Raw genomic sequence first — 60,948 nt, 5'->3', positions numbered from 1 at the left:
CTCAGAAAACCTGTTAAATGCGCAAGGAGGCATTCTTATCGTTTTTTCGGACTTTATTCCCGTGATCCGCGCGCATACAGCCTAGATAAGTACCACTCGACGGCTTCAAGAGGGTCAGTGAGAGTCTGAAGAGGTTTGCAAGCTCGATCACCGACGTAAGGCGAGCAGTGTGTCCGTAAGAAGACATTAAGATAAGGCATTAAGATAATTAACGCATTAAGATAAGGCGCCAAGATAAGACATTGAGACATCCGCGATTTTGAGATTTCAGGCACCAGTGCAGAAGAGGCAATATTGGCGAAAGCCGCTTGAGGTGCTGACTTTCGGGAAGAAAAAAAAGCCTGACTAAGCGAAACAAGAGGTCGTTGTTAAACGGATGAAATAGATCAACAGAGTTATTCTTTAGGACTCGACCTGCATCAAGTAGTTAGAAAAGGCTCTGGCTATCAGTGGAGACACAATAAGACCAAGGTTTACGTTGTTAAGTCTTGTGCCGTGTCGTCGCCCCGGTACTTGTTGGTATGGTATCACTGATATTAATGTATTCTGGTGCGTTCGGTGTGTTCCTATTTTTGAAAAGATTTTCTTATGGAAAGGCTTTAGAATGCAATGTGCGCTCGTTCTTTGACCATAATGTATTAACAAAGGTCCAAGGAGACGCTGTCTACGTCTCATGTCGTCACGGGGTGCCAGCTGGGGAACTTCAAGGTCACGTCTTGTATTTCCGTATTTTCTAGTTACAAACACTCCGCTCACGACAAGAAAAACATTCTTGGTGTTCCTGAAGCACAACTTCTTTCTTTACTGAAGAGGTCATCATCTACAATGTCGGTTGAATTAGTCTCCAGCTTCGCTTATCATCCCGATGTTATCTGCGATCAAGGCGGAAAGCTGGGCTAGTTGGTGTGACATCATTAATCAAAAGACTAGCGCAAATAACAGGGACACAGACGGAGGAAGCGGCAGAACGAGCGCTAATTAGCGCTCGTCCTGTCGCTTCTCCCGTCTGTGTCCCTGTTATTTGCGCTAGTCTTTTCATTAATGTTATCTGCGAACTTGAAATATAGTATTTTTAACATTTCTTACCGACGTGCAGGGAATGACTGCGATGACACTGTGCCTCCTTGCCTAACAATCTTCTTGAATGATACCTTGCTCTCATTTTGCAAAAAAGAAGAAAAAAAATTGCTGCGGAGTTTCTAGATATATTATGCCATAATGACGTACTGACACCCTCAACGAACATTAAAAAAAATTATTTTTTGAAGTTGCCTCTGGCAGGTAGCACATTTGTAGCCTGTGAGCTGGTCTACCCGAAGAGGCGGACATGCGCAAAAAATTGAAATGCATGATCGACTAATTAACAAAAAGTCACTCATGAAGTTTTAAACTAATTACCGTATGACACATATTGCAACTTAAAAATTCTAGCGGGTCACACTGCAAGTCATATGCTGATGAAAAGAATTGTGAGGATGAAACCATTTACGTGATATGTGCCATTAAACTTTACGGTAAGAATGCACTGTCGTTTCACTTACTTTCTTAACAAAGCGCCATTTTATGCACTGAAACAAAAGAAAGTAACTGGAACGCCAATGCATTCCTCCTCAAAGTTCGGGAAGTAATATCTCTAAACTGGTGTCATCCTGAGAATTCGTTCCATGTGGATCCACCTTACGAACTTCCCGGCTAGAATGTGTACATTGCAATACGGGCCGGGCCATAAGGTAGTTAGTTAAACATTTAGCTAGTCAATTTTTGTTAAGTAGTCAGTTAAGAATTTTAATTATTTGCGCAAGTGATGCCCGCCTCATCGAGCAGACTAGCTCATGGACTAGAATTGCGCTGTCTGCCACAGACAATTTTTAGATATTTCTGAAAGTGTTTGCCGAAACACCCGGTATAGCTCCCAAATGCCTTGAAACACAATACCTCTGCCAATCCCGGCTAACTTTTCTTCTCTCAATGATAACAGACGAATGAGGACACCGACAATTTTTCAATGCTAGTGAACTGGAATTATTAAATTATCTTCTATTTGTTAATTTATTTAGAAGCTACATCGCCAAGAAGGCATAACAGTGGGCAGGTTACAAACAGCATGAAACATAAATGGAAAATTTCTTCATATCATTACATAACGTGTAATAAAGACAGAAATATAATAGCGATAGTTATTGTAGTTTCAAAACATACAAGGTATACACAGGCAATGCTATAATAAAAAAGATACATGAATTTTGATTCACTTCAAGACGGCAAAAAAAAAAAAAGACGTAGTTTGACACTTTACTGACAACACCAGCAGGCAAGCATTCCATTCATTAATAGTGTCACGTGGTAGTGACGGTTGATGGATGGATGGAATAACTTTAATGAAAGGTCCTGCGAGCTACGGGGCGCAAGGTCCCATAGAGCGGGCTACTAGACACAGCAAAAAAAAAAAAAAAAGAAAACCCGTGAATGGCAAAACTAACTTTATTGGGCGAACCTGTACCCAGAAAAAACAGGTTACACTCAATGCTCAACGAGAGCGGCGAACACAGTCGGCGATCGTCGGAAATCTGATCAGCGAGTCAAGCGCGTCGGCTTTTATACATCAGTCGTCGAATGCTCCAGAGTAATCCCTGGGACTCGCGTGCCTTCCACAAAGTTCTACACTATTCGCGTCACGTATACATGCAATCAGATTACACAAATTTCGGTGACAGACATCGGATATGGAACCATCGATAACATTCCAGAAACTTCCGATACATGCAGGCGCGTCCTGCGCTGTGCGATAACATTTGTTAGGCGGTGAAACGTGGTCGCCCGATAAAGATAGGCAAGTGCACGTGTCAATAGTTTTTGGAAATAAGGACTTTTTAAACAACTCTAAGTTGCAGGGAATTACGTGTACTTTCAGATTATGCCCTACGCGTGGTGGTCGGTAACGAGGCCTTAGTACATATGTACTTGTTCCTTTGGTGTGCCAGCCGTACCCTGGCATATGGAATGAAATAGTTTTCAGCGCAACGTTGTCCGTCGCCCTTTCAAGGCTTCCCATTTTAAGCTTTCCTTAGCCTCTTTAACGCTGAAATTCACACCGTGAGTATTAATCTCTCAATATCGATGCTAGGGCTATAAAAATGCACCAAACAATTATGCACAGAAACCAGCGTGCAAGAAAGTTTATTTTGCTCTGCCTCGCGAACCCTTATCACATGCGCTGCTGCGTTTACTCGTCGTTGATTTTTTTCAAATTGCACGACAAGGCAAACTCAAGCGGCAGGCACTCGAAGCCCGCGGTCGAGATGGGAACATCAGGCAAGGCTGTCCTGCTTGTCCTTATCGTGGTGGCTAAACTTTCAAGTTTAGCCACTAACCGAATACTAACGAGACCGCTCCCGTGTGGTGCGTGGCGCCGCAATTTATTTCAAATTTGTTGGCAATCTTCCACGTACCGATGCGCCTACGTGCAAGGGTTATGAATACTCCTTTCGAAGCGACACTCGCGTAATGTTTAACGTTAAGGGCTCACCGCACCTTCCTTGCATCGTAACAAACACGCCACTGCTCTATTTAGTCTTTTTTACGGACGTGTGAGCTCATCATTACAGAAGAAAAAGTTGACTAAGAAACAAGTTTTAGTTTCCTCCATGGCGTCGATTCTGAAGCAAATATTTCATTTTCGGGAAGAAATGTTCCAGAGTTACGGGAAATAGCAACCGACTTTGTTTAAAGGGACACTAAAGCGAAACAATAAATCAGTTTAGACTAATGAAGCATTGTTTGAAAACCCTGCAGGCAGTCATTTCAAAAAAATAGTTTGATTATCAGATGAAAAAATGAAGGTCTAAGTATCAGTATTTGAATTTCGCGCCGAAACCCCAGCGCCGGTACGTCAGCGTGACGTCAGGGATGCCGAAGTATGTTTTGGCATTTGGGCCGCGTTGGCTGAATAAAGGTTCCCGAAACTTGCCATGTTTAATATTTGGTTCCTTTAGAGCACAATGTATTCAATATGTACCGCTATATATAATTAGTAGGCCCTAGAAGATGCCATCAAAATCCAAGACGTCACAGCCCCCAGGTGCGGGAACTTAAGTAGGCGTCGCCACCCGTATTTCGTTCTTGCGCTTTTTCTGGCTTACCAAACGTCTTATCGTTGTAAGAGTGGTGTTTTTCGTGTTGTAGAACTGTAATTTACTGATGCAGAAGAAATCATTTTTCACTTTAGTGTCCCTTTAAGTATGACACACAATGCCCATGTGGACATTATAATTTTGTTGGTAAGTTGCAGAACTCTGTGAGCACTCCTTGTGCATGTGCTCGGTGCAAAAAAATAAAAAATAAAGTAGCGTTGAGCTCTGCAATAGCGTGATAAATTATTTCTTTCTTATCTGTGGGAATAAATAAATTATCGGTTTCAACTTCATAAATTTATTAATAAACTCAATCACTAGTTTCACAAATTTGTTCAGAAAAACGGATTTTTTTGGTCTTGGTTGAAATTTGCAGATACTTAGATTTTTTTTCTGTAAATTAGCATGTAAGAGAAACGGGATTTTTTTTTTATATTGCGTCAAGACGGCCTAAATCCCAAAGATTGCGTATTTCGAGATGGCAATTTTTAAAGCCCTTGATTGCTGGCCTAAAGCTTTCTGATGCAGAAACACTACCCACTGAGAGACGGTTGCTAGTTAGAAGGCATCACAATTTAGAGAAAATGCAATAGCTCACACAATACCGCTGCAGAGAATATAAGGCTGCCTTGCCTGTTTTATGCGTTTTTGTTGACGTGATTGAGCAAGGAGAGATTGACCCAACGAGATAATGCCGGACACTTCTGTCCGATGAAAAAAATTAGAAATGCAGACTGCCCCCGCTAAGTTAAGCCAAGCTTTAACAATACTTGGTTAACTAAAAGCACGTTGTTTGCGACTGTCGGAGCAAATCACCGACTCTTTTGCATTGTGTTTAGTTGCGTAATTAGGCGAACTTTATTATATATTTCTGAAGTCTTAAAGGAAAAATACCAATTTGAAAAGTGGCAAAACGTGCAACGAAACATGCGAAACGTCCACGCGTCTTCACGAAATACGAAAGAAAGAAAAAAACAAACAGACGTGAAGATTTGACGTCACAATCGCAGTGCTCTCAAACGCGCCTCACGCGATGGAAGAGCGTTCACATAACCTATCGAGTTGCCGGTAAGAAAATGACAAAGCAGTGACGCAGGCGTTGGCTTCGAATTACACGTCGGCGATTAATCTTGGTTGCGCTGCAGATTGCAACGGACGCGGCCATTCGTGATAGCGACAAACAGAATAACGGACCTGAAGTTGTCGCTACCCTGTCGCTTTCTTGACAATAGCGTACTAGTTTAAAAAAAGCGCGGTTCTTTCACACGTGACACCATAGAGAGCATGCTGCGAGTGGGTGCTCGCAGGGGGGTTCGTTTCGTACTTCGCGGGCTTTGTATATTATGACGTGGAAATAATTACTGTTGCCTAATTCGTAATCATTTTAATACTGCTGAGCCGATCATAGCGTAGTACGCAGTATAAGTTCTTCTGTGCAAGTTTTTTTCTTGTCTAAATAGAACACTAGCAGCGTTGAGTGATTAAACTTGAGTAACTGCGCAACTAAAGAAAAATGCGAGACAGTTGTGCGATTTGCTGTGCAGACGTTCCGACAGCGAGGGTTAAGTCGCGTCTTTCTATAGTGCGCCCGTATCTTGTAAAACCTTGGTTAAAGTTCGTTAGGACAAGCAGGCACGTCACAAGGCACAGACATTACACACGCAGGGGAACAAATAATCAAGGCATCACGAAATGACGAAAAACAAAACAAGAGGAGCACGAAACGTCTCCCATAAAAAAAAAAGAGCATTGAATTCACCTGAAATGCACAAAACCAAACATGTCACAATACAGAAAACATGAAGATAAATCAATGGCGTGTCTTTTTTTTTCTCGTGCTCGGCCCTGTGCTTCGTCACGGTCATTCCCCAAACACGCCCAACCGTGGATGCCACTGATATTTTATGTTATTCACGGAACAGTTCTAAATTACGACCTAAATGGATGACTGAATCCGCAGATGTAGAAGCAAGTGCGCTCGCGCCATTTTCTCGGGACAGATAGCGTCGCGCGCTGGAAATTAAAGAAAGAAACAAGAACAAATGCGCAGACTCCAACTTATCACTTGAAATGTTCGCTGCCTTGGCGTGCCTAATCGAACGCTGACTCCTTAACACGTCCGTTCGCCGATGCGTTAGAGGCTCATTATAGACTGGTTACAAAAGTGTCTAGAGCGATGACACGGAGAGATTACAACTTTGGTCTTATCTTACTTTTTGCCCTTGTGTCTGAGCTAAAAAAAAAAGCCATTCTCAGAATTGAAAAGAAAGAAAGAAAGAGAATGAAACTAAAGGGGTCACTGGCTCACGGTAGTGAACGAGCATGAAATTGCTAACCCCGAACTAATCCTTTCCACAGCGGTTTTCCACCACAAGGCGGCTTTGGTGACGCAACCGTTTTGAATTCGAGGCGATTGTCTCTGTGAGATTACCGGCCATTCTGATATTAGTTAGGCCTTCAGCGTGGGAAATCTACTCCATCGGCACTCCCGCATTGGCTTGTCGGAATACAGAGACCCAGTAAACTATTACCACCACTAAAAGAGCGCGGTATTGTGGACGCTTCGGTGCGCCTACGGTCAATTGAGGAAACGAAGAAAAACAGAAGTAAACTGTCTACGAGTTATGTCGGAGCGTCAGTGGTTTGTGCTTGTGCACTAGTCCAGCCGGGGACAGCCACATATACAAAAAACGAAAAGCGCCGGCCAAACGGGTAGTATCGCTTGAGACAAATTCGCGCTCCACTTGGGTGGCGGCCGCCGTAGCATCCGCATCGCTGCACCGTTTTACAGAGGCAAGCAGGCGGTAACGCGCTGAAAGAAAGGAATTCGAGGGGCGATGTTCAAACGAAAGGGAGAAAGTTGGTTAGCAGTGCCTTGCCCCCGTGGCTCAGCGCTGGCCTCACGTTTTCTTGTTGCCGCCAAACTTTGACCGGCGGCACGGGGGAGATGACCTTGAGAATGGTTGGAGCGGAGCACGCGGACGACGTAGCCGTGCCTGGATGCGTGTAATAGTCATAGCGCCGCATTAAAAAAAAAAAAAAAAAGGAAAAAGGAAAAGGCTGCTACGCGGCTAACAGCCAAGGAGATGAGTGGGACCGTGTCAGCAACGCTGTATTATCCCCGTAAATTCTGTCGGGATCTCGGCGGAGGGTCTCTCTCGCCTTGCAGAATCGCTACCGTCGGTATAAGCGCTCAGTATACTATTCAGTGCGACCGCACCTGAAAACAGCGTTATCTCAGAGAGTCCTTTCGACCGGCATTTATCCGGAGATCGAGAGGCTTCAGCAAGTTCGCAACCGGTGCTTTGCATACGCGTACGCAGCGAGGCTGGTCCCAGGGGGAGCCACTGTTTACACGCTTTATGAGTTCGGCGCTGTAGGTCTTTCCTCCTCGCGGAAGAACGCGGCGCGGCGCCTTTGAAACGCGCGCCGCCTGGTGCTGGCGTTACAGCACGCAAATAGAAAGAAAAGGATGGGCTTTTATCGTTTGTTTTAGATAGTTACGGCGTTCGGGAATTTTCAGCGGGCACGCGGAGACAAGAAAACGTGTTTGTACCCCAACGCGCACGCGTGGTTCGCCAGATTCGGCGGTGTGTGTCTCTCGACGTCATCGCCGTGAGCTTTTAAAACCGGGGCACGCGGAGTACATTCGCTCCAAAGAAACCCCGGACATCGACGCAAGACGCTGGTCGCAACACTCGCACCGCGGAGCCACAGCACAGAGCGTCAAACCAGCGCCCTGCGCATCGTAGGTGTCCTTACGACTTCCCTATTTTTCACCCGTGTCTATATAGTGTTTCTATTAGGAGTGAAAGCTTCCGGAAGATGCGATGATTTTAAGACGCGTGATACATATTCGGCACTAGGACCATGGCGCGGAGATCATGAAGACTGCGGGAATTGTTACAGGCTGTGAGGGCTTCCGTTATGAAGCAATTCTGATTACCATCATGATGTACAAAACTTCGTTCAGTGAGGATAAGTTTTGCTTGATGAAAGTCTGAGAAAGGCAAAAAATTTTTTTTTTTTTAGCAGCATGTCCTAAGGGTGGCAGGAATTCCCAAACTGCGCGACAAGCGCTATTTGAATAACACGTTAAGTAAAATTCTTCGCTTTCAAAATTAAGGCCATGTAAGTCAAAATTGAAGTCTGCCGATTTTATTTATTGTACTAATGTCCATGCTACGACCTGACCAAGCTGTCCGATGAGATATGTTGTTATTGCAGGAATCATTTGCACTAAGAGCGCTCTTCATTCAGCGTTAAGCAATATGCCATAGAGCCGTACGCGTAGCTAGTGTGTGAGATAGTGCCAACATTACCGGTTAAGAGAGGCGTCTTGTCTAGAAGTAATCACAATTCACAAATACAAACCAGTCTGAGTATTACATGCCAAATTACACATTAAGAAATGCGTTTAGCTATAGGTTTCGAATTAGCACTAAATTGCGCATCGAGTAGTTCATGGCCACTGTTGATGCATTGCAAAAAAAAGTTGCTTCTTTTATGTCCACTGGGCTATCATCAAAAAACTTTCAAGTTCGCTGATGAAAATCTCTGAAGGAATAAGTGTTACATATCAGCCTGCTTAAATCATGTGTATAATTATTTGCGTTATTTCCTTATATTTTAGTTTTGTTCGTTATTGCGGTTTATTCAAGTTCGATTGTTTGTTGTCGTGTGTATTTGACTCTGGATATATCTCGTGTTTTTCGTGTCGTAGCAGAAGATTGTGCAAACTCTGTTTCTTTCTCTTACCTTTATTGAAAGTCAATATGTGTGAATTCTCTATTGAAGGTGTTTGCGAACGCTAGAAGACTGTTTTCTACAGTCACTATCTCGGACTATGAGGCAAGTTGTACATTTGCATTCTGTGTGTGCCTTACTTTGAATTCCAAATGATTCCCTTGTGTGCGACAGCGAACTGTTAAATAGCTGTAAATGTTCACTTCACGCGCCGCCATCCTTCGTTCATGCAACAAACCAACATTGTGCACAAGGCGGTGACACAACTTATTTGTTGCTAATTGACGCCATAACAAACAAATCAGTCAGACGATGGTCTTATCATTTTTCCCGGGGTCTTTATTGTACAAATTTGTATAATAAACCTCCACCCAAAAGCAGCACATCCTGAGCACTTGAAGAAATGCTTAAAAATCACATTGTGACGATGGAGGTGGACCGCGTGCGTTTATTCGGCCAGGCGACGGAGAGAGAGAGAGAGAGAGAGAGAGAGAGAGAGAGAGAGAGAAAGAGAGCCGGCCAGGAACAAGATATGAGTTGAAGCTTATGTACAGGTGAAAGCGGTGAAGTGTACACAAAGCGCTCGCATAATTTATTTTTTCGCCCGTTAGCCGACATGTTGGTTCTTTTACCAGCTTTATTCTCCTTTATCCACTGACCCCAGCGCAGCGTTGCCAGCGCTTTATATAACTAGCTAGCATTCCTGTCTTTCTCGCTCATCGTCCTGTCACCCTTTTCAGAACTTCAATACAGGTGAAAGGCGAAATGTATCTCTATACTTGGTTGTGTCTTGCTGGTGGGCTTGGGTCCCGGTCCATAGCGAAGGGTTACCATCGCAAACTGACGAGGACGAGACGGGGAGGCGACGCACACGGCGCATGCGTCGGTCACCTGTTCGTCTCGTCCTCGTGTAGTTCGCGCTGGTATTCGTTCACTATGTACCTCTCTGAAAGCGAGGAGCGAACGTAGTGGGCAGCTCTGAACCGCATCCACAGCCGTGCGAGGCGTCTTGTAGCCGTCGGCCGAACACTGTGCTGAATACGCTTGCCCTTGTCTGTCTCTCTATCGCATGTATTTATCCCTGTGATCCATACACCTGCCTGGTGGACGAGAGCTCTAGGAATAACGAGCTTCTTGTTCTTGCTCAATAACAAATTTCATTGTTCGAACAAGGACGCGATAACTTTAGCTGTAAGGAATATAGGAAAAAAAATACAAAAGAATGCGTGGAAATAGCCATGCCTCGAAATTTTCCCGACATTCTTGGAAAAATAACAATGAGACTTTGTTTTCCTTAACCTGTATGTAGTGACAAAAGTAGCCCGCACTAAAATGTGCCAAAACATTATTGGAATGAAATAGCGGTCAACTATCTTTTTCCGAAACAAAGACGGACCTACTGCAATCTGTTTTTGTTCCAATCTCCTGACGTAAAACTTAGGTAGCCACCTACGCAAGCACCGGGCGGTAAACCGCAGTGTTGCTTGAAAAGCGTAATCAAACGCGCTCCTCATCTATAGGTGGTCACGTCTTTTGCTTTCAAAGTGAATAACGTTGCCTACATTGAGCAGATTTTCTTAACGAAGCGGCTTACAAGCGGCGATGACCACGCTCAAGTGGAGAGGGTTTTGATGCGGCCGAGCCAGCACAGTGAAAGTAGATAACTGGATGAAGAGGGTGATGCCGGCGTCTTCGATTGGTCCGCTTCCCCTTACTTGTGGCTTGCAGTGGCTGGTCGAAAATCGCAGCGGCGCGCAACGAATGGTTAAAGATGCCGCCAGAACTGATCCTCAGCAAGAAAGGGTTGGCAGAGTGATGTAGTAAACGTGCTGAAACGGCTCGATAACGTTATACCGCCAAGCAAAAAATGTATTAAACGCAAATAAATCCCTGCTCCCCGGCACCTCCGAATAGCCAGCGCGGAGCGTTCTGCAGGCGGCATCTTCTATTCATTTCGGAAGGGGGCAGTCTCCGGCTATTCGGAAAAAAAATCAGTTCAGTTCGGCATACTAATGCAACTTTAACGCGTTCACGGGCGCTATGACGTAAAGCTTATCCAGATTTTTCTATTCCAATTCTGCAATAAGCCCTCCGCGATTCGTCAAAATTTTTTGGACCCCCCCCACTTCGCCTGTCTGTCAAGCGACGTCACAACAACCGCGATTTCTCCCCATCTGATATGACGTGTACACAGTGATTACGCATGATTGGACGGAACAAAAGAAAAATAGTTATTTCTGATTCGACACCTTTTCACAATTAGACCTCGGCTACTGGTCAAAAGTTTTAGGGCTGCACCCACTTCACCTGCCTGTCACACGACGTCACAAAACTGCGAAAACTCACCACGTCAAAGTGACGTGTACGCGTTGAAGATGCATTAATACGCCGAACAAAAATGAACTTTTTTTTCTGAATAGCCGCAGGCTGCCTCGTTCCGAAAGGAATAATTAGTGGCTGCCGCCGATCGCTCAAGCACTGGCTACTCGCACCTGCCGGAGACCATTGGTTTATTTGCGTGCGATAAAGCTTTCACGTGGCCATGTAATGTTTTCGAGCACTTTCGCCACGTTTACGACCTCGCTCTGCCAACACTTTTTTGCTGAGGATTCGTTTTAACAGCACTCTTAAATTTCCGTAGCATGCCGCCGCAATTTTTGACCAGCCACCGCAAGCTAAGTAAGGGAAAGCGGACCAATCGGGGACGCCGGCACCACCCTCTTCATCCGGTTATCGATTTTCAGTGCACTGGCTCGGCCCCATCGAATCCCTCTCCCCTTGAGCGTGCTCCTCGCCTCTTGGCAGCCAATTAGCTAAGACAAGCAGCTCAGGCTAGGCAATGTTATTCGTTTTTAAAGCAAATAAAAGTGACCCCTATAAATGAGGAGAGCGTTTGATTGGTCTCATCAGACAACCCTGCGGGTCACCGCCCGATGCCTGCGCAGCGGTTACGCAGATTTGTCGTCAGGAGATTGGAATAAAAACATTGGAATAGTTTTACATTTTATGGCCCCGGGTCACTATCACGCGGTGAGCTTTTGCGATGTCGTGACGTCGCGTGAACGACAGGCAAAGTGAGCGCTGCCCAAAACCCTTTGACCAATAGCAGAAGGCTAATGGTAAAAAAATGGTGAATCAGAAATAATTATTTATCTTTCGTTTGGTCGAACCATGTATAATTAGTCATTAGTCTGCATACATCATAACATATAAGGTGTTATCACGGTTTTCATGGTATCGCGTGACAGACAGTTGAAGTGGGGGTGGCACGGAATTTTTTTACCGATCGTGGAGGGCTGATTGCAAAATTGGAATAGAAAAGTTTGGAATAGCTTTACGCTATAGCGCCCCAAATACGCTGTATCATTAGGGAGGGGAAATACAAGATAGACAGTTTTCTTGTACAACGCCACTGCTTTACTGATGTGCTACATTATCGATAAGATTGGGTGACCTATATGTTAATACAGTTTATAAAAAAGAGAGACATGATTGGAAAAAAAGAAGATAGTATCGACACAGAGGAATTAGTGGGACCAAGAAATAATGTAAAAACTACATATAATATAACGCATTGTGCATACATTTACATAATATAAGTTTCTCACCAGTCAAATATAGATAAAACACCAAGTAAGCTGCATACGTTAAATATTAAGAAGAAGCGCCATTTCTGAATAGCATTACCAGTACCAGTACGAGTACTTCGTTGTCTGTTTGTAGGCCAGACGCCATCCACTTTTTACCGTCACCAACTCACTGATACCACATTTGTACTAAGAACTTATTTAAGTTCAACTCACTTTTGAATGACGAATGGATGTGACAAGTGGCAGTTATGTAGTGTCGGTAGCCGAGCTATTTTTTATAAAAAAAAGTTATCTTGTGCATTTGTCGGACGCTTACGAAAAGATCGTTTGCGTAGCGTTCACCTGCCGCACACCAAGCTTAAAACATACACGTCTACACCGACTGGACCCATCCCTTCGACTTCGACCCCCATCTGGACTCTCTCGACTAGAAACAGCAGTACTTTGCCGACTGTGGCTTGGTGTCGCCTACACAAGATCCTTCGCCTTCCGAGTCGGTATGGACGACAGCGCGGCTTGCAGACACTGCGGCGGCGAGGAGACCATCGAACACGTGCTCTGCCACTGTCCTCAGTACAGCGCGCACCGGCTGTCACTAGCGACCACGTTGGCACGCCTTGACGACAGGCCACTTTCAGAACAGTCAGCTTTGGAATGCCGACGTGAACTGTCGTCGCAGCAAAAGTCGGTCAAGGCTTTGTTGACTTTTCTACGTGACAGTGGCCTATTAGAAAGACTATAATGACCCCATTTCATCCCTTTTCATATTTTTTTTCTCACGCTTTTATTTTTGTCACGCTCTTCTTTCCGTCTTTACTTCCCCTTTCCCTTCCCCTAGTGCAGGGTAGCAAACCGGAGGTTTTAAGTCTGGTTAACCTCCCTGCCTTTCTCTCATTTGCATATCTCTCTCTCTGCCGCAGATATTAAATCTTTGTGCAAGTTATCTCTTAGGGTACATAATAACTGATCGCCTCCAGTATGAAATGAATGCCCCGCTCAACTTGATGAACTGAGATGCGTGGTGCTAAAGCTATGGCATTTTGCAGCGGAGCTGCACGTGACGACTTTCATAAGCTGTCGTACTTCCGCGGAGGCTGCGTGCGAGAACGCTCCCGTACAGAGGTTTGGGTGCATATAAATGCAATCCATGTGGGTAAAGCTGTTTCGGAGCCCTCCGCTGCGGTGTCTCTATGGTTGTAGCTGTTGCGTTGTTTTGGGACGCTAAATTTACGAGCGTGCTATGATTGTAACTAGGTGTATATAACGTGTATCTATCGCGGTCACAGAACGCTGTCTCGTTCGATTGTACAATTCATTCCTGCATTTATTTCATTCTTTCATTTTGAAACGAAAATAAATAATTGCAGTGATACCCGAAGGCCGAAGCGCTGACAGCGACGGCAAGGTTTTGCGTATCTTAGATACTGTTTGGGTATCATCTATCTCTATCATGATACGTCTGGCATGCCGTGTATCAGTACCTGTATTTCCGATACATAAAAGGATGTATGGAGTACCCTAAGATACAAGATACTGGCTGTCGCAAAAATCACCGTTCGAAACAAGAGACATTCGCTGAACTCCGCTCCTCAAGCTTATACTGCTGTCACTAAGTCACCTGAATAAAACTAAAGGCAGTGTCGTTCTTTTATCTTTCCGCCAGAGCCCTCCAGCGAGGAAAGGCGTTAAGGTCTGCGCGTCCCTATTGGTGGAGCAGTCACGTGTTGGCGCTCACTACATCTCGATAAAAACAAGCACGCGAGCGTCTGCGCTCAGCCGACCCTTTGTTTTCTTGATATTCTTGTTTTTAGTTGCATCGGTGCCAAAGAGTGCGTAAACGGCAATACGTTCACGGACAATCTAAAAAAAAAAGTACACAGCCATATTTGCGCCACCGGGCAGAGGCTTCTTATTGATGTTCTTGTAATTAGATGGCGACCCGCTAGCTGGTGGGCAAGCAGAGCAGCGACTCCCATCGATTACAAGATCGACAAGCAAAAACAGCTTACAGCGCAGAGTATAAATAGCTTTTATGTTAAGCAGCTAAAGCAACCACAATAAATTGTTTCAAAACGAAAATATTACAATTTGACCGAGAAAGGCTAAAATGTTGAGATACTATAACAGTCATTTGATTCAATTGAAACGAGGTTGGTCGGATCTAAAAAAAAACTTTCCACGCAAACATTTTTGTGTATGCGCGTTTGCTGCTACATTATATAGATGTATAATGAGAAATTTGCGAATGCATCGAAGTATCAATACAAATGGAAAGTATCGTATCGGATGCAATATAATTGCGGTAGTATCTTGTATCTCAATCTCAAATACATGTTGCCCGAGTATCTTGTATTGTATCATGATACAACTGCAAAGCATATTTGCCCGGCTCTGTGTTTGAACTCTTCCGACGGTGTAGCTACTATGAGCATGTGCGACATGTCGGCGAGAAAGCAGCGCGCAAGGCAACTCCTGTCGAGTAAAGAAACAGCGCCCTGGCAGCTAGCAGGCGTCCCAGAACGCTGGCGTCACGAGCGCTGAAGTTAAGTGGAGTTGCAGGCATTGCACCCCGACGCTGCACGAGATGAGAAGGACGGGAAACTGTCAGCATACCATAAAGAGCACTGGCGCCGGTATCAGTGAACTTACACGGCTTTCAGTTCATGAACTTTAACATTGTTTTGCAATATATTTAATAACTTGCGATTAAAGGTATACACTGTGAATGTGATGTTTTATAAGCATTCTTCGGGCGCTGCAATAGCCAAAATTCCGATTAATATAGCAGTCAAGACCATGAAACGCGATCACGGCAACTATGTGATGGATGAGCAATTTTGCATCAACCTAGCATACCGAAACATCTATACACACCATCACACCAACGTCATGGCCAGCCACAGCTGCGAAAATTCGCCTGGAGTGTCTGTATGAATGCAGTCGCAATAAAAAATAAAATAAAATAAGGCAGTGCTCTCTGAAAAAGGAAATAAGACAATTTAGTTAACAGTTTCCTGTCGATTGAGCGGTTTTCTTACCCTCTTGCCAGCTTTCAGACTGACGTTCGGAACTTGTTAGTTTATCTTTTTTATACGTTTATTTTTGTTACTTCTATGTGTACAAAAGTCCTGTGTTCTCCCAGGTCTCCTCGTTCGTTTGGGTGCTGACTCCAGTGAAGTAGCTTTTGAAAGATTGTTCTCAGCAATTGCTTCAGCTCAAGCAGGTTTAGCTAGCTCGTCTCTGTAGCAACGTCTGTTTTGATCCGTTTCAGTAGCAGCCAGTGTGTTCGAGCGTTTCTGAGACGTGTTTTGGGTTCCTGTTTTTAGATGAGGGGGCGTTTATCGTGTAGACACGTCCGGTGCGTCGTCAGCTAGGGCATTGAATTGCAACGAAAGCCAAGTGATCGCTTTCCCACGTTCCCCTTATAGTCGGCTCAGTTTGGCAGTGCGAAGGTTGCGTTCCCATTACCACTGACCAGGAACTTTCAGCGTATAGCGTTCGTGCTTACTGCCTCTGTGAAACTTACAAGCAAACACGTGTATGAACACAGAAGACTGTGATGCGTTAAACGTTGTGTCCGATCCCACAATCGGAGTTTATAATTCTTTCTTTTTATCGAAGAAGCGCGAAATAGTTCAGATACGGGAGCGTACCTACATTGCACACAGTGCCTGGGATCAGCCAAATGTTTCACTTGAACAAGAGATAACGTACAGGTGAATTTGCTGAATGAAATAATGATGATGAAGAAATATAGAAATGTTGAACGAAGTCGTAGTGTTTGTAATCGAGATAGAGCCCTTCATTGAAGGCAATACTGTCCCTCTACATTTTCCAGGCACAACATGACTGCTGGGAATCTCCGCAGGCGGCTGACCATGCTGGTAGGCGTCGCCATTCTGTACGTGGTTGCCATGGCAGCAGGGGCGGCTGCGCTCGCGGTGACCGACGTCCGGCCGTCCATCGAGCAAGCCGAACAGCGGGCACGCGAGCTGACCGAGATACTGGCCAGCCTCAAGAGTAACCTGCTTGTTTCTGTCGCCGCCGATGATTTTTAGTTATGCCAGATGTAGGGATGCCCCTCTACCCCGTGATGCTCTGGGGCCAAGTGCAGTATAAGCTAATATGTCTGAACGCTTCGGTGACTTGTAATCTTCTCTGCGATTACTTATTTTCTTGAATAAAATCTATGCTAATCCCAAATAACTTGAGAGTATTTTGAGTGAGTGCGATGCCCGCCCTGTTTTGGGTGCTTGGAGTAACCTGCTGCGTGCGTGAGCGAGTTGGGGAAGACCTTGCATTAGTTGATTTGCAGAATGTAGTCGTTTATAGAACACGGTGCTAGCGATTTAGGGAGTTTAGGGAGGTGGTAGGTTATGCTCGCGTTATGTAGTGATCTCAACGTGAACGCGTTTTTTTTTCTCACCCATTGGCTCTTGTTATGGCTGCCCATGCAGTCAAGGCGTCTGGTACAGACGAATGACTACAAAGTCATCACGAGTGACGAAGGTGCTTAGGAGAGGAAGGCTGCGCGGACGCCATGAATGGGGCACATTTAGTGTGAAAAGCAGTGCATTTTCCAAGAACCTGTTATTCTGTATACGACTCAGCTTTGGACACCTCGTCAGAAGAAATGATCAGTTGCGACTTATTAAAACCTGGTGGACATTCGTTTTATGCTCGGACGGAGACGTGGACAAAAGGGAGGATGCTGTATCACCGAGCACCAACTACTTGAACGTTTTCACGTAGTGAAATGCGAATGCTAACCGCCGAAACCACGTGTTGCTTGTAAATCAAAATTTTGAATAGGCTAGCCTACTGGCGTAAGGTTAAAAGATAAGTGACGCAGTGAATGCAGCGGGACAAAACGGGAGGCTTTTCTGTGTACTCTTGCCATATTGTCGTTTCGCTTTAGCCATCGCATCGGACCCTGGTGCTAGGCCCATAGAGAGGGCTTAATTACCTTCTTACGCTGTAATGATGACGCCAAAGAAAGAATTTGCGCTGGTGCTTGCATATGTAATTAGAATTGTGGCTTCTATAGTCCTTATCATCCCCTTAGTAACGCAACCGTTTTTATCGATGCATTACCAAACCCTTTATTTTTGAGATGGCGGAAAATTTCCCGCCGAGTTTCCTACGTATACATCCTTGATTAATGTTATCTTATCTTTAGTGAGACAGCACAAGGGCGGTGGAATTTCGAATGAACGTATTCGTGACGTCACACTTCGTCTCCGGAATTTCCAAGTGTGCACACTTTTTTTTTTTCAAATGAACTGGAGATAGCTGCTGCGGTCCTCGCGCAAGTTTTTGCGAATGTGAGCAGCCCTTGTTATTTTTTTATCTCTTTATGGCAACTATTTGTGCAGCCACAATTCTCCCTCGGCACTGCACTGACCTTCTGGGTGCTGGACAGCGCTCGAGCGGAGTGTACACAGTGTTCCACAAGGGTGCCGGTCCTTCCGGACAGAGCGTCTACTGCGACATGGACACTGATGGTGGTGGCTGGACGGTGAGTCACCAGCATGCTTCGCAGCAGGCGATTCGTGTCTCTGCAGTTTTACCCTTAACGGAAAGCACTTGCGGGCTGGAATGGGGCCTCAAAAGAGCGGGCTTATGGTTGTGGTATCTATTCTTCTTTAAGCGTGCTTGTTTGTAAACTTATATACGAACGTAAACACTTGCGCCTTCCACTTGTGAAGCTACAGATCGAGATTTCTTATATAGGCTGGAGAGCTTCATCTCCGTTACCGGATCTCCCAGCATGCTACAGCTACTAGTGCCATCCTTGCCCCCCCCCCCCCCATTCACCCCCCTCGATGTTTCGACAAGGAGCCTTGCCTTCATCATCGAAGAAACTGCTTTCCATAGCAGCGTTTATGCGCGCATAGCTCACTCTCCTCCCATCAATGGAGTAGGAGGAGGAGAAGAAGCATTGCTTGGCGCATAGAGTAATGACCTGAAAGTCTCAAAAAAAAAAAATGAAATGGCGGGAGCTGTTTAGCACGTATAACGAGGGAACGGGCTCAAGTCTGCTGCTGGTTGCTGCTGATTACTTTTCATCAGACTGTCGCAGAATCACTGTCGGTTATGGTGTCCTAGTGTTGCGGTCTGTGCCACAATTTTGTATCTACTAAATAATGGAGATAAACGGATTTAAAGCCGCCCAGCCTGGTGCCTCTTGATACTATGAAGCTAGTTCTGCTTATTTATGAAAATAGGTTAACGTACTGGTTATCCAGTTTTACCCTTTTTTCTTTTACAGGATAGCTTACAGCACATATTCTCGGTTTAACTTACTTGTCTTTCCTTTGCTTATTTACATCCAATTCTCTATTTCTCTCTATGCGCGTTCTAGCATCCCTGGCAAGGGATGACACATACCACGGTCCTGGGAAACTAGACTGCACCCGAGGATTATGTTGACCTTTGATGCGTGACGAGAACATTAATTAAAGCGCACAGTATTCCTTAATGTGAAGCAAGTGCAAGACGGCTTGTGGCTTTCCTATTTGCAGGTCATTCAGAGGCGAGGCCAGTTCGGCAACAGAGTGTACCACTTCTACCGCAACTGGACCGAATACGCTCGAGGCTTCGGTGATCCATCTGAGGAGTACTGGATTGGTAAGAGAATGCATCGGAAGTGAATATTCTGGCGCATAGTACTTCCTTGCTGCCAGCGCAACAGTTGATCCAATGGTAATTTTTGCCACGATTGACCGCATGCACTAGCAATGCACGGTGACGATATAGCTGCGACACCAGACTAGGTAGAGCGGCCATCACAAAAGCAGAATGTTCTACGTAGAAGAGAACAGAGGCAATGCAAAGTCCGGAAGTGCGCTTCAATATACATGTCGTCTGACGTAACCAAGATGGCGGACACCAGGCTACAGTTGTAAAGAAAACAATTGTGCAGATCCCACGCACTATGGTAATCTATTACATGCGAAGCATTTTACAGGCACCCGGCTATCCAGCATTGTTTGGGGTTCCGCAAAACAATGCCCTATGGACCAGTGTGTTCGTTCAAATCGAATAGTTTTGGGTGTGGATCGTAAGCGTACGTGTGTGTGACGACAACAGCGTGATGACTACCACTTGGCATGATTTCTACGGAGGACGTGTGACGTGGGCCTACGACATGGCGACTGTTGGGTTCTACGTTGGCAGTCGACTAGCGTAAGCGAGATAAACACACACTGCGACATTCTCAGCGACTGCGTGGTATACAATCGTACATACAATTGGCTATTTCATTTGGTGTATAATAAAACGACGATGGCATTTGTACTTGAGCGAAGAAATGTCAAAGCTTCATTAACTTGGCCGTTGATGAAGTCGGTACACTGTCGCAGAGTTTCCAGGGTAAGCTGCTACGAAGGAAGTACCAGGCTAGGTTGGTTTGTTCCGTTGATAGTGCAGTCTGACCCAATGCCTCAGAGCACGAATTGTCACAAATAAAGAAAAGGGCAAAGGGACACGGGATGGGGCGCGCGCCGAGTGTTTCAAAGAGCTGGCTGGCTTTGGAACGAGATAAGCGTGCATGGTGTCAGGCATAATGGTTAGATCACCCGGCTTCTGTGCTCGGTGGCAGAGGTTCGATTCCCACATCGGTCAAACATCGTTTCGTTTTTCTTAAATTGAGGCAAGACACGTACCGCGAAGTGACAAGAATGAGGCAAAATATGCGTCGCGTTAATAAGGTGTCAGAACGCGTTTCGGTGCCACCACATTTGCCGCAATATGTTCATACTTTGCCGCAACATGGCCAAACTTTCAAAACGCGTCTTTGAGCTTCAAGAGCAGTATTTAGCGGGAGCTCGTCCCTCTTGATCAAGGCAAGCCAGATGAATGGGAAAGCCTGCTCACGTGCGTTGTTAGTGGCGCAAAGATTACAGAACGAAGCGGTGTTACTGGCTGACAGGGCCAGTTTTGGCTCTTCACTTGCAGCTGAGATTCGGGAGGCCATGGAGCGTCTACTTGCGCACCTAGGTCCTTCCGTACAGGTGCCACATTTTGTACAGTGTTCAGCGCTGAACGAAGAAACGACAAAAGAGTATTTAGACCACTGGTGTGGAACATACGTCACGCGGATCACGCCGTTTGAGTGAAATGCGCGTACATTCGTCTGACCACATACTATTTGGCCACCAAGCTTTTACGTTTACTCCTATTTTTCACAGGCAACGACGCGCTTAATGCGCTGACGTCGAGCGACCAGACCATGGTTCTCCGTGTTGTCCTGAGCAACAGCACGGACGACAGTGCATCGGTCGACTACGATAGCGTTCGGGTGGAACCTGAGAGTAATCTTTACAGATTACACCTCGGAAAGTTCTCCGGACCTGAAGGTGAGAGAGAGAAGAAAGAGAAACCGGAAGCCTTACTTATACTTGGTGGTTTTCAACAAAGCTTTCCTAAACGTTGATTTTGCACTGTAATACGCGCTGATCATATCGTTATAGTGCGAACAACGCATGCGTTGAGGGAGCTGAGCAGACAATATTTGTTAAAGAAGGCGAAACCGTTCGCTAACTTTTAGAGTTCGCACAATGACACGAAATTCGCCCGGCAAATAAAATTACGACGGCTTCATCTATATATCTGAGAGAACATTGTAATTGTTAAAAGTTGTGGGGTTCACCGTAATCAGTGCATTTCGGCCATGATCTCAACGTTGAGGAAGAAATAGGGGAAGAGCCGAAGGGGGAAAAATAAATCCTGATCACCGCCGTGACGAAGATAATGAGGCTATAGATTCGGAGAGTGATGGTCAATTTTCTTAGGTCAAGGCTCCCAATACCAGTAAGCAGCATTTAGTTTGTAAAAAAAATATGTATCATACGGTAAGCTTACCCTACAGGGATAGCGTCAAAAGTCTCTTGAGGACAAAAAAAAAAGAGACATGTCTATTTTCTGCGTTCTTGGAAGTTCTCTCACAAAAACCTTCACTGTTCTCAAAACTAGCTTGTCTTGCTGCTTAACATCAAGGTTGCCACTGTTCGTAACTAGCATTTAGTTCGTAACAAATAATATAGATACTGCAAATTTACGCAAAAGGAACGACCGTATAGAGTACTTTGAAGGCAAAAACAGATTTATTTTTCTAGCTTTTCTTTTCAGCTTCTCTAAAAATAACGTTCCATTTGCTCACAGCTATCTTGTTTCGCTGGTCTTGATCCTTATTCACAAGAATATCTCTATGATATAATTTTTCGTAACAGCAAATGGCAGGCATTTGTGATGTAGGACCAATGCTTAGTGAAGTCGACCGGTCAATGGCAAAATTAGGCGCACTGATTACGAACGAAAAGATTCCTGAATTTAGCCCCTGATCTCTCCCGCTGTTGTCCGCAGGTTGGGACTCCATGGCGACATCGAACGGCCAGAACTTCTCCACGCACGACCGGGACAACGATCTGTGGCCCCAGAACTGTGCCTCGACTTTCCGGGGTGCCTGGTGGTACAACAGCTGCCACTCGGCCAACCTGAACGGCCTCAACCTGAACGGGCCGCACGAGAGCTTCGCCGACGGAATCGAGTGGAGTCTGCGAGGCTCCTCGGTCCCGCTCCACTACCACTCCTATCCCAGCGTTAAGATGATGATACGGCCAGTGGAAATGCCGCGTTTCTTGCTGCGCGAGTAACCAGGAGCGCGGAGGCCACCCGCACAGAGCCACCCTCTGCGTCATCAAATAACCCATGATCGCCCTGTCACTTTCACATCATTCGAAGGACGCTAAATATAAGGATTACGCTCGATTGGCATTGTCCACGTTTCTGCAATTGCGAACAGCTCGATCTTACCGTAAACGTTGCCTTGGTGAGACAGATACTGCTCAAAAACTAGAAAAGAATGACGGTACCACATCTAGATAGGCATGCTAGCTCTCGTGAATGTGCTGAGAAGGCGATATTGGGAGTTCAGGAAGCAAGACAATTTCCCTGTCTTGTGATTCAACACAAACGGAAACACAATTTCAACACGTCAAGTCACATCAATGCAAAGTAAGAAGCCTTTTTGCTGGTTTGATTGCTGACAAGAAACACGGTTCCACCTAGAAAAAAAGACAGCGCAATTTTTAAATAAATATACGTACATCTACAGGGCTTCAGTCCTTGTCTTTAGTGTCCCGTTGAGTGTTATGCGGCGAAAAATTTCGTCAACATCACACTGTTTTTCGACGAACAAACTGAAGTGTACGTCTCCTATATGTTTGTAAATGACAGGGGATGGTTGTACGATCCCCCGCGCACTTATTTAGGGCACGGGGGCGTTCTTTAGCGGCGCACGTCTGCGCCGTGAAGTGGAGGTCGCTGGCTCAAGTAGGATTCCTCTTCAGCAAGCAGTGCATTACCGGTGGGCCAGCACTAAACGCGCTGCCCCTCCCTGTGCAGCAAAAGCATGTATTTCAGTGGGCGAAGGCCAAGCGAGGCCAGAAGGTACGCCTTGGCTTCACATCTCGATGACTGCTGAGGCTCGCCTGGCCCAACGCGGGGATGCGGCAAGACGAAGACGCATTGCATTGCGAAGCCAGTTGCCCTGTGCGGTGCCATTACATTGTGTATCTGGCATCGTATGCCCAAAGCTAGTTGACTCGAACTAGTGGGCTACGGTCAACGGCGCAAAACGCACGGCTGCGTCCACCGCTCCCGCGTTCTAGAAAACTGCGACGGGGGCTGCGCGTGTACTCTGAAGCTATCACCACCCGTACTTGGTCCCACGTGCAAGTGAAGACGGAGGCTTTATTTGAAATGGTGTGACTGTCAAGGCGTTTAGCGAATAAAGAAAACAAAAAAACACCGTTTTTGCTGAAGATTCTAACTGCCAATTATCCGATTTGGTGACGGAAGGTTACGCAAAGTAAGATTGGTGGCATTCATTGCGCTTTGTGCCGGTGTCTTCCCAATGATTATAAAAACTCAAGTGGTGGTGAATGAATTATTGAACAGCCATTCATTGCTGACTGCTCCAGAAATTTTGGGGCTGTTGCCCGACTCAGAGGTTTTATTAGCAGAGGTCTAACTGATCCTGTGAAATAAAAAACTTCCAGCTGTTATGCGGCGAATGCTTTTCATGGATTTGGAAGTAATTCTTTTTTTCTTTGAGCGGGCAGAGGAAAACACGGTTCGTCCTTCTTGTGCTTGGAGGGACATTAAGGGTTGGTTGTTAAAACTTCCCATCGCTGCCCGGCAGCTTTGTGTTGCTAAGACGCTTTTCAGTGCTTTCAAGCAGTGAAGTGAGGGATAGGAATACTTGCTCTCCTGTGTCGCATAAATTAATTCGAACTAAAGATACTTTCGCACGGGGGGCCCTATAACGTAAAACTATTCCGATATATTTTTATTCCCATCACCTGACGTTAAACTTACCTAATAACCGACGCGAGCATCGCTGGCTCAAGTAGGATTCCTCTTCAGCAAGCAGTGCATTACCGGCGGGCCAGCACTAAACGCGCTGCCCCTCCCTGTGCAGCAAAAGCATGTATTTCAGTGGGCGAAGGCCAAGCGAGGCCAGAAGGTACGCCTTGGCTTCACATCTCGATGATTGCTGAGGCTCGCATGTCCAAACAACGCAGCGGTGACCCGCTGCGTTGTTTGGACATGCCAACGAAACGTTCTCCTCGTTTATGGAAGATCACTTTGCTTTCAAAGAGAATAGCATTGTCTATTTTGACAAGTATTTCTTATCTGAATGGCTGACCAGAGGTGACGAGAATGTAGAAGTGGAGAGGATTTCGGTTGGCACAATGAAAGTAAATAACCGCATAAGGAGGGCAGTGTCCGCGACCGTGATTGGTCCGCTTCTCTTTGCTTAGCTTTCGGTGTTTGGCAGAAACAGAATGGTAAACGGTAAGTGCATTGGAATGGAAAAAAAAAATGCCGCTAAGCGGATGCTCAGCCTAGAAAGGTTGTTTGAACGATGTCTTGTACGTGCTGAAAGGGCTCGGCAGCGTTATACTGCCACGCAAAAATGTTTATTATACACAAATAAATCAATTTGCCCCGACAGCTCCGAATAGCAAGTGCCAGAGCGATCGACGGGCAGCCATATTCTGTTCATTTCGGAACGGGGCAGTGTCACGTTATTCCAGAAAAAGTTCAGCTTTGTTCAGCGTAGTAATGCATCTTTAATGCGTGCACATTACTTTGACGTGGTAAGTTTTCACGGTTTTGGGACGTCGTGTGACAGCCATGGGAAGTGGGCGCAGTCCGAAACATTTTGACCAATAGCGGAGAGCTTGTGGGAAGGAAGACGTAGAAATAGAAATAATCATCTTATTCTCTTCGATCTAAGCATGCATAATGAGTGTGTACACGTCATATCAGATGAGTTTCGGCGGTTTTCCTGACGTCGCCTGAGAGACAAACGAAGTGGGAATGGCCCGAAAAAATTTTGTCCAATCGTGGAGGGCTGGTCGCAGAAATGGACTAGAAAGCTTGGAAGAGCCTTACGTTAGAGTGGCCTCAATACGCAACAGTTTTGCCTCATTTATTCTGACGCGCCTCAATTCGTCAAGTTTTTAGTCTTTTGAGCTCTTTTTTTGTGTTGATGAAGCGCTCGCTTATATAGTAAAGGAAGAGGTGGAGGAGGAAACCCCGGTTTGCTACCCTACCCAGGGGAAGCTAGATTAAGGGATAAAAAGCTAGGAGAAGGAAGGAGAAAGATACTAGCAGTGCCAACATGTGCGGTTGTCCAACACGCCTACAAACGGCCACTCAGGCCAGTCGATTTCATAAACTGCGCCAATACCCGTGTCGCTTTGTAAACCTGTGCCCGTATTCGGAAAACGTTCCTACGCTAAATGCATTCGTGCCAGCCAATATTAGTGGAGGACGTATTATTGACGAAGGCGATCGGCCAATGAAAAACAGCCCTTACGAATGAAAAGCTTTGTGAATTTGGCCCCTGATTCGTGGGGCCATGGTGCAAGAATCTTTTTCCCTGAAAATAGTCTGTTATCTAGTCGCGAACCTTACTGCGAGGAACGTCACGGTCGATGCCATAACGATCACAAAAAACACGTGTTCAATTGTATCTTTCCCCTTGCATGAGTCACAGATAGGTGTGTCTAACATTCCAATGAGAATTGAGTAGGTTTTCGTAAAAGCCACCTCTAACCATAGGCGGCACTGCAAGCAAAGCTGCATCACGACGGTAGAAGTTCGATGAAATCTGCAGCCTCAATGAAGAATCAAGTCTGTAGCGACGACAGTTCGAGACAGTCGGGGTGTTCTGCGAAGCTTGTGTCGTGTTGTGGGCAAGTAAAAGATAACACCTCACAGTGTTTGTTCTTGATCAGGATGGGAAGACTGTCTGGGTTTTTTTATGAGCTGACAGGGCGGAATCATCAGCAAGGTCGTTACCGACAATGCCACAGTGCCGCGACGGCCATTGGAAGCTGATGTCATGTCCCTTCATGAGGGCTTTATTGAGAACTTTTCTTGTCTGAGGTACCTAATGATCATTGGCCTCGCGTCGTAAGACTTATTGCAGATTATGAAGGGCTGCCTTGGAGTCACAAAAACCTCCGAACTTTCGGGCTTGCGCTTACACGATGTAATTAACAGCAGCACTTCGGGTGGCAAGTTTTGTTGCCTTAAAGGTCATCATGTGAGAGAGACACTCTGAACTTGATTGTAGCTTTTAAGGCCAAGCTAATAACAGCGCCTGTGGAGCTGGTGGCGAAGGCAAATCAATCGGGATAAATGTGCGCTCTCTATCCATATGCCTTGTTCATTACTAAGAACGTCATCTCTCGTAGAGCCATTGCTGAATGACGGTTCTCATTCGCAATCCCCGGAATCAAGAGGCGGAGTTGTGCTGTCGTAAGCACGACAAGGGCGGCAGTGGTCTTGCTGTTGGGCTAAAGCCCGGTGGAAGGCAGCCTTGATGAGTTGCAACAAGTTTTGGAAATTTAGCTTGAAGTCTGTACGCCGGAAAAGCAGCAATATGGGGACGTGGCACCCGATCTATTAGATATCGAAACTGGGGCTGTCAAATGTGACGTACAGAGGAGTCAGATGATGTCACTAATGACGATTGTTGCATGAGTTGAGGCGCACCATGGTAGCCTAGTACACGTGCGTAGTGTCTCCGAACATTTGTCCTGCATGTTTTCGCCAAACCCGGCAAGCTATAACGTAAAAATCCCTCAAACAGGGATCTGTAAAGATTTTTCCGCACAGGAGCGTTATTAGCTGAATAATCTAAAGTAGTCTGTTCTTCAGGTAGATGCAGTAGATGAAAAGTCACTGTCAATAATAACACCTAACAAGCGATAGGACCTCTGGCATCAGACAGCGCGGCCGTTGATATACAACCTGGTCATTAGTTGCCCGTAAACGCATTTCAAACGCATTTTTGGGCGGAGCTACTAAAGCCTTGCCTGAGGAGATAGGAAAAAATTCGGATGGCTTGCCCGTTGGATCGTTGCATGCACTCGAAGACGGGTCACCGTAGACAACCAAAGAGAAAATAACGTATTGATAGAGAGTTCGTAGTGAACAAAGGAAACAACAGTTTGGCATGCGTTTGTATCGCTCGGAACTCTTGCGATGAAGTACTGATGCCTGCTTGACATACACCATTCAGCCGACGAGAGGCTGGTTGACAGAGCACACGGCCTTGCAGTAGGGAGGTGGGCGTAGAAGGCTGCATTGGTTGCTGTTTGTAGTAAAGATGCACTGTACGTTTTGATGCAGTTGTAGTGGGGAGTACTCATAGTGCTCCTAAGTGGAAGAAGAAAAGACTGGACGGGCACCATCTGGCATATATATATATATATATATATATATATATATATATATATATATATATATATATATATATATATATATATATATATATACTTAGAATATACACATACCCACAAAATATCTAGATAATTCATTATTCATACCTGTAATAGAGGACACTTTAAATCCCATTTGCAAGATACTTATTTGATTTCACCCTAATGTATTAAAAAATAACTTCGCCGCCCGATTCATGGCCGATTGCCCAGAGGGGGTTGCGCTATTTTACTAGGGAACATGAACAAGACTCGACGTTGCGCTATTTCACTAGGGAACATGAACAAGACTCAACAAGCACCACCGACTCTGAGTGAGTGAGTGAGTGAATAAACTTTCATTTGGTCCAGCAAAGCGCGATAAAACGCGCACCCGGCTAATCCCACGACGGGACTGACAGATCTAGTCTGCCGGCCCGATCGCGGGCGCGCTGGACGGCCAGGATTTGGTCCTCAAAGACAGGACTTCGCAGGAGCGCGTCCCACTCTTCCTTGGTGAGCTTCGGGCCCAGCGACCCGCACTCCCAGAGCATATGAGGCAACGTAGCTACCTCACCACAGGCCACGCAAGAACAATTCGGATAAATCTCTGGGTATATGCTATTAAGGGACGCCGGATTTGGGTACGAGTTCGTTTGCAGAAGTCTTAGTGTGACCGCCTGCGGCCTGCTTAGCTTGTAGTGAGGCGGGGGGAAAACCCTTCTCTCTAAGTAAAAGAATTTCGTGATTTCGTTGTGTGTGAGAGGAGCGTCTCTGTGTCCGGGGAGAGAGTCGCCCGATCCGAGGGCAGCGCGGTCGGTAAAGCCACGCGCAGCCTCGTGGGCAGACTCGTTGAGGTTCAGAGGAACCCCCTCAATCGCCCCGACGTGTGCAGGGAACCAAAGGATCGAGTGCATGGAGGTGTTGCCCTGTTTGGCGCCTTTCAGAATTTGAAATACCTGCCGGGCTACCCGGCCTTTCTGGAATGCCCTGATGGCGGCTTTCGAATCGCTATGCACCCTGTCTCTCCGACCGTCTTGCATGGCTAGTGCAATGGCCACTTGCTCGGCCACCTCTGGGTACGTCGTCCGGACGGAAGCACAGTTGATGACTTTGCCCAGCGTGTCAATGACGGAAACCGCAAAAGCCTTGCCGTCTCGGTATGCAGCTGCGTCCACGAAGCTTGCTGCGATTTTGTCCTTGTTTATTTGCTTTAGTATATTAAATGCTGTTGCCTTGCGACGACCTGCGTTGTGAGCGGGATGAACGTTGCGGGGCAAAGGGGCGACCACGATCTTCTCCCCTATTTCTCTGGGGATTTGGGTGTCTTCAGCCAAGTTCTTGGTTGGTGCGAGTCCGATCTCCTCGAGGATACGCCTGCCGGCTGGCGTGGTAGACAGCCGAGTTAGCTGGGCCCGTTCCTGAACCTCGGCCATCTCCTCCATGGTGTTGTGTATGCCGAGCCGAAGGAGGTCCTCTCTATGCGTTCTGATGGGCAGCCCGAGGGCTCTCTTGAAGAATTTTCTAATGAGGGCATTAAGCTTTTCCCGCTCGGCTCTGAGCCAGTTGTGCATGGCCACCGTGTAGGTGAAGTGACACAGCACAAAGGCGTTGATGAGCCGAAGCAGGTTGTCCTCCTTGAGGCCACGATGTGTGTTCGTGACCCTTCGGACGAGGCGAAAAGCATTGTCGGTTTTCGCAATTATCTTGCGTAACGCAGTGCCATTGCCGCCGCGTGATTCTGTGAACATACCCAGGACTCTGATGGTGTCGACCCTGGGTATCGGGTCACCGCTCCGAGTGAACAGGTGAATGTCACTTTCCGAGGCCGGTTTCCAGCCCTTGGGTCGGCGGCCTTTTTCTTTTCTATAAAGGAGAAGCTCAGATTTGGTCGGGGAACATCTGAGTCCGGTGGGTAGCAGGTACTGCTCCGTGACGTCTACCGCCTCTTGCATGGCGCTTTCCACTTGCCCTTCGCTACCGCCGGTGCACCAGATGGTGATGTCGTCTGCGTAGATGGTGTGTTTGATTCCTTCAACTTGGGCCAGATTCCTCGAGAGGCCGATCATGCAGATGTTGAAGAGAGCAGGCGAAATGACCGAGCCTTGCGGCGTGCCCCGTGGGCCCAGGAGCACCTCGTTGGAGACAGTCGCCGATCCGCAGCCTCGCTTTCCTCCCCGTCAGGAACGAACGGACGTAGTTATATACTCTGGGGCCCAGCTTGAGGTCTGCCACGGAGGCCAGAATGTATTCGTGGAGAACGTTGTCAAACGCTTTCTCGAGGTCGAGTCCGAGCAGGGCCCTGGTGTCTCTGGTACTGCCATCGATGATTTGATGTTTGATCATCTTCATGGCGTCCTGCGACGAGAGGCCGGCACGAAAGCCAATCATGTTGTCAGTATAGATGTTGTTCTCTTCGAGATATCTGTTCAGTCTGTTGAGGACGACGTGCTCCGCCACTTTCCCAACGCAGGAGGTGAGAGAGATCGGTTGGAGGTTGTCCACGTTCGGAGCCTTGCCGGGTTTGGGGATCAGGACGACGTTGGCGGTCTTCCATTGCTCTGGGACGCTGCCGTTTTTCCACGTCTCGTTGATCTTCTCGGTGAGGTATGCGATCGAACCGTCGTCAAGGTTCCGCAGCATCTTGTTGGTGATTCTGTCGGCACCTGGCGCACACTTCCGCTTGAGCGCGAAAATGGCTTGCCTAATTTCCCCCACGGTGAAGTCTTCGTCCAATTCCGGACGGGCTGGGCCGAGGTAGTCGGGAAACCGGTCTTCCTCGTCTCCATGCTTTATGGGAAGGTATTTCTCCATGAGCTTGGCAACCAGCTCGTCCCCGGAGCAGGATATGGTAGCTTCGTGAAGGGCTCTGGCGAGCGTGTGTCTCTGACTGGATCTGGTGCTGCCCTCGTCGAGGAGATGTTTAAGCATGCCCCAGGACTTGCCGTTACGCATCTGCCCGTCGATCGAGTCACGGACCTCGTCCCATTGCTGCTTGCCGAGGGTCCGACAGTGATCTTCGATGGCCTTGTTAAGCTCGGAGATCTTTTTCCTCAATCTTCGGTTAAACGTTTGTCCCTTCCATCTCAGAAGCAGCGCCTGCTTGGCCTCGATGAGATGGGCCAGCCTACTGTCCATCTTTTCTACCTCCAGGTCGCTGACGCTCTTCTTAGTGGATGACTCGGCGTCACTCTTGATTCGCTCGCACCAATCTTCCAGGTCTTTTGGGACGGGTGCGCTGTCGTTGCCGCGGAGCTTGCGAAAAAAGTCCCAGTCCGTGACAGTGAATTGTCTGGATTTACTTCGGGTGACTTCGAAGCGGGTCTCGAGCACATAATGGTCGCTACCAAAATTTATTGCGGTGTTGCTCCACTCGGCTCCCTCGACGTTCTTCACGAACGCCAGATCGGGGGTGGTGTCCCGGCTAACCGAGTTGCCGATTCGGGTGGGGAACGCCTTCTCCGTGATGAGCGTGAGGTCCATTTCGTTGGCGTTCTGCCACAGACCCCGGCCCTTGCTCGTGTCGTAGACGTACCCCCACACGCCGTACGGTGCGTTGAAATCTCCGACGACGACCAACCAAGGGATGGGTGCCTGCCAGGTCGACGGACTTCTTGAGTATCGTTTTGAACTGCTGTTGCTAGCCCCTAGGATTGCTGTAGATGCTGAGTATAAACACGCTGTTTCTCCGCTGGTTGCGTTGTCTCGTATTGAGCAGAACCTCCGCCATGACGTATTCGACCTTGCAACTCGCCAGCTTCAGGTCGTGAGACAAGTGTGTAAGCCTCCTGTCAACTAACGTGCACACTCCCCGACCTTCGGCCTGCACGGAGACGGCACGATAACCAGAGAGGGATGCGGCAGAGACGAGGGCTTCCTGTAATGCTATTACTTGTGGTTTGTTAGGTAGCGACCTTAAATATTGCTGCAAAGGAGCCCTCTTATTGGAGTACCCCCTGCAGTTCCACTGCCAAATTTTGAACTCCTCTTTGGAACTATCCATGATTATATAAATTGTCCGGGGTACCCGCTGTAAGCACAGGTGCACGCAAGAAGTTCCCCCCACTCTGACGTGCCGATGTGCTCGTAGCTCTGATTTGAGTCACCAACGCGTTCGGACCAACGACCTGCATCGGAGTTACGGACGTATTATTCGGGATCACCAGACGCTCGAGGGCGTCCATGCAATCGGCCAGCGCGCCTAGGACTCTCCTTGGGTCTCCTAGGGCGACTTGCACCTGTGCTAAGCCTTGTTGTAACTGCTGCACGCTCTTAGTGAGCGTGGCCAGCATGCCTTTGATCTCATAAGTTTGCGAATCTGAATCGTCCTTACTGGAAACTGCCCTACGCTTGGCGGCGCCGGCCGAGTCGCAGGCCGGAACTGGTGCTTCTGTGGCGGTCGGCGCCGACGCGTTGGATGTAACACTCTGACTGATTACTAATTTCTTAATCTCCATCATTTCGCTAGCCATCTTTCTGTTCATTTCTTTTAAGTCCGCGTTTTCCTTCATAAGGCGCGCTACCTCTGCGTCCCTGGATTGCTCTGGAAGCGGGTCGCGTGGGCCCCGGGTGGATCTCGCATGGGCGCCGCCAGCAACCATATCTGCCCACGATAGCGTCGACTTTCTCTTCCTCTGCTGGCCGGCACTGGACCCATACCGGGTCCTTGAGACAGAGCGGCTCCTGGAGCGGCTTCCGGATCTGCCCCTGGACATAGATCTGCCCCTGGACCGGGATCTGCCCCTGTACCGGTATCTGCCCCTGGACCTGGAACGACGTCCGGAAGGCGGAGAGGGGCTCCTGGATCTAGAGCTCCCGCGAGCCGCGGAGCGACCGGCGGCGGCCGGGAGTTGTCGCTCGCCCATGGCGAGGGCCGTAGACTTGCTTCTATTGGCTCGGGATCGGTCCCCGCGCCTGCGTCTGACGAGGTATGGCGTCTGGTACCTCTGTTTGCACTCCTTGGCAGCGGTGAAGTGTCGGCCTCCGCACAGCCTGCATTTGGGGTCGCACTTCTGTTGTTCGTCCGGGTTGGCGATGCCGCATCCCCTGCACATAGTTTCGTCCGGCGAGGGGCAGACGTCCGCTCGATGCCCGAGGCGGCCACAGGCGTAGCACACCTCCACTTGCTTCCTATATAATGCACACCTGACAAGTGTGCCGCCGTACGACACGTAGTTTGGCACCTTGTAGCCGTCGAAGACCACAACCACGGTGCCCGTGCTCTTGATTCGTTTGGCTCCCAAGGCCAGCGGGTTCTTTGAGTTCACAATCTTGTGATTGAGCTCCTCCGGGCCTTCACTCGGTGCGATGCCGCGGTTGACGCCTTTGCACGTAGAGTTGGGCGCTGCCTCGTACGCGTTCACGTCGTGCTGCTGGCCGCCAACAGCGATGCACTCGACCCTGACGTAGAGGGTCGCATTCTCTCTGCTGGGGGTGCTGATGACCATGATATTTTGTTGGAAATTCGGGCACATTGTGTCCGAGTCCCGCTTCGCCTGGTCGAAACCGACTGCGTTCCATATGGCCTCGGCCACAACTGTCGGCCCCACCTTGCTGATGTTCAGACCTCCCTTCGGCCTGACGATGATCTTCGCGTCTTCTTTGGGCAGCGGAGGCATCCTTCCACCCCGAATAATTTTGGCTTTAGCGCTGCTGCGGTCTAGGCGACCCTTTGCGGTCGCGTTGTCATTTGGCTTAGCGCCGCTATAGAAATGGCACCAACTCATTCGACGGGCGCCGATTTGGCTCCGGAGCGCCTGGCAGCAACTGTTTGCCATCCGGGATCCTTGGAAAATTCCTCGGGAGTCAGAAGCTCCCCTTCCACTTCACATTCCATCACTGCAGACACTGACGAGAAAAGCTGCCGCCGCAGCAGCACTTCGCCGCGCTAACACAAGCGCGGCTAGGGTTAGCGTCGCAGCGGCGTGGTCTGGACGGAAAAGGCCGATAAAATCGCAACAAGGCCACCCACCTTCAAAAGTCGGGTGTCTACGGGATCGCCACAACTTAAAGAGTCCGTTGGCACTAAAATAGTCGCACTGGGCTTAAATTAAATCACCGAAATCATTTTCAGAAGCGGGAGCCGGTCTTCGACGCTTACTGGCACGTTCATCGTCGTCGTCTTCCCCACCGACTCTGAGTCGCGACGGATTCTACAGCTCCTCTCATCGGAGGAACTTGGTGACGGAATAACGACTGAGCTGCTTCGTCGCATAATACAGCTCCTGGGAACGAGTCCGTCATCCGCAGACTCGAAAATCTTTCGGGAGTTCTTCCAGGGTCTACCGAACCAGATGCACATAATTTTATGTGTCTCAACTACTACGACGTCTGTCGAGGTCTTAGCGATGATGGCAGACGAGATTCTGGATTCTTTCCATCCTGTGATATCCACTGTTGACCATTGTAATGCACCCGTTGCGACACAACCCCAATTACAGCAGCGGTTTGACGAACCAGACAGTTCAAGCAAGCACCTTGCTGCGCAAGTAGAGGAGCTAACTAGCCAGTGGGCTGCCTTACGCTTTCGGGAGAATAACCACCAGCAGCGGCATCGCTCGCATGACCAAAACGTGCCACTTCCTCCGTATCCCTTTATTTGTTGGTATCACACCAGATATGGCACTCGCGCACGTAAGTGCCGTTCGCCTTGCAACTTTACGGGAAACCGTTGGGCCGGGAAACCGCCCGGAAAACTGACGGCTAGTGCTGCTGGCCCTGCATCAAGCCGTCTGTTCTACGTCACCAACCATGTCATGAAAGTTCGCAAACTTGTAGACACTGGTGCGGAAATTTGTGTCATTCCCCTTACTTTTCAAGACCGCCGAAGACATCACCATGACTCGTCTTTTCTCACAGCCGTCATTAAAACGTATTAAAACGTAATAGAACATTACAACTTATGGCCAGAAAACTCTCTCTCTCGACCAGCAGCAGCAGCAGCAGCAGCAGCAGCTGCTGCTGCTGCTGCTGCTGTCATTAAACGTCGTCATTAAAACGTCATTAAAACGTCGTTTTAATGACGGCTGCTGCTGCTGCTGCTGCTGCTCCTCCTCCTCCTCCTCCTCTTCCTCCTCCTCTCGGTGCCGCACCCTCCCGCCTTACACCCTCTCCCCTTGAGAAGAACCCCGCCTATAAATACTGTGGCGAGGAAAGCATACGTCTCCTTCAAGACGACAAGTCCACTTGTCCAAACGTTGACTCCTGCTTTCACCTTGTTCACGTTTTGCTCATCGTCTTGAATTTCCATCTCCCGCATTCCCCGCGTTTCCCCTTGTACAGACAGGTGTGTTGAAGAGTCCAGAAGGTGGCAGGGGTGAAGGTCGACGAGAAGGTTAAGCTTCCATAGAAAGTCAGCGCCGATGATCGGCCCGCGGTCGTCGGCGACGGTGAATAGCCATCGAAAAGGGCGTCGAAAATTTTCATAGTACTTCGCGCATGTGGTATACTTTATGAGTGCTATTACGGTGTGTGTATTTCGCCTCCGTAGCTTTTCTTTTATTGCAGGAAGTTGTACGCCAGTATAGTAGCTGACATTGTAAAGAAACATTAAACTATTTACGCTGCCTAATTGGATGGCTGCTTAAGTCAACTACAGACAAGTTCACTTGTCGAAACGTTGGCTCCCGCTGTTACCTTGTTCTCGTTTTGCTCATCGCCTTCAATTTCCATCTCCCGCCTTCCCCGTGTTTGCCTACACGTGGTATAGTCAAAAGTGGATAATGCTTAACAAAATGTTCCACTGAGAGATTCCTTTGGTATTCCACGCAAAAGCGAGGTGTTGATGGCACTGAACCATTCTGCCTAGCAGACTTCTTTCTACGGCATATCTGAGTGCATAGAGCAGCCGCTGAAAGATTACATAGGAAGGAAGGAAGGAAGAAAGGAAGGAAGGAAGGAAGGAAGGAAGGAAGGAAGCAGGAATAGACGGAAATACAGGGAAGTTATCTGGTCCTCAGATGGCTGGCTACCCTGTGCTGGGGAAAGGGCGTAAAGGAAATAAAAGAGGTACAAACCATAATAGAAACGAGATGTTACAAAAAGGAAAGAAAAGTGAAAAAGAAAGGGGAAAAGGAAAGGAGAATACGGCACTGCTTAAAGTCTGCCTTTAAGACCAGTTCTCCGCAAGAAGCGCAACAACACTTCCAAAGCTTTCTGTGCTGAGGACCATCTCGGCCAGTGTCCCAGGACCCTTTCCTCCGACAAGGAGCGTTTGTCACGACTATATATCTAATATGCTTGACAGTTATTTCCTGGGGGCAGTGAAGCGGCGCCACTCACAGAGAAGGTGGGCGATTGTTTCCTCGCGCCCACAGGCCTTGCATGTAGGGCTGTTGGCCATTCCGATCCGAAATGAGTAAGTATTCATGAAGGCCACGCCAAGCCAAAGGTGGCAAAGAAGCGTCTCCTGAGCTCTATATAGTCCTGACGGAAGACGCCGCCGTAGATTCGGATGCAAGTTGTGGCGACGAGCGTTGGCAAATTCCATCGAGTTCCACTGTGAAAGTGTCTGTTCACGTGCGAGTGAACGAAGGCCTGCAGCTGCGTCTCTTCTGGATAATGGTATAGATTCACAGTGGAGGCCATCATGAGCATATCGGGTGGCCTCTTTTGCACGGTTGTTTCCTTAGATACCGTAATGGCCTAGTATCCACTGATAAATTATGTTGTGTTTTTTCTCTAGTTTGTGGTCATGAAGAAGTCTTACGTCAGCGAGTAATTGTTCATTCGGTCCATGACGAAATGGCGACAGAATGCACTCGAGAGCGACCTTGGGGTCGGAGAAGTTTGACCACGTCTGTGACGGTTCTTCAATCATGAAGTCTAGAGCAGCACGCAGGGCGACTATTTCTGCAGCCGTCGATGGTGTAAAATGCAGTGTCTTGAATTTTATGATGACGGCCTTCCCGGGAATAGCCACTGCTCGTGCTGAGCTTTCAGAAAAAACTCAACCATTCGTGTAAATGTAAAGACGTCTACTGTGTTTCTCATGCAGGAGCAGTAGTCTGGCTTGTAGTGCTCAAAATGAGGAGTGTTTCTTTTTGGATTGCAGGAATGGTTAGGAGAGCTTGGAGGGGATGTAGGCACCACAGCCGTAATGGTGGTCTAGCTGCGGGTGTGAAGTTATAGGAAAGCACTGAACGATGCGACACAATGATATCGCTGAACGCAGAGTGTGGCCTAGAAGCAAAAAGTGAGGCGAGGTGGTCTTATGGAATCCGGGCGAAATGCCTGATGTACATTCGTAAGGCATCAACACTAATATATGTTGCGATTGGGTGACCACGCACGGTGACTGCAGTCGCTACTGAAGATGCCCATTTAGGAAGGCCAAGGCATATTCTTAGTGCTTGAGCTTGAATGGACTGGAAGACGTGAACATTTGTTCGGGTTCTGTCCAGAACAGGCGAGCTGTAGCGCATGAACCCGAGGGATAGCCCAGTGTTAACTTGAAGCATTTCTCGTACAGATCCACCCCACGATTTCCCCACAAGAAATCTTTGCACGTGGGTGATCATGGCGAGTTTCTTTTTCATGTAGGCAATGTGAGGGCTCCAGGACAGGTCGCGATATAATATTACTCCCAGAAGGCGGTGGGTCTTCTGAAAGCTAATAGCCTGTCTATTGATTTTAATGACGCATGGGCCCATCGCCTTGCGCATGGAAGCAACCAGCGAGCACTTCTCAGATGACAGCTCTAGTCCACGTCCAATCTAGACCACGTCCTTGGAGGTATTCAGTGTAGCCGTTCTCTGAAGCCTGACACGTATGTGTAGACTTGTCACCCCTGATGCCCGGATGCGGATGTTGTGTGCGCATATTGACAGATGCGCGGACTGCTGAAGTACATCAACAAGGTCGACGAGCGCAAGGTTAAAGAGAGTGGGGCTCAGAACTCCACGTTGAGGCACACCGCCACAAGTACAATGGTGCATTGTGGTACCGTCTTCTTTCTTTTTATTCATAATAGGGAACCGGTTGTAAAGAACAATAATATTGTTGCAGGAAGAAAGCAGGCCCACGAGTGTAAAATAATGTATATTTACAACTGAGGTTAATGGCGTTCAGGCAACTGCCAGACTTCGTCTTCCTCTCGTCCAGTCCAACTTCTTCCTTCCCTTCACCGTAACATCACCCTCCCGGCGGAGTAGCTCCGTCCCGGTGCAAGTTATAGAGCCTCACTTAATGGGGGGACATAGGGCTTCAGCCTGGAGACGTGAACAACATCGCTGGTGACGTTGGAAGGCACTGAAGGCTGACCGACTGGGGCGATCTCGTATGTCACGTCGGACAGTTGGCGTAAGATCTGGTACGGTCAGGAATAACGGGAAAGTAGTTTTTCCGACAAGCCGACGCGACGTGAAGGCGTCCAGAGAAGGACAAGGGAACCAGGTGAAAAATGGGAGTCTCGGTGCCGAAGGTCGTAGCGTCGCTTTTGAGAAGCTTGCGAGACTGTGAGGCGATGACGGGTGACTTCTAGGGCCTGGGCGGCTAAGTCAATAGCATCGCGAGCGTAATCAGTGCTGGGTGATTGTACTGCGGAAGGTAGCAACGTGTCAAAGGGCAAGGTGGGGTCGCGGCCATACAACAGGTAAAATGGTGAAAATCCGGCAGTATCGTGACGGGACGAGTTGTATGCGAAAGTGATGTATGGTAAAGCGACGTCCCAGTCGCGGTGATCGTCGGAAACGTACATGGCCAGCATTTCAGTTAGCGTGCGGTTGAGTCGCTCGGTGAGGCCGTTCGTTTGAGGGTGGTACGCGGTAGCAATCTGGTGTTCTGTAGAACAGGAGCGGAGCAGATCATCGACGACCTTCGATAGAAAGTAGCGGCCGCGATCCGTCAGCAACTGGTGAGGGGCGCCGTGGTGCAGGATGACGTCGTATAGTAAGAAGTCGGCGACATCTGTAGCGCAGCTGGTTGGTAGCGCTCGTGCGATGGCATATCTCGTGGCATAATCGGTTGCTACAGCAATCCATTTGTTTCCTTTGATGGAAATTGGAAAGGGGCCAAGGAGGTCTAGGCCCACACGGAAGAAGGGCTCTGTAGGGATGTCAATTGGTTGCAGCTAACCAGCGGGAGGCATAGCAGGCGTCTTCCGGCGCTGACACAGGTCGCAAGAAGCGACATAACGGCGCACAGAGCGATAAATGCCGGGCCAGAAGAAGCGTCGCCGCAGGCGGTCGTATGTTCGAGTGATGCCCAGATGGCCAGCAGTAGGAGCGTCGTGAAGTTGCTGGAGCACGGCTAGTCGAAGGTGCTTGGGAACGACTAGGAGGAGCTCCGGGCCGTCAGGACGAACGCTACGACGGTATAAAGTTCCATCGCGCAAGGTGAACATCCGGAGGGACGGGTCATTGGGCGAGGAGCTTAGGCGTTCCATAAGCGTTCGAAGAACAGGATCTTTGCGCTGCTCGTCGCCAATATGGAGGAAGCCGGAGAGGGATAGAACACTGATGTCCGAGTCTGCATCGGTATCGTCCGGTTGATCCACTGGATTGCGGGACAGGCAGTCAGCGTCTTTATGCAGGCGCCCTGACTTATACATAATAGAAAATGTATATTCTTGAAGACGCAAGGCCCAACGTGCAAGTCGTCCAGTTGGGTCCTTCAAAGAGGAGAGCCAGCAGAGGGCGTGATGATCGGTTACGACGCAGAAGCTCCGACCGAAAAGGTACGGTTGAAATTTCGCCACCGCCCATACGAGCGCGAGACATTCGCTCGGGCGTGGAAAGAAGGCGGCTAGCGTAAGCGATGACACGGTCTTGGCCCTGTTGACGCTGAGCGAGGACAGCGCCGATGCCATGACCACTCGCGTCAGTTCGTACTTCAGTGGGCGCAGAAGGGTCAAAGTGTGACGGAATTGGGGAAGTTGTAAGCCGCTCAATCAGGGTGGACAACGCTTTCTCCTGCAGTGGTCCCCAAGAGAAAGAGACGTCTTTCTTAAGAAGGTCAGTGAGAGGGTGAGCTATGGCAGCAAAATTTTTCACAAAACGCCGGAAATAAGAGCATAAGCCCAGAAAACTACGGACATCGTTTGTTGAACAAGGTACAGGAAAATTTCGCACGGCGTGAACTTTCTGTGGATCAGGTTGGATTCTGGCGGCGTTTACGAGATGGCCGAGCATGTTAATTTCACGGCGACCGAAATGGCACTTGGAGGAGTTTAGCTGAAGGCCAGCCCTGCGAAACACGGAGAGTATGGTTGTGAGACGCCGCAGATGGCTGGCAAAGTTCGGCGAAAATACAATCACATCGTCGAGGTAACAGAGGCATGTAGACCACTTCAAGCCGCGCAAGAGAGAGTCCATCATGCGCTCGAATGTAGCTGGCGCTTTGCATAACACAAAGGGCATGACTTTAAATTGGTACAGACCATCCGGTGTGACGAAGGCGGTTTTCTCACGGTCCATCTCATCGACGCTAATCTGCCAATAGCCAGAGCGGAGGTCAATTGATGAAAAATATTGGGATCCGTGAAGGCAGTCAAGAGCGTCATCAATACGAGGCAGGGGATAAACATCCTTCTTTGTTATTCTGTTGAGGTGACGGTAGTCAACGCAGAAGCGCCACGAGTTGTCTTTCTTCTTCACTAAGACAACTGGTGATGCCCACGGGCTGCTTGAAGGTTCAATGATGTCCTTGTCCATCATCCTGTCTACCTCTTTTTGTATGATGGCCCTTTCTGTTGCGGAGACACGATATGGCCACCTGTGAATGGGGCTGGCGTCACCGGTGTTGATGCGATGCGTGACAACAGATGTCTGGCCAAGTGGACGGTCGTCCAAATCAAAGATGTCCCGATAAGATGACAGGAGGTGAAGAAGAGCTGCCGTTTGCTCGGAAGGAAGGTCTGGGGTGATCATCTTAGAAACATCGTCCATAGGCGTCGAGGACGGAGGAGTGGGTGACAAAGGTCCGTTGGTACTGAGGAAGGATTCAGAGGTCAAAGAAGAAACCTCAAATTCTTCCAAAGGAGTGATATGCGCTATGGCGATACCATGTGGCAGCACATGCGACGAAAATCCAAAATTGAGGATGGGCATACGAGTGCAGTTTTCGCGGATCCGGACTAAGGTGCTCGGCAGGGCAATATTGCGCGACAAAACCACGTCAGTAAGCGGCGACACGACGTACTCGCCATCAGGTACGGGAGGACAGGGCGTCAGGAGTACATTTGTAGCCGCTTGTGGAGACAGCCTTGCAAACTCAGCTGAACATAAGCGGTGTGAAGCGCAAGTTGTTGCGTCGGCAGGAAGCGGCAGATCCAACTGTACAACACCTGCGGAGCAGTCAATTTGGGCAGAGTGTTTGGAAAGGAAGTCGAGGCCGAGAATTAGGTCGTGCGGACAGTGTTCAAGGACGATAAATAGAACAACGGTATAATGGCCCCCAATGGTCACACTTGCTGAGCACATTCCAAGGACAGGTGAAGTACTCCCATCGGTGACTCGCACAGTGCCCAGTACGGTGGGTATCAGAACCTTCTTGAGCCTTCGGCGGAGAGCAGCGCTCATAACTGAAAGTTGCACTCCGGTATCAACGAGAGATCTAACAGGAACGCCATCAACTTCAATGTCCAGTAGGTTTCCACATGAAGGCAGGGTCAACAGAGGATTTGTGGGCCGGGTCGTAGTTGCAGCTTCACCTCCGGGAGCTGCACCGCCTAGTTTCCCGAAGCGAAGCGACCGGTTGCAGAAGGGGACGAAGAGCGGTGAACGAGAGGTGAACGGGACCTACGACTTTGCGGAGACGGGGCGCGGCTGGATCTTGGTGGAGCACTGCCGGCGTTGATGTTCCTAGTCGGCGTATACGGCGAGAAAGTAAGATTGTTTGGTACTTGGCGGTAGTGACTCGGAGGAGACCACCGAGGAGGCGACGACCAAAGGTTACGGCAATGACGGGCGATGTGTCCGATACCGGAACAATTAAAGCAGATGGGTTTATCATCCGCTGTACGCCAGTCAGCTGGGTTGCGACAGGCGTGGCGGAAAGCTTTGCGTCTGGGAGCGAGCGGCCGGAGAAATCTGGTAGGTGTTTGTATGGCGGACCGAGCAGAGAGATGGAATGCCCAAACTTGCTATTTCCTCCCGAACGACCGCTTGTATAAGGGAGATAGCGGGCACGCTTTCCCGACAGTCGGGGCGAACTGGAGCCGAAGCCATGGCCTCAAGCTCACGGCGAACGATGCGCGTGATATCTTCCGGTCCTGCGGGCTGAACGAACCGTGGCGGGTCTTCGCAAGAAGATGTCTTGGCGGTATTGGGCAGCCGGTCGAAAGTTTGAGCGACGCGGCGGCCCTTCGCTTGTTCGAAGCGCCGGCACTCCTTTACAATTGCATCCACAGTGACACAATCCTTACACATTAGGAGATTGAAGGCATCGTCTGCAATACCTTTCAGTATGTGACCAATCTTGTCTGCCTCGGTCATGTTGTCATCAGCCTTGCGACAGAGGACCAGCACATCCTGTATGCACACGACATAGGATTCTGTGGACGTCTGAGCGCGGCACGCAAGTTCTTTTTTTGCTGCCAGCTGACGACCAACAGGTCTGCCAAATAGGTCTCGCATTTTTTCTTTGCAGACATTCCAGCTCGTTAGGTCAGCTTTGTGTGTGTCGTACCACTGCTTCGCAGTTCCTCTTCGATAAAATATAACGTTTGCAAGCATCATTGTCGGATCCCACCTGTTGTTGTCGCACACTCGCTCGTACATCGTAAGCCAGTCCTCGACGTCGGCGTTGTCCGCGCCACAAAATGACCCTGGGTCCAGCGGGTGAGTGAGGATGACCGTTGGCACGGTCTGCTGAGGCATTGTCGCTTGTGTCGGTTGATTTGCCATTGTGGCGGCAGGTAGATGACGTCCGCTGCGAAATTCCGTGATTGTACCCCGCACCTTCCACCAAAATGTTGCAGGAAGAAAGCAGGCCCACGAGTGTAAAATAATGTATATTTACAACTGAGGTTAATGGCGTTCAGGCAACTGCCAGACTTCGTCTTCCTCTCGTCCAGTCCAACTTCTTCCTTCCCTTCACCGTAAGAATATACAGAAGGAGGTCCCATAGTCGATGACAGTTTGTACAAAGAAGGTTCTGCCTTTCAAATAACTGTAAACCCATTGGTAGACATGGCCCGCCTTCCTCCCAATCCAACGTTCCACAAGGCATCCACAATTGTGCACGCGATAGCGCAAAAGCTGCTATAAGAATCATGTTTGGGACTTTATTAGCTGTACAACGCAGGTCGTCTATAAAATCCCGCTTGATTGTAAACGTTGCTATATCGGGCAAACGGGGAGGTGCATCAATGATCGCCTGCGCGAGCATGCCGCTTCATTAAAAGGAAACCCGTACAGTCATCTAGCTGCCCACTGTAACACGTGTGGTTGTACACCGATATTTAAGAATTGCGAAATAATTGGAATATATAGTGAAAAGTGTGTGGGGAAATCTTTGAAGCATTTTGAATATTCAAAAGTGGCCACGCGTGCGTCAGTTCTGCGTCCCTCACGCTCTCAACAAAAGAACTTGTTTATCTTCTTGGCTGACGCTTATCGTTCTTATCCTCCTTTTTACGTTCTTTGTCACATGCATGATGTCTTTATATGCTACTTCTGCAAATAAAGCATCTGGTTGCTAGTCAGCGCTCTGCCCTGTTTACTCGCTCATCCTGTGTTGCGCTGTTCCTGTTTTTATTCATGTAAGTGACACCATCAGGTCCAGGTGATGAGGAAAGCTTGTATGCTGCAAATCTGCTTGAAGCTCCTCTACAGATAACAGATTGTCCATCCGGGAATCTCTCAATATCAGCGTGTTTCCTAGATTACTCGCGGTGAACGCGGACCCTTTACCGGTAACCCTCGTACAGAAGTCTTTTCCTATTAGAATTTCGCGACGACTTTGGTGGAAAGCAAGAAACTTGAAGGGGCGATGCTGCTGTGGCAATGTTCGTAGGCCGCGGACAATTCTCCATATTTGAGATGGAAGTATGTTTTGATCAAGCGACTCGCATAAAGCTTTTCATCTTAGATCGGAGTGCATTAATTCGACGGTGAATCTTCTGCAGTCGTCTGGCCTCCCTCAAGTCGTAGATGGAGTTTGTGCGCCTACACCGTCATTCAGCACGACGACGGATTGCTCGGAGCCGCTGCAATTCCGCTTCATATTCGCAAAACTGTGATGAAGGTGTGCAGTTACAGGCAACGTTTTGAGTAGCAGCTTCAATTATGCCTTATGGTTTTCAGCTGAACCTTCTTCATTTCCTTGACACTGGTTCTCTGTGAGTCACCTGTACTTTGACCAACCGCTGCGTGAAGAAACAGCGATGTGCGACTTGCCTAGGCTCTTCAGCCTAAGTAACACGGTTCAATGGTTTGTGGACAACGAAACCTACGAAAGTCACCATATTGCCACTCATATAAAAACATTACACAAATATGTAGGTGTTCACCGTGCTCGATAGCCTAAGCACCGAACGTATTGCACAGCCAACTCCGAAACACGTGAGCAAAAGGTGAAGTGTGTGGTCCCCTTGGTCGTATCTCGGCTTGACGGGGACAACCCGTCTTCTGCGTGGAACAGACAAGGCGCCTTCATCAATGGCCTGAAGGAGGCGACGGTGCTTGTATCAGCAAGACGGAAAGCTTCACGTTACACCACACTGTAGACAAATTAGTACTTTAAGCACCACAAATATCATTACGCGTCCCCAAAGGGTATGTTGGTATAGACGAAGCACGTTGCTGTAAATAAAATGCATACGATCTGCAGAAACACTCGCAGATACTCTGAAAATTTCAGCAACTCAGACGCAAACCTCTGCCGATCTCTCTCTTGCGCCTTCAGAGCGTACACAGTCATACCGAAATGGCTTATTTTCTTATCGTCCTTGTATCCTTGGGACCCCAAAAATTGGGTCAAAGGTAAAAAAAAAGGTCAGACTTTAAAAACCCATCACGTGGCCAAAATTTTCTTTTTTTGGCGCAAATAGTTGCGTCAAACCTCATTCCCACAGTTGCATACTAGCCCAAGTTTCTTCAAAGAGAATCAGCGATGGTCACTTTTGAGATTGGCAACAACTCGCCTAAATTCAGCGAGTGCCAACGTCCGTACGGAGCGCTTTCTTGCCGAAGAAACACTCACGCGTGTGCTGGTGATCACGTGACTGACTCCTTGCAACTTAGGCCGAAATAAGTCTATTCAGTTTCGTGCGTCTCACGAGGAGCGATTACGTTTTAAACTTTTTAACTGGTTGCAAACGGTCACCGGAAGAAGATGAATAGGTACGCCTTCCAATTCTCTATAGAAAGCACGGTCCGGATGCTCCAAAGAGAACACGGAAAACAAAAGTCCAGGTACTAAACATAGGTAAGAAAGCGACAAACAACAAAATCCCAGAGTTAATTTGCGCACGTGCGTACTGAAAGCGTAACACGTGGATGACGTCAGGCCATGCGCGCCGCTGCTGTGGTGACTGCATAATGCTGTACTCCAGTGTGCCAATACGTTGGAGGAACGAGATTTTTACTGAGCCCACGTAGCCGTATAAGGGTTCATACGCAAACACGGCCGCCAGGCTGGTATTGCACGCAGCACCGGTTGACTACGTGGCGGCCGATGGTTGTCGGTGCTTTGCTGGCTGTAAGTCTGCAGGAGGGCCAGTCGTCATGAACCTGAAGCGCGCTGTAAATATGCGGAGAAATGCTGCCTATCTTCAGCCTCACGTTCGCAAACATGGCGTCTAGTGTGGGCACGGGGTGGCATGCGTAAACCAGGGGCCCTATACGTAAGACTATTCCAATGTCATGACGCCAAATTTGCGTCACCGCTGACGCAAGCATCGGGCGGTGATCCGCAGCGTTGCCTGAACTGCCCAATCAAACGCTCTCCTAGTTTATAGGAGGTCACTTTGCTTTCAAAATGAGCAACATTGCCTGCATGGAGCGTTTTTTTGTAATTGGCTACCAGGAGGCGAGGAGCAAGCTCAATTGGAGAGCGTTTGAATGGGGCCGAGCCAGCGTGCGGAAAACAGATAACCGGGTGAAGAGGGAGATGCCGGCTTCTGCGATTAGTCCGCTTTCCCTTACTTAGCTTGCGGTGGCAAGTCGAAAATCGCGGCGGCGTGCAACGGAAGGTTAAGAATGCCGCTAAGACAGATCCTCAGCAAAGAATAGTTGGCAAAGCGAGCTCCTAAATGTGCCAAAATTGCTCTAAAAAGGTTACACGGCCAAGCAGAAAGTTTTATTATATGGAAATAAACCCATGCTCTACCGCAGGTGCGAGTTGCCAGTGCCTAAGCGATCGGCGGCAGCAATCGTTTATTCCTTTCGAAACGGGGCAGCCTGCGGCTGCTCAGAAAAAAAATCAGTTTCTTTTTCGGCATATTAATGCATCTTTAACGCGTACATGTCAATTTGAGGCGGTGAGTTTTAGCGGTTTAGAGACGTCCCGTGTCGAGCAGATGAAGTGGCTGCAGCCCGAAAACTTTTGAGCAATAACAGAGGCTCATGGCGAAAACGCGTCGAATCAGAAATAACTGTTTTTCGTTTGTTCGGTCCAATCATGCATAATCAGTGTGTACACGTCATATCAGACGGGGAGCTATCGCGGTTTTCGTGACGTCGTGTGACAGACAGGCGAAGTGGGGGTTGTCCAAAAAAGCTTTTGACCAATTGCGGAGGGTTGATTGCAGAACTGGAATAGAAATGTTTGGAATAGCTTTAAGTTATAGCGCCCCAGCTTGAATGGCACCATATGCGTAGTTTTCTGTATGGCCAAGTTGTATGTAAAGGTTATGGCGGAAGGACAGCATCCCACGTCTTGTGCTGGACGTCGACGTGCATTGCTAACATTTCGACGAAGGTCTTGTTGAGTCATTCCATAAGAATATTTGTCTCTGAGTGGCAGGCGGCTGCCCACCTATGGCTTTTCTGGCTGTACTGCAGAATCGCTTGAGTAAGCTTCGCTGTAAAAGTCATTCCTCTATGGTGATGAGGACTTTTGGGGTACCATGTATACGCAGGATGTTCTCAACAAAGAATTTCACCACTACGGCCGCACAATCTTACGGAAGGAATTTCCCTTCGGCGTAGCGGGCGAGGCAGTCCGTATCTGCGATGATCCACTTGTTCCCGAATGTCAATGTCCCAGCAAGGATGACAATAAGTCCAGCAAAAGCTGCTTGAACGTTCAGCCAAGATGCTCAATTGACTGCAGGGATGCCGCAGACTTTGTCAGTGGACTCTTCCGTAGTTGATTTTATTGCTTAAGTACGGTCCGTAATACTTACCCTGAATCATCAAGATCGTACGGCAAGACCAGAGGTACCCTGCTGTTCGACCATCATGAAGGGCATGCACAACGTCTCGCAGCGGTGCTAAAAGGACAACGATATGGTACTCACCACGGACAAGCGAGAAGCTTTTATTTACGAGGGCATTAGTCTTTGCAACCGAAAAGTAAAATGACGGATAAAGTCGGTCTTGTCTCTGAAGTACTCGACTAGCCTCCATAACTGAGGATCTGCTCACTGCACTTGGGCGAAGTCTTCTGCGCTCATTGTTCTTAGGAGTACGTCGTCGTCAGGTTAGCTGCGGTAATTAGCTGTGGAAGATGCAGCCGGCATCTGAGTGTTGGCGTTATAGATTCCAGGTCATGGTGATATCAAATTCTTGCACTCTGGGTCTCCACCCTGCGAGGCGACTTGAGGGTCCTTTCGTGTTCCGGGCCAACACAACGGGTAGTGTTCGCTAGTGATTTTCGAGAGGCTGCCGTACACGTGGGGCGGCAATTTTTCCGTGGCCTAAGGAATATAAAGCAATATTCTCTGGCGTAGAATATTTGCTGCTACTTTTTACCGCGACCAACTAGAGTAATCTATGACCTTTTCATGTCCGTCTTTCATTTGGACTGCCACGTTACTGAGGCTTACGATACTTGTATTTGTGCGAATTTCAGCGTCAGCGTATTCGCCTAAGTGTGCATAAGCGGTGAATCGAGGCGTCGCTTGGGCTCTCAAAGTACTAAGACCTGAGTTGTTTTCCACTTTAAATGGCAGTCTTAGTTATATTTAGATTGACTCAGAGGCACGGTGTGGCGAGAAAAGTCATTAGCAATGCGCCAATACTAGGCACGCAGGCCAAAACATTTCCGTTCAGGCTTCATGTCAACGGGCTGCAGCAACTTAGCGATGTCGGCTTTCTTCTGCTGGAGGAGACCGATTCCAGATATGCTGACGACATGGCCCAGGAATAGGAGTAGTTCGTACGTGAACCCGCAATACTCGGTTTCAGAATTAGTCCGGATGACCTGATGGCCTTGAGTACTGCCCAAACCCACTTAATATGATCTTGGAAGTTTGAGCAAGAATGCGAGGACACCGACGCAGTTTTTGTGAATGCTAAAGCATTAACGTCCATTTGAACGCCGCTGAGCGGTCTTTCAAGGAATGACCTCCTCGCAGGTAAGCCAGCTCGTTGAGACGTTTGGCCAACGCCTGCTAGGTAGCACAAGGCTGGCAGCCCTTGATCCGTGATGGCAGGCTACCTTGCCCGACTGCCATAGAAACTAATGGAGACGCTCTCGAGAACAAAGTGGTGATTTTGCCGTAGCCGCTTTCGTCACGCCGTGCCTGGCAAGAAAATTTTGGTCCAAGCAGCATGGCGTCATACATCAAAGTGCACAGGACTGCTACTTAGCAGGCGCTGATAGATAGAGAAGGTTTGAGGAAGAAAAAGAAGATTAAGGAGATGCATACAAACATGCTGGAATTAAAAGCATGTGAAGCGTACCTGAATAAATCAAGCAGGCTACCTGATCGCTTGTCACCACCCCATTTCAAAGGATATGTCCATAAATCATCATCATCAACAGCATCATATCGTAAAACTTGTCACAGCTTCACATGCGCGTCGCGTAGCATCGATACGTGCAAAATTTGCACTGAAGTTGCGTTCCATTCCACCAAGTGCCTCGACATGTAGCAGTTACATGTAGCAGTTGCATGTATCAGTTGCATGTTGCATGTAGCTGGACCTAGCCAACTCGAGCAGGCCCACTGCCCGCTGCAGGTGCTGTGAAGGTGCTGGCATAAGAGTAGACAGCCATTATTAGGACAAACCTTTCGTCCGCGGCATTTCTTATAGCAGTTGTCCCTAATCATCTCTACAACAACTGATGCCTAAGAAAACGAAATATATTAGCTCAGGAAGCAAAACTTCCCCACGCAGGAAATAATAAATTAGAAGAATACAGAAAGACGTTTTATAACAATTTCTTTACAAATAAATAACTGCCAAGTAGGCATTTTCGGTGTAGCTATGTGGGTGGCGCCAGTTCATTTCGTAACAGTTTATTCAGGAAATGTTGATGAACCAATCCCTGAAATTTATGACGAAATGAATTCACGGGGTCAGAAATAAATCAAAATATTGCACCAGACTTCAGCCATTCTTCCGTCTCTGAACGCAAGTGCTTGCGTTCCACCACTACGAGGAGCTCCAGAACAATCTACCTGTTATAGGTGGAATTTTTATTGAGGAGGTCCGTGGTCGAATGAAAATGCAGTAGGTCACTTCGGGTTTTAGAAAAGAATTAAATTTGTAACCTTGAATGTCTAAGAACTGCTTATAAATTCCTCAGATGTAAGTTTCTAGACACGTTATTTTTAAAAAATTTCGAGGACACCTAAGCACTTGTGAGTTGTGAACGCGAAAGCATTATTGTCCAAGTGAACGCTGTTGAGCGGTCCTTCGAGTTATGAACTCCTCGTTGTCAAGCGCGCGTGTTGAGACGCTTGGTCCAATTTCGGTCCAAGTAGTATGGCGTCATAAAGCAGAGTGCACAGGCCTGCTATCTGGAAGGCAGCGATTTAGCCCAGTGGGTAAGGCAGTTGCACGTTCGAAACTCACTACCGTCGACGTTCTTCCTCTCAAGTTTATTCTGTTCGTATACACTGTTTATTTATAGCGATGACTGAGGCGCATCTAATATGCAGCGAGAGCTTGTGCGTACAAGCAACGCGCTGATAACACAGGCTTCCGAGAGTGAGGGTTACGTGGCGTCGCGGCGATGCCCTCTCCCTCGCACAATACCTGGCGCGCTAGCGCGGCAGCAAGTGTTCGCTTTTCACCACGCTGCTCCATCGAGATGCGCTCGAGGGCTGGCATCCCAGCCAATGGAAATATTGGTGCCGTTTTTCGCTTGTCCAGACGGCAGACGCCGGATTTTTCACTCAGTGGGCAATTTGATGGTGGTGTATCAAAATGCGCACCACGAATGAGCAGACAGACATAAATGCAACAGAATATTGCGATCGCCATACACTGACCATGCTCGGGACCGTCTAATATCAACAAAGCGATGAAGCACAGTAGTACGAGAATGGAAAGATAATTCTAAAATTAACGAAGGAACCACAAAAACTATGATAAATCGCTACTTGTAGCAGCATGATACACACTAATTATGGAATTCAAGCGACGTGCAAAAGCACTTTAGAGTCTGGGCGAATTTTTTAGGGCAGCAATGTTGCGAGATTTATTTTATTAAACACACTTGCTTGCAAAACACGGAAACATTGTGCAGCGATTTCAAACACACTACATTTCGCGCATTACAAGACCAACAACATAGAGAAATGAAATCCACTGACGCTTGTAAGATCTAGGTTACTGTGTTTCAGAGCTCATCCCAAAATCGAAGAAGGCGGCCGCCGGCGTTAGACTTTTTGTCTTCTGCCCCTAATTACGCCTACTACTCACAAAGTTCCGCGTGCACTTTGATGCATAATTTTAACAAAGAAAGGGCGCAGCCAGAATGACGCCAAGCGAGCGTATTTCACGGTTGCAGGGCGTTGTCACGACTGAAGCACTCACGTTGTCCATTCGGTAAGCAAGCCATGAAGAGCAGGCATGGGTGAATGAAGAAGACAGGGTGAACGTCACACTCGCCTTCCCCGCCCAATTCTTGGTTGATTTTCCAGAGTGGGTTTCACGAGGCCATTAAGGAACAACAATAACACTCTCCCTCGCGGGACCAAGCCCTTCCGCGATCTTCTGGCGGCAGCGACGTCGGGAATCGAGGCGGACAATATCGACTCCAGTATATTACCCTGTGCCTGTGCATGTAGCGCATTTCACATAGTCGCATGTACCTGGCTGAGCGCTTCATTCATAGCGTCGACCAGGCCTAAGTGAATGTGTGGGATATGGGGGTGGGGGGCCACTTAGGACAGCACATGCATGCACAGCGAACCGCTTTGCAATCTCCACGCGTCACCATCACTACACAAAGTTACTGCATTTACAAATACCTTAGAATTCATCAGCCCATTTGACATCAAAGGTTGAAACATGATCCCAAAGAAAAATTATTATATATAGAACGTGCTGCACAGTGGCTATTATCGTTTAATTCCTTGAGAGAGTCTAATGAAGTTAAAAGCTTAACATGCTAGTTGTGACTTTTAAAGCTTTCTCCGTGATGTGAAAGGGAGTGAAATAGTTGCAAGGAGAACCACAAAATTGACAGATCAGGAAGTTACGACAGAGCCCATCTCACGATGATTGTCAACGGTAATGCGCCAGCTTTGAATTTACATAGCGGCATAACGCATTAAAATTCAAATTCAAGTTTATTTACCAGAATATATGCTGGAAGGTCCACTGGGCTAAAATTCGTGAAAGCGGCTTAACGGGGCCCAGCTGACCATTACATGGCAGCAGCTATACAAGATGCACAGGTAGAGACTAAGATACGCCGTGACAAAGGCAAAAATGAAAACATGCCGATTACAATACTTAATACAACATATTCATAAAACACACCAACGCACTTGAAAACGATGCGCATGGAAATGCATATGCAAATTACAACACATAGTACAACACATTTATCACTCACACAAATAGACTAAAAAAGCAGGAAATGTTTTTAATGATTTTAATGAATGATTTGCAAGTAGTATAGTAGATATTATTCATAGGTACTGAACCTTTTGCTAGCAAACAATAGAACCAAAGAAAGAACATAACTGTTTTTTACTCAAACTGGTTGTGTTTTCATATGTGTTTAGTGTTGTTGGGACTTTGTATGCCTATGTTTGATACTTATAAGTTGTACTATTTCTAGGTACAGAACATATGTGAGTGTTTCTTGTAGGTACTGTAATAACACGACGCTCTAGACACGGTAAGGCTGTAATGAAGTTCAAGAATTCTCTGTTTGAAAAATAGAGTGTGTTCAACAAACGATATGAGTAAGTCTTGTCAATCCGTATTATACTGAACCCTTCAAACGTTCTGCAAGTGGTTCCCAGACGTTCAATGTTTACAGTGTAGAGAAATATTCTTTCTTGTAGAACAAGGGTTTTATTTGTGTTTGTTTTTGTTGTTGTGCCGCATGTCACCTATAATAATTTAAATGCGAGTTAAACAACGCGTGATATGTTTGAAGTTTGGCCCCGAGTGGTCGCAGAATGCGGCAGTGGGACACTACTCCTGTTACAGACGAGATTTTCCTACATAGGTAGTTTACGTGAGCATCCCAACTTATATTCGATGAAAAGTAAGCCCCAAGTACTTTATGCGTATCAAAAATATCTATTTGCTGCGAATCAAGAATTAACGGCTGGTGAGTAGTCCATATTCTTAGCACGAAATATAACAGCTTTAGTTTTATTTGGATTGATCTTAAGTCGTTTCATTTTTGACCACGAGGCAATCTACGAAAGAACGTCGTTAGGTTTGGATATTAAGTAGCGCAGGTTAACGTGAGAGAAAGTATCGTTGAGTCATCTGTATATATTACGTACCTAAATGTTGTGTCCATGTTCACGATACCGTTGATATAAACATTGAACATCAGGGGACCCAGAAAACTGCCTTGCGGTACACCGCAAATGATAGACAAAAACGACGAGCTACACTTATTGATCTGTACACTCTGGAATCTATATTGAGGATAAGATTTAAGTAGAGATAAGCAATTACCACGAATGCCATTTCATTTTAGTTTGTGCAAAAGAATTCTATGGTCAAGGGAATCAAAGGCCTTGCTGAAATCTTAAAATACCGAGTGTGAATTAGTTTTTTTTCTATGTGATGAACTATAGCTTCTTTCAATGACATCAGTGCAGTTTCAGTAGACCTCCCGCGTAGAAAGCCAAATTGTTCATCTGTTAGAACATTAGATTTGTTGAAAAACCGCGTAATTCAAGTAAATATAATTTTTTCTAGGCACTTCGAGAAGACAGCAAGGGCAGAAATTGGGATGTAATTACTTTCTATATTACGATCTCCTCCTTTAAAAATGACTGACACTCTAGCTCTTTTCATTGCTTCCGCGAAAATTCCAGATTCGATAATTCAGGTAAAGATGTATGCCAGAGTTTCAGTAATGACGTGTATAACATGCCTTAGTGAAGAAATTTGCGAATTGTTGGCACCGAGTTATGTTGTCAATGCTGAATCAGCTGACGCATTTTGCCACTTCTGGAATCTTATTTTGAGCTACTGCACTAAGCCGTTTGTGCTTAGTGCGCAAAGAAAAGCGAAAACAATGCATCGCGCATGTCTTTATACGCTCTTCTGTTGAAACGAAATTCCTTTTTCTTACGTTGTCTTGTCTCTCTTCATGTTATCGCTTTCGCACAGTGCATAACCTTTTACTTCTGCATTCTTATTTTATCCTCAACATGTTTAAACATTCTGATATGGCGGCTGAAATATTCAAATGTATAGTCCATTCATTGCTTTATTGTTGTTGTCGTCTATGCTTACAATGTATCATGCTTTTTTCTTTGTTCTTCGTTAACATAGGGTCCTGGTACCTCATGTGCCCTTTTCTGTACAGGCCTCAATAGGCCTACAGTATTGAATAAATAAATAAATAGTATTGTTTAAGCATTTAAAAGTGTAATGCACTTCATTTTTATCTGTTGGACCAAGAAAGATGCCCTGCTTCATATTACCGCGTCCTGTAACCAATTCCACATGTTCATTACCTGGAGTTACTGCGTTTAAGAAGTGGTTGTTGAAGTGATTTGCGAGTGATGTGCCCGTTAAATCGCGACCGCCAAGTGCTAAGGATTCAGGCAGAGCATTTTAATTTTCGTACCCAAGCATATTATTGATGAGCTTCCAAGTGGCGTTACATCGTTGTCGATGAGCTTTTCAAAAAGACGATGAGAATAGGCTTCTTTAGCAAGTCTATGTTCAGCATTTATTCAGTTTCAAAGTTTCTTAAATTATTTCAACACTTCCATAGAGCGTACGCACCAGATTGACTAATAACAAATACTTTTAATTTTTATCATTTTCAGATGCTCACGGTTCACCCGAGGCATTTTAGCCTTCTTTTACAGGTTTAAAAGTTTTGAAAGGAAAATGTTTTGCGTAGATACACACAAAAATTTGAATGAACTTCATCATAAGCGTCATTTGCAGTTTTCTTCTCGTTTACAGATGACCAGCATTGATTCATTAAGTCGTTTTTGAATAATTAAATACTTCGAGTTGAATAATGAATGGCTCTTGTTGTGAATTTTGATCTAGTGTTTCCTTGTGGTAATTTAGAAAGACAGGACAGTGGTCACTAATATCAGATATGATAATACCTGCGCTGTAGACGATGGTGTCAATATTTGTCACGATAAGATCTAGTGCTAGTGCTTAGGACCACGTAACACGAGTGGGCGTCGTAATTAAGTTAGTAAATCCAGTGGAATTTAAAAGGGAGCTCAGATCCCGGGTGACATCGCTTTCTTCAACGACATTAACATTGAAATCTCCTGCAAGGTGTAAGCTGTTATTGCCAACATATTGCAAAAACGTTTCATAGAACAGCAAGAAACTGGCAACACTTCCACCTGGGGGTCGATACAGTGCAGAAAACAGCTCAAGCCTTTCATTGACTTGTTAGTATTTCATAATCATCTGTTACTACAGTAAGTTGAGGGATGACATAACAATTATTTTTATCGTAGCAAGCAGGGCCCCAGCCCCGCCTTGTTTGTTTGGACGATTAAGGAAAAATAAATTGTAACCATCCAAATTGAATGCCTGATCATCATTTCTTCCCCAAGTTTCCGTTAACATGGTAGGGCTAAAGGCTAACTGAAATTGTTGAAGAAGAATAGCGACATCATTTTTCTTGTGGTTCAGTGACTTTGTATTAATACGTAACAATGAGCCACTCGTTTGGGGCCGTGAGCTAACGCACTAGGGAAAGGCAAGCTCCAGATAATCAATATCAATAAGAAAAAAATGCAGCGACTATCAATGCAGGCAAGCACAGTACTCTTTCTCAACGCACGTAGGCGAAGAACCGCCCTGCCTTGCAAAAATCTTATCGATGTCGCGCTCGCTTGGTATGTGTACAACATGTGTTGTGTCGGACTGTCTAGCATATAGTTCATTTCCTATTTCTTTTTCACCGCAAGTGCTGGCAGCATTTTCAGCTTCGGGCAAAGAAGCTCGTTGACGTACAAAGGCGGTGAGAATAGAAGCTGAGCTGCTTATGCCCAAATCTGCATTTGTGAGGCGTGCCTTCTTGGGTTTCTTCAGTACATTAGCGCGCTTTACACGAGACTTGAACCGTCGTAAGGAGTTATGTATGGGACATGTACTTCATGTACTGCACCGGGGCTCCTGTTTCGCTCTTCCTTAAGGCCACTCGGCGCCATCTTGCGCTGCCGCCGCGAAGACTGCGCGTGTACACCGAAATACACACAGCGCCACTGCGTGCGAACTATAAGAAACACGTAACGCGGCAACAGGGCTCTTTCGCGTTCTTCTTTACGGGCGCGTTGCGCCATCTGATGGCGCTGCCGAGAACTCTGCGAAGGGACTCAGACAGGAATCGGAGCACGGCGGTGCATGCGAACGCTGAAAATTGTTCGCTTGCTTACCGACACCTAGTCGCCCCTTTGCAATGGCCCAAGTTGGGGAGATGCTCATCGAGGAGCGGCACACACCCAGTGCAGCCATGGTGCATGCAGTTAGCTAAAGCATTGGCATGAAAGTCGTTCGTTGAAATGTTCTCACAAACCCAGTGCATTTGTGACACAGGCTGCTGAAGGATTGCTATCCTTCGGAAACCCTTGTGATGTGGGTAGGATTCCGTGGAACATCTACAAAGCGTGCGGGATATTATATTGCGTTAGCATTCTTATGGTATTTTCCGCACTTTCCGGGGCCAGCCATCTACCCATATATGCTTGTATCTAACCGTTTCAAGCCAACTTTATCAATGGACAGTTCGCGGTCGCTTGAGAAGTGCATCGGGGTGCGGCACTGAGAGAACAGCGTCATCAACTAGGGTCACTGTGTATGTGGCAGTATGTGCGTATGGGCCGCTTTTCAACAAACCTCTCACGGCAACAAGGGCGCATGCAGATGCGCGACTGCGTAGGAAACGCTGTTCGAAGAAGCTCTTTGATCTTGACTTAGAGCAGTATGTGCCACACGACCTGTGCTGCTGTTCAATAAACCTCTCTGATGCCGATTTGGGCCCATTGGTATGTGCCATAGGTTTGTGCCGCTCTTCACTGAACATCTTTGACACACTTGGGCAACTAGGCATGGGTGACTGCAAATCTGCCACTCTTCAATGACGAAAAAGATTTCTGATATTTAGCTGATGCTCGAGGGAATCGAAACTACGCGAAATAGTTTCTCAAGGACAGTAACACGACGCATTAGCAGGCTGTGTCACCAACGCAACCGATATGTCCCAATTTTCAGTGAACTTTTCGCCGAATTATGTCACGGAGTATATGGCACTGAGTGTGTGGCCAAGCGAGGGAACTATTCTCAGCGTTTCTATAGAGCAGCGCTCGACGCTTCACATCTCAGAGGTAACACGTGACCTTGTTAACAGTGCCTTCGGAAGAACCTTCTTAACAGTGCCTTAACGGGAAGAAGATTCTTTCTTTAATGCAGAAACCTTCTGCGTGTTCTCAAGCCAATGTAATACATACACCTGGGGAATTATAAGTAGGAAAGATAATAATTGCGGTGTTAGACCATATCTTACTTGCAGTGGTGGACTCCTCAGGTCAAATACGCGCTGGTGGTTCAATTCGCACCAGAAGCTCCGAAACAGCGGAAGAGGCGGCTATCGCTCTGGCAATAGCCTCCACACATTGTCATTACGTTATTAGCGATTCCAGAGCAGCAGTACGCAATTTTGCGAAAGGTCGGGTCTCGGCTCCCGTAAAACACATAGTAGACACCAACCAACACCCACGACGAATCCAGATCATTTGGGCACCAGCACACTCCTCCCCACCCGGCAACGATGCCGCCCACACCGCCGCTCGAGGACTCGCCAACCGAGCACCCGGACGGCTCACGTTAGGATCAGAGAGGGATCGCATGGTCAGTTACCAGGAAATAACTCAGCACTACAGGTTAGCCAGGTAAGTGTACCCGCCAGCGCACAAATCGCTTAACAAGCGACAAGAAGTAGCTTGGAGACGACTTCAGACGAACACTTACCCCAACCCCGTAGCCTATCACTACTACTACCCGGACCAATACCCTAATACATGCAAACATTGTAAGCAAAAAGCGGATCTATTCCACATTATGTGGTCGTGCCCAGCCGAAAATCACACAAATCACGAAATAAGTAATACTGAGCAGTGGGAGGCCGTGTTGCTCAGCTCCGACCCTGACCTGCAGGCCAAGGTCATCGAGAGAGCTGAAGAAGCCGCCCGGGCCCAGGGGCTCGTGGCTGCCTAATAACAACGTCATCCGTCAATACCTTGTTTTCAAATAAAGTCTTTACTCACTCACTCATTAGTTCCTTTTCTTGCCAATCACCAGTGTTATACTGGGTGTCACTTGTGTTGATACTAATGCTTTGGAAATATGTTATTCAGTTTCTCAATTTATTTGTTTATGCTTCATTTTTTTCCTAATCGGAGAACATGTAACTTATTCGTATACTTTTGTGGAGTATATATATTTATATATATTAATACGGATGCGCTCGTCGCGGAGACGTAAATACTCCGAGTTTACATTTGAAATGAAATAAAATATTCTAGACATAATACGCGCATATCATAACAGTCTTGAAACCACAAATCCACTGGCAATACGGCTCGTATCCTTCGCATAGACGTTGTATGAGCGATACATCCCCTATACACCGTCGCGTCAAGGGGATGCTACTTTAGCATCTGCATTCCTGCTGTTCTATCACAATTTCAGTTGATTAGCCAACTGGACCTTCCTGCCTCACACTCATGCTCCTGCAGCGGTGAGCGAGTGCACAGACCAGCCGCCGAAAGGCTCTACGAGTACGCCTGTGCGCTGTGAGCTCGACAGCCAAAGCAGCGAACGATATTGCACAGCCGATTCCGTACAACGTTAACAAAAGCCGAGTTGTCTCGTCCTCTTCATCGTATCTTCGCTCCACGGGGGCAGTTCGTTTTCTGTGTGGGACAGACAGGCCACCTTCGGAAATGGCAAGCAGGATGCGCCGGTGCTGGTGTCTGCAAAAGAAAAAGCAAAGACGTGTCATGACACACGGAGGGTAAATCATTCCTACAGGAAAATGAATTTTGATCAGGTGTTACTCAAGGGATTCCGGTCATCGACGTACACAACGCCAAGCTACAAAGAGAACCTATACTTGCGTTCAACAAACGTAGGCTTTGGGAGTATAAAATGTTCTCCTACAGCACATCGAATCTGGTATTATTGCATGGACGGCCAATCCACTCTACTAGCTAAGCGGCGCAAGGCAGCTGGCGGCTCAGAACGAAGTTAAGAACAGTCCAAAACGTTGTAACGTTTGTTTATTTCCTCCATGGCTTTGCGCTACATTACGTGGATCACAAATCATCCCACCGCCTACAGATGCATCATGAAATATCCTGCTATGCCCCCAAAAACAACTTCCGATCGCTTATGGTAATCAGAGTTAGCGCGGCCATTCGGTATATTAAGCGGGGTCCACAACTATCGTTAGAAGTTTCAAAAGCACGACATCAATGTGAGAATTAGGCATTGCTATTGACAACAAATATGTTTTCCACATAAGGAGGTACCAGAGTATCACCAGTTGGTTTCGAAGAGCAGGAATTTTAGCATTACGTCCACAGTTACATTTGCATTCGTAGTTTTCACAGGTCGACTATAAAGCTGCGAACGGCAACCAAAAGCGGCGATTGATTGTATTGCGTTAGCTTTCTTAGAGGAAGGTTTTCCATTCTACCTTACAAAGTGGGTCGTCCATGACTGAATGGGTTAATTGCGCATCGGGCTATTCTGCTGAAGGTATAGCGTTCGAAACCAATCATCAGACCAACTTTGTTGAGATGGTATGTCGAAATGTTTAGAAATTTTCCTTTATGGGTGACTGCAGCTGCGCGACGGACTAGGTGCCCTGTTAAAAAAAGTTTGCACCCTCTAAAGCGTATCTTGTCCCACAACAATTTTCCTCGTCACTCATGCTCGCATTTCCTTTCTTTAACGCTGCGAGCCCGCGATAGCATTTGTGACAGCAAAGTAGAGAGCACAGCGTTTTTAAGAAAGGAAACGCAATTAAGGCACAGGAAGAATATTGTTGCGGGACAAATATACACACCAAATGGTGCAACTCTTTCAGGAGCGTACGTACCGATGTTCAATATGATTCTTTTCCGCAAGCTTGGAAGATTTAATATGTGCCACTCAGTCTGTGCTCGTCTCCGATGAACCTCTTTAAGGTCAGCATGGCCAGTAGCTGTGTGTCACTCTGTGTTTTTGACGCCAACATGTGTAACAAGATATGCGCCAATGGGAATGTGCAAAAAGAATGACAGCGAAATCGAACGCACGTCGCATAGCTTCCTCAAGGAAAGGAAACCGAACTTAGTCAGCCTCCGCCAAAACATTTACTGGGTATGTGTCGCTTCTCAATAAACATCTTTCACGCCAACGCTTCTGCGAGCCCCGCTGTAAATGCGCTGGGTACGTGGCGCTTTAAATGTACCTCTCGGCAACTTGGGTCACTGAGTATGCGTCGCTGAGGGTTCGGCAAGGGAGGGAACAATGTTGAGGGTTAAGAAACACTCAACCAGGAACACTTCCTTTGGAAGGAAAATCACTGTTGATAATGCGCGTTGTTGTCTTGGCCTTTACAGACTCTTGATAATATTTATTTGCTAACTTTTCTCAACTGGGGCCACTGCATTACGTGGAGCGAAAGTGACCACACACACACACACACACACACACACACACACACACACACACACACACACACACACACACACACACACACACACACACACACACACACACACACACACACACACACACACACACACACACACACACACACACACACACACACACACACACGCACACACACACACACACGCACACACACACACACACACACACACACACACACACACGCACACACACGCACGCACACGCACACGCACACACGCGCACACGCACACGCGCACACACGCACACACACGCACACACACACACACACACACATGCAGTTGGTCGAATTTATTGTGGCGCCCTCAACCACAACGTTCTTGATTACCAGTGTGCAATGCATCGATTTGAAAGACATAGCACATAGAACATTGCAGTGATGTGAAGATCAGCCCCATAATAAACCAATTCAACATTTCACTCTCCAGAAAAGCTAATTGGTTATAAAATCGCGACTTTATCATGGTATACAGCTATCAGAGTGCGCACTGTTAAAGAAAACCGTAAAATTACAGGAATATACCGCGGGACCGCAGCCGCATGAACGTCGTACGTGCCACGTCCTGTAATTGGCTGCTACGGCTCCGAACCCGCCTCGCAATGACATCTTATTATGGGATATGACAAGTAGTTATGTTTAGTGTGACTGATGTGGTGACTACCGTTACTGTTTGCGATTGCCAGGAAGCCCATCCTATATTCATTCGGGACGGGACTCAGGGCTTCAATATTGTTAAAGCACGCACTTGTGTACTACGATGCATTTGTAACAGGCGCAGTGATGCAAGTCCAAGCAGGAGTTGAGGGTGGTTGCTTAAAACACGCTGGTGGGCTAGTTGGGCTAGGGTGCCGTTGCCCGTCCACCACAGCATCTGCAGCATTGCGTCCACGGTTCTTCTATGCGAGTGACGTGCTATGTTTGTGGATCCCTGGTCTGTAGACGCATTGAAGAACTAGCGGAAGACGGTGATACCGATGTCAGCGATGACCGGGCAGAAAAAGAGTGTAGCAGCGCACTTGGACGATGTATGGTGCGCAATGCGTGGTGCGCGGGAGCAGATGTGAGGTCGCTGAGCAGTTTTTCCCGAGGCGGACAGACGACGAGCTGCTGCAGGATGGTGTGACGTGCCTAACTGATGTGGGTTTCGGGCGTCACCATTGTCCTGGCAAAGAGGAAGCAAAACTACGACACCCTTTGCGGCATTGTCGTCGTTGTTGACCTGAGCGGTTGTGGGGCATACCCACAGTGGGGGACTGGCCATGAATCGGGTGGTTAAATTAAGTGTATAAAAATTAGGGAATCAACCATTTGAACGTTGGAACTTAGAAAGTAATATTTCTGTGAGAAGAAAAAAGTTATCAGAAGAAAACCTCGAATAAAAGAAGCTAATAACTATAAATAAATAAATAAATAAATAAATAAATAAATAAATAAATAAATAAATAAATAAATAAAGCAATGGTGAGGAGT

General features: G+C 47.5%; 1 protein-coding gene across 1 annotated transcript; it reads left to right on the top strand.

Moving 5' to 3' along the window:
* Positions 1-4,587: 4,587 nt before the first annotated feature.
* On the top strand, positions 4,588-22,843 carry LOC126525099 (techylectin-5A-like). The gene is made up of 6 exons (XM_050173160.3): positions 4,588-7,878; positions 16,305-16,486; positions 17,842-17,984; positions 18,991-19,096; positions 20,659-20,826; positions 21,833-22,843. The coding sequence occupies exons 2-6, from the start codon at positions 16,312-16,314 to the stop codon at positions 22,120-22,122; spliced, it is 882 nt and encodes a 293-aa protein (XP_050029117.2). The 5' UTR covers positions 4,588-7,878; positions 16,305-16,311; the 3' UTR covers positions 22,123-22,843.
* The last annotated feature ends 38,105 nt before the right edge of the window (positions 22,844-60,948 follow it).

This window comes from Dermacentor andersoni, chromosome 3, assembly GCF_023375885.2.
Source record: "Dermacentor andersoni chromosome 3, qqDerAnde1_hic_scaffold, whole genome shotgun sequence".
Classification (NCBI taxonomy): domain Eukaryota; kingdom Metazoa; phylum Arthropoda; class Arachnida; order Ixodida; family Ixodidae; genus Dermacentor; species Dermacentor andersoni.
Note: the sequence above shows the minus strand (reverse complement) of the source record. Positions and strands in the feature narration are given on the sequence as shown.

What these genes read in the sequence shown, in the direction of transcription:
- LOC126525099 (XM_050173160.3), top strand. Translation starts at nt 16,312, where the DNA reads ATGACTGCTGGGAATCTCCGCAGGCGGCTGACCATGCTGGTAGGCGTC. An exon ending in ATCTGAGGAGTACTGGATTG is followed by an intron (nt 19,097 to 20,658) that starts GTAAGAGAATGC and finishes TATTTTTCACAG; the next exon opens with GCAACGACGCGCTTAATGCG. An exon ending in AAAGTTCTCCGGACCTGAAG is followed by an intron (nt 20,827 to 21,832) that starts GTGAGAGAGAGA and finishes TGTTGTCCGCAG; the next exon opens with GTTGGGACTCCATGGCGACA.